Source organism: Phyllostomus hastatus, unplaced genomic scaffold (assembly GCF_019186645.2).
Source record: "Phyllostomus hastatus isolate PE091 unplaced genomic scaffold, TTU_PhHast_1.1 phas_contig_34, whole genome shotgun sequence".
Classification (NCBI taxonomy): Eukaryota; Metazoa; Chordata; class Mammalia; order Chiroptera; family Phyllostomidae; genus Phyllostomus; species Phyllostomus hastatus.
Window position 1 is genome coordinate 61564851 of NW_025333857.1, and position 72089 is coordinate 61636939.

The following is a 72089-nucleotide window of genomic DNA, read 5'->3' on the forward strand; positions in this document are numbered from 1 at the left end:
TAGCTGATTGAAAAAAACAAACAAACATACACATCTAAGAACAAACAGTAATTTTCCTGGAGCAGTACATTCCAAATTCATATTTTAGAAAAAAAATTCCACTTAAAACCTTTTTCATTATTATAAGGAAGTTCAAATCCTCACATCTCAAAAATTCTTTCATTTAGAGCTCAATCTTTGCTTTGTTTTTATATAACAAAAAGGTCCATTAATGTGTTTTTTAAAAAACAATAAACTCTTTTTCTAAAATGGTACCTTACAATTCTGAGTTTAGAAACCTCCTGGCAGCTGTTTTTCTAACTTAAGTCATCAAGATCTAATAATAATAATAATAATAATAATAATAATAATAATGCAAGAAATGCAATTCAGTGTCAGCCACGATGTTAAGATTGAACCGAATTGTATCATTATAAGGGTGTGTAGGGCTTTCATCCCTGAGCTACATTGTTTTTTTAAATTATTCTGCTTTTCATGTTTCTGTTGTCTCCTCTTACTGCAAGCCATTCCTGCTCACTGTGTTTGGTGGACTTGCCTCTGAGGCCAGTTCTTCTTTTGTTAGGATAGATACTACCATGGTCAAAGCCCATGCATTCTTTCATAGAACTCAGCACTCACAGACATTTTCTTTTTAAAATTTATTTTTATTATTTTTTAAGATTTTATTTATTTATTTTTAGAGAGGGAAGGAAGGGAGAGAGAGAGAGAGAGAAACATCAATGTGCGGTTGCTGGGAGTAATGGCCTGCAACCCAGGCATGTGCCCTGATTGGGAATTGAACCTGCGACACTTTGGTTTGCAGCCCGCGCTCAATCCACTGAGCTATGCCAGCCAGGGCTTTATTTTTATTTTTTAATTAGAGTTGACATGCGATATTAGATTAGTTTCAGCTGTACAACATAGTGGTTAGACATATGTACCTTAGGAAGTGATCACCCTGATAAGTCTTGTACCCATTTGATACCATACATACTTATTTCATATGCTGTGCTTTATGTTTCTGTGACTGTTTTATAACTAACAATTTTTACATATTAATTCCTCCCTTTTTTCACCCATCCCCCAACCCCTCCCATCTGGCAAACTGCCGACAGGTATGTTCTATACTCAATTCTAACATAATTGTCACTCCCTATAGTTGACAATATTGAAAAGTTGAGATAGAAGCAGTAGCCAAATCATTCTCTTTGTAAGTAAATTAAACATGTGTGTGGTATGTAAACATGTACTGTATTTTGCCATGTATAATGCACATTTTTTGCCCAAATTTTTAAGGGAAAGATAAAGATGTGCATTATACATAGGTATAATGATTACATACCATGGGTATAATAATCCCATGTATAATGTGTACAAGACATGGGTGCTCATTATATATGGCAAAATATGGTCTGTCTTAACATATGTGGAATCACCATTAAGATATAGAAGGATTTAGCAAACATTTTCTATAAAGGGACAAATATTAAACATTTTAGGCTTTGTAGGCCATAGAATCTCTGTTGCATTCTGGCACAACTATTCAACTTGTAATAATTGTAGTTCAAAAGCAGCTATGGACTGTATGTCAATGAGTGGACAGACCTGTGTTCTAATAAAACTTCATTTACCAAAACATGTAAAATCCCCAGAGGCTGTAGTTTGCTGATCCCAGAATATAGTACAGTCTGGACAAGAAATCAGAATACAGGGGCTCCCAGCTCTGCCCCTTACCAGCTGCCTGAACAGCTTAATTCCCTCATCTGTCACTTGAAAGAACAGTTTTGTAAACTCTATAAAGTACTATGTTCACAGAGAACAGACTGATGTTGCCACAAGGGATGGAGGTGGGGAACCAGATGAAAAAGGTGAGAGGATTAAGAAGTACAAATTGGTAGTTACAAAGTAGTCATGACGATGTAAAGTATACCATAGGGAATATAGTCAATAATATATATATGGTAGGTGCCATACATATATTAGGGTACTGGAAATATTGAGAGAACACTTTGTAAAGTAGATGATTGTCCAACCACTATGTTGTATACCTAAAACTAATGCAAAATAATATTGAATGTAAACTGAATGAAAAATAAAATTAAAAAATACTATGTAGATATCCAAGATGGTATTCATTTAATCTTTCATTTATTCAACAAATGCACATCAAATGCCCAATGTGTGTTAAGAATTGTCCTAGAACAGCAAGGTGGTAGTCGACAAGAATGAGTCATATAAACTTTGGGTAGGGTACCAATAACGGACAGCTGGATGACTGTCAAGTTGGGATCATAAGGTAAGATTACAGCCCTGTAGGTGGAGGTGGGGTTTTCCCCTGAAGGGACCTAATGTTCACACAGTTACTCTTTTTGGGAAGTGGTTAATTCTGGGCAGGAAATGAGTTGGCACTTTGGGTTCGGGGTGGTCACACTTCTTTCTGTCTCTGGGGCCAGGAAGAGTTGGACCAACATTCTAAGTCACGGAAAGGCCTTGGTCATTCTGGCTGTGGGGAATGAGATACTTCCTGACTATTTGGAATTCAGCCTAGAATGATGGGTATCATTAAGTATATGATTTTCCACTAAGTTGTGACAGTAACCAAGAGGAGAAGCAGCCAGCATTTCTGGAGCAGCCAGCATGAAGGCTTAGGCTTGTAGAGTTATGGCCTCAAGGTAGCAATGTCCTTTCCAGAGTCTAGAGTAGGGTGTGAATGATGGGAGGCCATGCCAAATCATTTGGAAGCAAGAAGCACTTTATGTTGTAGACACTGGAGGGAGAAGTGTACTACATACAAACATTGTTCTTACCATTAAGTGCACAGTCTAGCAAGGTAGATAAACACATAATTCACACAATTTTAGTATAGGGTGATGACTGCTTAGAGATGAGGGTGTCAAGACCTGGACTGGATACCTGACTTAGCCTGGGAATGATTCTTGAGAAATAATAAAATCTTCTGAGTGAGGTAACTTAGCGAAGCTGAGGCAGAAGGGCAAGGACCCTGTAGCCAAAGGAAGCAGTATGTGCAAAGTCAGGTGGCTTCACAGCAGAGCAGCAGTACAGGGTCCTCCTCAGGGATGTGGCTCTGCAGTCAGACTTCAGACATTTATACCCTGGCTCCAAGCTGCTTAAAGTGGGACATGCTTATGTCTTTCTTTCTTTCTTCCTTTCTTTCTTTCTTCCTTCCTTCCTTTCTTTCTTTCTTTCTTTCTTCCTTCCTTCCTTCCTTCCTTCCTTCCTTCCTTCCTTTCTTTCTTTCTTTCTTTCTTTCTTTCTTTCTTTCTTCCTTCCTTCCTTCCTTCCTTCCTTCCTTCCTTCCTTCCTTCCTTTCTTTCTTTCTTTCTTTCTTTCTTTCTTTCTTTCTTCTTTCTTTCTTTCTGTTTTGGTTGTTTTTTAAATTTTATTATCTCTTGTTTTTTAAAAAAATTTTATTAAATTTATTGGGGTGACATTGGTTTCAAGTATATAATTCTATAACACATCACCTGTATATTGCATTGTGTATAAAAGGGGTCAAATATATAGTGTGACAGAGGAAGGCTTGACTTTGGGTGGTGAGCACACAAAGAAAAGAAATTTTATCACAAATTAAATGGGTCCTGTATTTTTGATCACTTGCTTTCATTCCTTTAAACATACTTTTTTAAAAACTAAATCTAAATAGACAAATAAATATGTAATTATTTCTGCCCATATGTGCATTTCTTGTTTAAAAAATAATTTTTTATTTTTCAATTACAGTTGACTAACAATATTTTATTAGTTTCAGATATATATCCCAGTGATTGGACATTATGTAACTTACTAGGTGATCACCCCAATACATCTGGTACCCATCTGATATCATACATAGTTGTTACAATATTATTGACTATATTCCCTATGTTGTATTTTATGTTTCCATGACTATTCCAAAACTGCCAATTTGTATGCTTATGCATTTCTTTAAGGCTGTGTTTCCTCATCTATTAACATGGGAATAAACAGTCTTTCTCATAACAGGTAGTGAGAATAGAGCAGTATTTGAAAGCTTCAATATGATGCCTGGAACCTGGTAAGCAAACCTGGTAAGCAAAGCATAAAGTAAGTGTTAACAATTATATAGATTAATATAATATAAAGCTACTTAGATAAACACACCATAGTTAATGAAAAGAGGAACAAGTAAAGGTCAGATACAATTGAGGGCTGTCTGTTTGAGTGTACGAATGTTGCTTCCGCAGTAGGAATTCAGCCTCCTTATGCACACTCTTGCTCTGTCCTCCTCTGGATTTGTCGATCCCATGACTGTTTGTGGCCTTTCTTTCTTTGACTCCTCCGCACCTGATGCTGAGTGCATCAGGCCAGCTGTTAAAATGAAACTAGTGTGAGAGCAGAAGACAAAATCAGAGGTCATGGCAGTGACGTCATCTGTACCATCAGCACACTCAATGCAATGATGAAATACCTCAGCTGGTTTTCACTTGCAGCTTTCTGGTAGTGAAGGTGGAGGGGACTTCAGCATGTTCTCAACTAGCTGCTCTAACACACCCAGCTGCTAATTTCCTGTCTTGCTGTGAGTGAAATCTACAGGCTTCCTGAGTGTTGACTTAGTGCCAAACACTGACCGAGGCGTTGGGGTTCAGAGGCAGATTCTTGTCTAAGTAGTTCATTCTAGGTGGAAAAAAGACTCGAAGACACCAACACCCCTATGTGATCAGTGCTGCCATGGAGGAGACAGGAAAGGGACCCCCAATACCCCATCTCCCAATACTCAATTGGCTTAACCAGGCCAGTTTTCCCAAAAGTATGAAAGCATCCCATGGGCATTGGCCTTGTGTACATCTTTGTCAGTCCAGTGGCTGGTTTTTCAGGATGCAGGTGGGAGTGGGATTCGGTGCGGTTGTGGAAGCTTCATTCTTCTCAAATTTGCTCTTGATTTGTTTTTCTGCTCCTTTTCCCACAGTCAGACTCCTCTGAGGATACTGAATATCATTTGTATACATTTCAGGCTTATTGTGTATTTGCTTTACCCACAGCTTTGGGGCAGCTTATGCTTCTCATTTTATAGCTGTGGAAAGATAAGTTTAGAGGATGTTGGTGGCTCATCAAGATCCTAATGCTAGCAATTGCCTGAGCTAGGATTCAAACTCAAGTTTCCAAATTGTTTTTTTCCCTTCTGCTGCCCCCAGACTTGTTTTCTCGCTTTCCTTGGCTATAGGGAAAACACATAACCCACTCTGGACTGTATTGCAAGCTTTCCACATATTGGCCATTACCTTGTACAGTCTTGTACAAGATCTTGCCTAAGATTCCCGAGGGAGAGAGCTGGACTAAAAGCTATTTTAAAAACTCAGTGATGATAATTACAAATGAATACTGTCATGGTGACTTGAGGATGCTCTTGGTAGTGTCTGGACCCACATATTTGCATAAGCAGCAGAAGAACGGGGATACCGTCTCCCAAGTCAGTTTAGGAAGCATAATGGATTCAGTGCAGTTTTCTCCACTTCACAGGGACAGTCATCAAAGCCAGTGTTCCTCAAAAATTAATGGCTTATAGAATTGTCAAGAGGGCTAAGGAAATAAAATCCAGGGTGAACTTTCATAGGGTATAGGTATCTGTGAGTCTCTTGTGGATCTTATTAAAATGGAAGTTCTGTTTTAATAGGTCCGGGTGGATGTGAGATTCTGGGCTGCTGGTCCATTTGGACAGCAAGGGTCTAAACCACTGACTCAAACTTAGCTTCAAATTTGGGAGCTTAAAGTCATCCTGATGCCTGAGTTCTAACCCCAGAGATTCTAACTTAATTGGCATGAGATAGACCCTGAGGGTTTAAAGAAGTCTTTCAGTTGATTGTAAGATGCAGTAAAATTTGATTTAAATTCTCTATGGTGAGCATTCCCCTTCTACAAAAGGAATAGAATAGCATCTAGCTATCTCATAGGGGTAGGAATAGAGATGAATTATATAGAGGATATACTACACCTGGATCATAAGGGGTTCAATAAACTAAATGAGTTTGTCTTTTTTTCAAATTCTCAGATGGCAGTAGTGGATTTTGTTTTCTGAAATTTTCCCCTTTCTTTAGTCTGCATCCTTATTCTCCTGAGTCCTGGAAAACCATTTGAAGAAAAAAGATTGTTTTCAATTTACATTTTCATATTTTGTAAATAGTTTTTATTCCTGTGGGGGGGTGGCTTATTTGCTATCTTCTCCCTAGAATGAAGCCTGTGTTTAAAGAGATTTTCTTTGATTATTCATTTAAGAAATAGTCACTGAATGATCGTTTTGTCCCAGGAGCTGTGCTGGGCTGTGAGGACCCAGTGCTGAATCAGATAGGGTTCCTGCACTTGAGGAGTCCAGATGTTGAAGAGAACCAGGGGTGAACAGTACAGTGTTATGCACTTCAGAATGGGACAAGTATGGAAGAAGGCAGAAGGGAATTAGGTGAGACCAGCAGAGTCAGGAAGACTTCTCTGAGATCAGACCATGATAGGTGGTAACCAGGAAAAAGTGAGTGAAACCAGTATTCTAAGCAGAAGGAAGAACATCTGCAAACACCTGGTGGCAAAGCTGAACACTGAAAGTTTGAGGGACTGGGAGAAGTTCAATGTGATCTACGGGTGGGAAGTGCTATGAAGCCAGAGAGAAAGGCAGGATCTAGATGGAGAGGGAGCTGGTTTAGAGATCTTACATTTTAGGAAGGCTGAATTTGTAGTGATTGGAGCAGGTAATGTTGGAATGTGGATGTCTACACACCACGGCTTGAATCCCAGCTCTACCAACCACTGGCTGGGTGATGCTGGCCATGCTACCCAGTGTCTCCATGTCCTGATGTCATTGTCTGCTGGGTGGGACTAATGATGTCTACCTTATAGGGATGTTTTGAGGATTAAATGAGCAAGGATATGAAAAGTGCATAACATGTGAGAGCTGGGTAAACAATTATTACTACCAAGCTCAAGAACAATGGAGAGTTGTTATTTCTGTTTGGAGATGGGATTTGTGAGTAGACAGCAACCAAGGATGTGAGTTAGAAGGTGATGAGAGTGAATGCAAGTGAGATGATGGTGGCTGGGGCTAGAGAATTGGATGAATTGAACAGTTGTGGATTGGATGGGAAATAGGAAAGAAGGATGATACAAAACTCATGTAGACCTTGAAATTTAGAACATGGGAATGCTGACAAGTTGTGGTATCATGAGGTTGGTTCGGTACCTGTGGAGGCTATCCATCAGGGATCAGTTGCAGAGATCAGACTTTACTCTAGCTTGCTTAGCAAGAAGACATTTATCACAGGGTATTAAATGGCTTACAGAATTATCAAGAGGGCTGAGGAAAAAGAATTCAGCTTGAGCTTTCAGGAGCAACTTCTAATCCCTCTCCTAGGAACTGGGCTGCTTAGGTTTCTCTTCAGTAATCGTGTACTAGGAAGCTGCCCCCTCAGGAACCACCACACTGCTGTTTCGAACAGGAAAACACCACAATCAGAAAACTGCTACCACTTCTGGTTCTAGGACCAATGGAAATCTGCAACAGACCATTTCAGCAGCATGGATGCTCCTCTCCCTACACCTAGACTCGCCACACTTACTAAGCCAGTATCTAAGCATGGGAACCTCTGCAAAAGCAGCTGCAGAAATACCAAATGCCTCCACAGTTGGGCTTGTGGCAGAAGGGACAAGCATCCCAAAGCCTTGTTTGTCTCAGCTGCAAGAGCCCAAGCCACAAGAAAATAAGGAAAGTATATCTTTAGTTTTCCAACTTCTGGAGTAGGGAAGGTCACATGAGGACAGTATTTTGCAAATTGTGAGTTGTGACTCATGAAATCAATTCAGGTGGTCACAACAATATTTTTTTTCTTAATTGCCAATAGTAAGGGCAACTCTTAATGTAATAAAACTTTTGTCTTGAGGGTATGTGTACATGTGTATATGTATTCTTGTTTGCAAAGGAGAATATTTCTTTCTCTGGGTCATGGTAAAAAAAGCAAACCTCAAAAGTCACTGCACTAGACGTTGAGTGCCAATCTTCCATTGCAAGGCCTCAGAGAGAACTAATGGATAGAGCCCAGAGTCTACTGAATATATAGGGCTGGGTTTTAGGAGAAAATCAGGCCTGGATATCTAGATTATATAGTCATTGACAAGAAGATGTTGTTTGAAGTCATGGGAGTTAAGTCACCCAGGGAGACAGTATGGAGTGTCAGGAGAAAGAGGTCTGGAACAGACCACAGAGAACACAGGCATTTCATCTTGAGGCAGAAATATTCTTCTGGGGTTGTGCTTGTCCTTCTTGCACTCTAGCATTTTTCAAATATTCACCGGAAAGAGAGCTGGATCCGGGGAAGCTCCAGAACACTTTGGAAAGGCATGTTCCAAACACGTGTTAACTAGCACTGATTTTGCAGCAGCCTGTCAGAGCCGTGGCACACATCACACTGGGTCATAACCTGGCATCTGGCATGGGGCCAGGCACCACACGGGCACTCATGATGTGTGCAGAGTGGGTGTACAGAGCAGAGAAGTGCTTAAGAAAGGCAGGAAGAGCTATTCAGATTCCAAAGCTCTGGCTCATGAGCTGTGACCACAGAGGGGTCTAGTCTCATTTGCCACGGTTGACTCAGTAGGTTCAGGCTACTACGGCAGTCTACCTTAACCGTGGTTCCGCTTTGCATGCTTTCACTTACCCAGTCAACTGTGGTCTGAAAATATTACATGGAAAGTTCCAGAAATAAACAGTTCATAAGTGTTAAATTGCAGGCTGTTCTGAAGACTGTGATGAAATCTCATGCCGTGCAGCTCCCAGTTGAGATGCGACTCATCCCTTTGCCCATGAGATCTAGGCCCTACGTGTTCCCTGCCTACTAGTCATGTAACAGCTGTCTTGGTTAACAGACTGACTGTCACGGTATCACAGTGCTGGTGTTCAAGTCACCCTTCTCTTACTTCATAATAGCCCCAAAATGCAGGAATAGTGATTCTGGCAATTCCGATATGTCAGAGAGAAGCCCTTAATTTTTTAAAGTTAATTGCTTTTATTTTTTAAGTTAAAAGGTATGTATTAGAATATGTATAGGAAAAAAACAGTATGTATAGGGGTTGGTACAATCTGTGGTTTCAGGCATCCACTGGGTGTCTTGGAATGTATTTCTTGTGGATAAAGGAGGAACTGCCATATTTATAGTTTTTAAAGAGTATTTTTGTTGTATAGAAAAATGGCAACAAGCAGTGGGAGTTGGGCAGGAAGATGTGCCTATTGCAGCAAAATCAGGAGGCAAAGTAAATGTTCATCCATAGAAGAATGGGCAAAGGGTGGGATATTTCAATAATGAAATATTAGCATATAGCAGTTAAATGAATGAGCTAGAACTACATGTATCAGTCTGCATAAATCTCAAAAACTTACTATTACATGAAAACATTTAATTCACAAAGTGTTATATAAAGTATGATATCATTTATTGAAATTTTAAAAGCTACTCTGAACTGTACTATATAATTTCATGGGAGAACAAGTGTAAATTTATGTAAGTGAAGGGAACACACAAACTTCCAGGGAATAGTTATTCTCTGGGGAGGGTGTAGGGACATGGATGGAGGAATGAGACTTTAGGTCTATATGTATTATTTTATTTTTCAAAAGAAGCAGAGACAGATATAGCAAAATATTAATAGTTATTTAAATAGGCTGGTAAGGCATGGAAGAAATATTATTTTCTGTTCTTTTTATAATTAAAATAAATACAAATGAATATACATTTTGTAATGACCAGAACAAGAATCAGGCTCCCTCCCCTGACCCCAGAATACACAGATGAGCTTTAAAACAATTACTAAAGAAAGTACACACACACATACATGTGTGTATATATAATACATGTGTGTACAGTGCACACACATATAGAGATATATAGATGTACACATGTGTTAATACATATATGCACATATACACATAATTTCAAATTAAAACATGATTTTAATTTTTTTATTGGAAAAAATACCAGCCTTACATATTTCTTCAGTTTCTGAGAGATAGGACTTTTATATCATGGGACACTGACCTTTCCCTGAGATTTGACCGTGTATTGAATCTACAGATCACATGGGTCTCATGTTAGAATGGTGATCCTGGGGTGATTGCAGTGAGGGCAAGGCAGAGCAGAGGACAGCCCTGAGTACTGGGGATACTTCAGTGCAGGGCTGGGAAGATGTGGCCTGAGGAATTACAGATAGGCTGCAGAAGGGGACCCACAAAGCCTGGTGGGAAATAATGGAGACTGGAGTCAGGAGGCTGGGCTCAGACCCAGCGCTGCTACTAATCATGGGTAAGAACTCCCCACGTCCCTGCCTTTTATTGGGTTTCCATTCAAATGTTGGGTTAGCTGATCTCTCAGGATCTTTCCAGAGATGTCAGACTGACTATCCTCTTAACTAAGGGCTTTGTCCTTGTGTGGGAATGAATCACTGGTATGAATTTTCCCAAGGGCAGCAATGCATTTAGTCTATATTGACTTGTTACTTTTCATCAATTCATGCTCTTCTACAAGTTCTGCAAGTACACTCTGTGTGTGTGTGTGTGTGTGTGTGTGTGTGTGTGTGTGTTGGGGGGTAGAGAAGTGCAGTTGAGTTTTTACCAAATAGGCATATGTTTCAGGTAGCCTGACTTCCCAGTTACAAAAATCATTTATTTTACTGGCAAAGGTGGTGTCATTTGCTCACAATATGTCCGGAAGCTGGTTAACTCTCAGGGAGTAACTTTAGTTTCGAACTTCCTAGGTTGTCCACTCCCTGTATAATTATTAGGTCGTCTACTCCCTGTGTAACTATTAGGTGACTGACTAGAGATTACTCTCTTACTGTTTTGTCTTGCTTCAAGATTCCTTGTGTCTTCAGCTGTTGACTTGATAGAGCCTGAGATTGGGAACCACTCACAATGTCCAAGTCAGGTACCTCTGCTTGGAGGATGGTTGGTGAAAAGTGCAAATGGAGTAGTTCTTGAGTTGGAATGTGAAATGGTAAAAAAAATGTGCTTAATTTACACATGCCTGGGTTGTAGATACACTTTCAAGAATGCATGACTTGGTCTAAGGCAAGATTCATTTGCTCTGTAGAGTTAGGGTATAAGTCAAATGGCAGAGGCCTCCTTGTTCTCTAGCTTTGGATCCTCAAAACCTGCTTGTGTTTTTACCACATACCACTTGGCTTGCTCAGTTCAACACCTCTTCCAATGCCCCTTGCTCCCAAAGAGTCCACTCACAGAAAGCGTTTAAGAGAAATGTAGACTTTACTGAATAATTCTTTGATGGAGGAGGAGTCAACAGAGTATGCTGCTCAGCTACTCATTTAAAATTTTCTTAGTCATTTCTGTGCTCCCAGGTTCCTCTCATCCATACCACCACTGCTGCTTTTTTTCTTCTTTTAAATCTTTTTAAATCTTTCTCTGACAAACTTTTCTGAATTCTTAATCTTTTCTTTCCTCTCCCAATTACTGAGAAAAAAAGCAAATTTCACTTCACTCTTTTGCATAGAGTTAAAGGTCCCTCTTCTTTCTGAAGCATAACCTCAGGGGCTTACGCTTCTAGTCCAATGGCCTTTTCAAACAATAAGATGCTCCTTCAAAGATGATGGACAGCTGTCAAAGTTGATGTAGTGAGTGAAATCTGGCTTTGCTCAGGAGTCCTTTTCACTGTCTCCAGGGTCATCACTGTCTATTGACAACTTTGTGGGGTCTTACAAACCCTGCCCAGAAATGGTTTTCTGAGAGGTGTTTGAAGCAGGGGACAGAATGAACTCGTGAGGGAGATGGCAGCAGCTGTGCCCTGACCAAATTACCACATCCTTTGGACCACCACATCCTTTGATCACCACTCAATTTAAGAGTTGACTGAATGCATAGCACTTTCCTGAAAACCAGAAACCATCTGTTGTTGAATTATTGTCTACCTTCAGTGAAATGGACCCACAAAGCCTCTTCGATTTGGAATGGTCAGTTTGGCAGTTATGGTTTTTTTTACACATTTTAGGTCCTGCAGTTCACACCATTTGTCAAGGTGCCCTGAATGTTGTCTCCAACTTTTGACTCTGTGGAGGTGACATGCAGCCAGATGATACTAGTGCCATCGGTTTTGTACTGGTGTGAGGGCCTTCCCTTTAGTTGGGGGCTTCCAGAACACTGTCTGGAATCTTAGTTCATAGATTTGTGATGAGAGAGGATGGTCTTTGGAGATGGAAGAGACTTTAGAGCGATTCAGATCCAGCCCTTTCATTCTTCAGGCGTGGATCCTGAGTTCCAAGGATAGGAAAGGAATAGCTCCAGGTCATACTGTGAGTTAGTGGTTGGGGCATAAACCCATCCCTTCTGATTCCCTTGTGGGGCTCTGTCCACCACACCACATTGCTTCCCTGCTCTCTATCTGAAACTCTCTTTTTAACCCTGGAGCTGTATCTTCCCAAAAGACAGAAGGAGAAGCGTACTATTTAATACCCTTTGTGGTTTCAGTCTTGTTCTAGAGTTTCCTTTTTGCTCAAGTGTTTGGATGGATGAAGTGCTATATGACAGAGGCCAGGAGAGAGGATTCAGTCTGAACTACTGTATAAGAAGACAGACAACACATTCTCAAGAGGAAAGGTGTTTGTATCCACGTACTGGAATTTATCCACCTGGACTGATATGGTACTGTTGACCTGTAGGTGCTGCAGCAGGAACTGAGAGAGATTTTGGTATATCTTTTCAGTTTGCACTCCAGACTCACACACTGTCACCAGCGTCTGCTTTTTGACATCTTTGTTGATGAGAAGTTCCAACTTTAGGTCGACAGAATGTCCCGGGCATTTCACATAAAACTGCAGTTGGCAAATAATGAAGTACCAACCCGGGAACTGGATGATCAGGTTCCCATCCTGTTGTCTGACTCCATGGATGATGCCGTCTTTGTTCCAAGACAACTTGGTTTTGTTTATATGCTTTGACACTGGAAAGAGAAGAAAAAACAAAACAGTTATGGGGCAGTTGGCAGGTGCAGGCTAAAAAGTGTGAAGTCTTTTTCAGCATTCCCCATTCAAGACTTACGTCTTCTATAATATTGCCTGCTGTGACAACCATCTGAAATATCTTCTGTGTTACTCTTTCTAGGTGCTGCTTAATTTTCTTCCCTTTCTCTAATGCTCAAAGCTGAGAGTAAGAACACACAGGGTGCTGGACCTCTCTCTACCTCCTACAGAATTACTTTCCATTTAATTATTATATTATTCTGTTATTACAATATCTTTGCCTTTTCAGACCACAAGCTCCTGGATGTATTCCCCTCAAGTTCTGGACTATCATGTTCATTTATCCAATCAATCAATGAATACTTGATCAAGGGGGGATAATATTTGGTAGGCATTGCACAAAACATCAGAAATAGGACATTTATTTTTAGTAATCAATTAGTAACCAATTTAGACATCAAGATGTTCAGGAGAATCTCAGTCTGTTTGCTTTCAAAACAAGATGCATCCTTTAACCATTCATTATCTAAATTTTTAAATGTTTTCCTCTTTTTAAAAAGGCAGCCAAACATAAATGCAGATACCCTTTACATGCACATTAAGGAGATCTTCCAAGCTGGGGTTTATAGAAAAGCAGAATGTTAGCAGATCCTCCTGGGCTGTTCAGCCTGCGGCCCACAGGGTGCATGCAGCCCAGGATGGTGTGAATGTGGCCCAACACAAAATCGTAAATTTACTTAGAACATTATGAGATTTTTTTGTGATTACGTATTCCAATGTATTTAATGTGTGGCCTAAGACAACTCTTCTTCCAGTGTGGCCCGGAAACGCCAAAAGCTTGGACACCCTAGATTATTTACATGTCAATGTATAATCCAGATTATAATTGCTCTGGGCCTTAACGAGTGAAAACCAGCACTCAGGGTGCCTTTCAGAACTGGGAAGCAGGCGTGTTAGTTTTAATAGCCTCTATGCCTTCCCTTTAAACCTCCTTGCAATTCAATTGAAGAGTGCAAACTAATCTAACTGCAAAATTGAATTTCTAAAATGAGCAGAATGGCTATTCAGAGAATCTTAGCCATCCCCTCCGTATTTCATCTTTCCCAGTGTAAGTGGCTCTAATTATTTCTTTTTATAAGGGGGCTCTTACTTTGCAATAATATGTAAATAGGCACTGTGCTGACTTGTTCATTAAGCTGTCAATCTGGGGACAGGGCAGTTTTGTGGTCCCCTTTTGAATAACTAGACAGAGGCAGAGATTAAGAGCCTGCTTCCCTTGTAGGAGGAAAAGCACTATGCGGTTGGCCTTGCAACTTGCAACTTGGTGGGGGGCTGATTAGAGAGGGGTGGTGGGGGTGGGGTACAGATGCCTTTGGGAGCCAGGTAGTCAGTGAGAAGCAGTGAATGCAGTGCAGGTGGCGGAGGCTAGAGGAACCTTGTTGTTTTACAGTAACTCTCTTCTCTTTCTCCTAAGGCATTTTAATTCAAATTGTAAATTTAATTCAAATTGCGGGCTAAACCTAACACATCTGCAGGTCACATTTGGCCACAGGCCTCTACTTGTGACCTCTAGCTTAGAAGTTTCAGGATGAGGAAAAAGGTGGAACAATTGTTACTGAACAACAATAAATTAACAAAAATGTTTTCCAAATGCAAAAAAGGCTGCAGGAATTGGCCCTCAGATGGTTGGAGTTCCTAGATTTGGTTACTGACCTTGGAGGTAGGCCCATGACTTCTTGAATGGAGCCCTTTCCAGGATACATGAGATGTCCTCTGAGCAATTTCCTAAAAGTGAAATCACACATTAACTGTTTCTTTCTGCTCTGGGAGTGGGAGACACCAGATCTTTTCCCACGGCCCTTTGATGGAGACCATTACCATGCTGTTTCCATTTGGGGGCAAAGGGCATCTGCTTATTTATCTATTTTTTTAGTAGTTTACTGCCTTTACTTTTTAATTTTAATTTATTTTTTATTTAATCTGACATATTATATTTTGTAAATTTAAGGCATATAGCATGTTGTTATATATTATAATATTATTGCCATTGAAGTAATATTTATCACATTATATCTTTATAGTATAATATTCATTATATTATACCACACATTAGATCTCTATAGCTTAGTTTTTTCCTTTTTTAAAATTGTTAATTAACACTATTACAGATGCCCCCCATTTTCCCCCCGTTTGCCCACCTCCACCTAGCCCCTGGCCCCCCTCCCCTGGTTCTCACCACAGAAATCTGTTTATTTCTCGTTTTGCCATCAGCTGCCTTAGTATTTTAAAAATGGATTGCTTCTACTTGGGCTTTCACCAGACTGTGGAAGTTGGGGAATGAAAACATATATGACCCAGGTTCCTCTTTGTACCAGGTGCCATTCTTGTCCTATTACAGATTTCACCTCACCTAGTCTTTTCCCACCTCGCTCAGCCCGGCCGTGGTAGTTGCAGCAATGATATGTAATTGTTCATGGTAATTGTTGCTGTCCTTCCTTTGCGAGTGCACCGGATACTGAACTGTGTGCTTGCACATGTTTCAGCTAATTTAATTCTCAGAATAACTCTGCAAGGTTAATCCTGAGGCCTAGATACAGTCAGTGGTACAAGGTCAAGCAAGTGGTTGGAAATGCTGAGATTCATATCTAAGTCAGCATGCATCCAGAGGCCAGGTTTCCTCCTTCAGGCTGTTTTGCTAGACAGTGGAGGTAAAAAACATCCTTGTGCTCAACTGTAAGAGGATATAGGATCAAAGAAATCTAAGTGGGGAGCCTGCTATCAGGAGCTCTGTTGGCAGGGGAAAAAGACAATGTTTATGTCATTATGGCTTAAAATATAAAAGTATTTTATTAAATATATTCACTGGTGATGGTGGCTTAGCTTCTTATTATTGTAACTATTTTGTATGCAAAGAACCAAGTTACACATTTCCTGCACTGCCTCATGAATTCAACTTATTCTAGGCAAATTCCTTTTTTTTCTTTGAGCCTTGGTTTCCCTAGCTATAAAACCGGTAGATATGACCTGACATTGACATCTTTTGAATGATGTCATCACAAATGACTGTTCATTCTGACCATCAGACACTAGGCAGCCATAGGCCAATTCAGTTGAAGGCACTACACCCGTGAATTTGCTTATAATACTTGCTGGGCTCATAATCTTCTCACTGCCCTCTCCTCCCAGGCCTGAGAAAATCCCTCTTGGCTCTTCACGGTACTGGAATAGTTGAACATTAAGTGAAGAGTTCCCTCTGCTGTCTGAACAAGCTTGCTGCTAGGGGGCATCTTCACCAGAAGCATTGCCCTCACCCCTTAAAAAAGCTCTCTGATCCACATGTCTCTTTTGTGATGAGGACTGGAAGGCCAGCTGCCAGGCTTTTGAATCCATCTTTCACTCATACTCCAATGAGCGTTCTTGCCCTGCCTGTTTCAGCCCACAGCCCACACGTTTGGGGTGTGTAGAATTGAGATATGATAGTAAGAAGCTAGGAGAACTCCTGGGCAAGTGGAATGGGGAAACTGAGACAAGAAAATTATATAAGACCAAACAGTTTAAGCAACTTACAGTCAGCTGGTGAATCACAAAACCTTATCTCCCCTGACCAAGGGCACTTGAGAGTGAATGGTTTATACCTCTCCTCCCTAACCAGAGAATACAAAGCTTTGATGGGCATAAACCACAGATATCTGGGGGAAGAGAGCAATGCTAATGTGAACGGAGAGATAACACCAGAACAAAGGGAGAGAGCTTGGGAAGAAGCTGCCAGGCTCCCCTTTCAACTCCCTTTGGAATTTCCCCCTCACGAATCTCCACATTTCCCCTATATAAACTTGCTTCTGAAAACTCAAGGGAGAATGGATGTTACGGCTTTAACCCTCCACCTTCTTGGATGGCTGGCCTCTGATATTAATAAAAGCACAATTACAATCCAGTTCCCATCTCTGCTTTTTGGCTGAGTAGTGACAAGCCCTGGACTAGGTTGCCCTCTTGTCTCAGAATCAGAAACCAAACACTGAGGGCTGCTTACTCTCTAAGCACTGTGACAGCTGTTGAGATTTCTGTGGTCCTGCCTCCTCTTTGTGGGGTGTGGAACATGGAGTCAGGAGGAATCACAGAGATGCGTTTAGCTGTGTTCTGTTTGAAACCCCTTCCTGGGGCCTGTGTGCCTGTAGTATCAGGGCCAAGCTCCTCCACATGGCTTCATGTTCCCTTGTGTTCTCATCTGTCCCCTCTGCCCTGATGAAATAATAATAGTAATAGTAGTGCTAGTAATAATAGTAATAGCTCATACATTTTGAGTGATGGCTATTTTTTAGGTACTTTGCTAAGCATGTTACATGGATTATTTTACTTAATCATTACAACCACCCCACAAGAAATGTATTATAATGATTTCCATCTTGTGTCTAAGGAATCAAGGTTTTAAAGGGTTAAGTGACTTGTTCCCATCCATACAACTAGTCAGTGGTGTAGTGGAGATTCAAACCCAGGTTGCCTGACTTTAATTCCTGAGTGGATTGCTTATCACTACTGGAGTTTGGGGGCTTCTGCTGCCCCCAGACACACATGTTGATTTTCCATCCCACTGGGATTCCCCTTCATTGGGCAAGTAATGGTTCATTTAAAGCATAGCCTGGCAGTCATCCCCTCCAGGAAGCCTCTTCCGGCTGTCTCCTCGGTTTGCCTAGTTTCCTCCATTGGACCACAAAGGGATTAGTGTTTATATATCCCCATTGCCCAGTGCAGAAGATGCTCTGTGGATATTTGTTGAATTGGATAATCTAGTTCACCTCTCTCTCTTCCCTCTGAGGATATCAGGTAAGTTCTTCAGGCATGAGCGAGGTGAATGGGGTGCTTGGCATGCCTTTCCCCTCCAGGTTGAGATACACCTGGCCTCATTCTCCCATCGTCCTGCAGGGTAGGCTAGATTAAATGAGAGGATAAAACTTGTGCCCTGGAGTGAGGCCAGCATGTCACACCAAGGACGAACTCTGCTCATAGGCCAGAGGTCTGCTCACATCATGCCATATCAGGTGAGCCTCTGTAAACAGACGGCTGTAAAAGTACAAGCCTGGGCTTGCCTCTCACGTAGGCAGGTTCTTTTTTTCTCCCCCTTTGGTCTTTGCATGTTTGGTGAGTTGACCTCAGTTGTAATTCTGAGAAACCCAAGGACGAAAAAAAAATGTATTTGCAGTTGCATTTCCTGAAGTCAAATGGTGTGGTGTATTTAATTTTTCTTGAAGAATCTCTTAAATAGTTTCAAGTGAAAGGAAAAACATGGGCCACTACCTGTGAGAATGACATTGCTAAGGAAAGGGGGCTGGGCTCCAGGATCCAGGAGGGGTTGCAGATGGAATGAATGCAGTGGTTGAACTTGGAGAGGAGCTCAGAGGAGGCCTTGGCCGTCTGACAAGGCTGTCAGCAGGAAGGCAGACAACCTATTCTGCGGGCCCCTAACGCTAAGGCTGCAAATGCACGTTTAAGGAGTTGACCCACTTCGCTAATGGCTAATGGTGCTCTCATCCTCATTTCTCAGATGAGGCAATGGAAGGACCTTCACTGGGGGCACACAAATTAGACTGGAAGTCACAGTACTGGGACCTCAAATATTTGACCAGTCAAGTGCTGTTCAAAGAGGTGTTGGGCTGCTTGGAGGGTCATATGTCTCTTGTTAAGAGCTGGATGAACATTTTATGTGGCTCATGTCTCCTTAGCACCCTGGGAGTCCATGGGATGACTTTCTTTTCTGGTTCTGAAAATGGGAAGGAGTGACTTATCAATGGGTAGTGCTACATGCAGCTGTAATCCTGCAATGTCCCTGAAATTTTGTGTGCTGGGAGCATAGAATGCAAAACATTCCCTTTTCATTCATTTCCCAGGTGAATGTAAAGCCTGAGGTTGGGGTTAGTTTGAAGAGCTGAAGACTTCCATGGGGAAAATGAGAATTTTCTGTAAGTTGTGGCTGAGTTACATGGTCTGGGAGTTAGAAATTAGGAATTTCCCGTTTTGGGGCTCTCCTGTCCCTAGCCAGATGAAGAGCAGTATGGATTTGATGATCTAGGAAGGCCCTTCTCACTTATTCTAAAAGGCTTTTAGCCTCAGCTGTACACTGCCAGGCCTGCTGTGGGGTGGAGGAAGTCAGTCCTAGCTCCAGCTGTCTGTCTGTGTGCACATGCTACTCTTCCCCAGCTAGGAGTCTGTCTTCTCATAGTCAGACTCCAGACACCTGCCATGGTAGAACAGAACATTTCAGCTCTGGGGATAATCAAAGTTATGTAGGGCCCAGTTCCTTAAGGATGTGCTTGCTTCATAGAAATGGAAGTTCCCGAGAAGTCACTTGGTCCAGGCTTGGTAACCAGCTGATAATACATGTGCTCCCCAATGTTACCCCACTGCATACTTGTCCTAGGTCACCCCATGAGTTAGGGACAGAGGCAGGACCAGAGTCCAGGGCTCCTTACTCCTTCTTTGGGGCATTCCATCTTTCAGACAACTCAAGTACCCTGTGAATTCTTTGGAGGGCCAAGGGTTTCTGATGGGAAAGATTTGTAAACTGTTTTCCCAAGCTTTGGACTCCTCTGGAAGGATCATGAACTTTCTTAGGCTTTTCTGGGGGGAGGGACCTGAAGAGAAATATGTGCCAATGCAACCCTCCTGGCCAGTTGTGCAGAGGGAGATGTTGCTTACAGTGGTTGAAAGGATCATGCCCTAGAAGTGAGAATACTGTTAACCTGAAGATTGGACCCCACCTTGAGATCTCATAAGGTTAGGCCTAAAAGGGCCATTAGATGCTAAGTTAGCCACAGTCCTAGTTCTGTGAGTGGGGACACTGACCCCAGAGGGGCTGGGGCTGGTATGTCCCCAAGCCTCATGGTAAGTAGCAGAGCTGGGTTCAGAGCACCTCCAGTCCAAAGCACTGTTCCTGTTTTCTGGTCTTTTCATGGAGCAGAGAGGGCTAAATGGGTTTGCAGCTACCAAACACAGCTCAGCACTGGACTGAAAACAAGACAGCTGGAGGTGCTAGGAAAACAAGCCTCTGGGCTCCCTCTTGTGGAGAATGCCAGAAGGTGATTTCAGGCCCATGTGCTGAAAACCCTGCTGAGTCATCTGTCAGGCCACATTAAGATGCAGTGATGCCCAAGGTGGCAAAACAAACCACACCAACCATTGTAGCCAGATGGTATGTGGTCTGAGTACCAGGCACCTTCCAGGTTGGTATCAGGACTAGACAGACACAGTGCATCTCCAAACAAACACCTGGGTTTTGGTCACGGCTTTTAGCTTCAGACCTGTCACTTCCTCTTACTGACCCTCAGTTACTGCATCTATAAAGTGGGATAATGGTCAACCCAAATGTATGGATCCTGTGATGATACAATGAGATGACGGATGTAAAGTAGCCAGTGCAGAGTGTGACATACAGGAGACAGCCAGCAAATGGTAGGTAGTCCCTTCCTCCCCTACTCCTCTTTCCCTAGTTGTTACAGTGGCCCAGCCAAACACTACTGCTAAACAGAAATCTGGCTGATGAAATGCTCTCTAAAACAAAGCTCATGGCATTATATGATGGATTAGTCTCTCAATTATGTATGAAAGTGTTTGAGGCCATCTGACACTTCCAGAAAGGTGTACAGAATCCTCCTTCCATCTTTTGAAATATTTTAGTCTTCCCAGGAAAGAGAGTAATTTTTCTAATGACTCTGCATCTACCTGGGTCTGGCTATATTCCATTGGGCCGGTTGAATATCCAGGAGAGTCCCAACAGTGACATCTAGGGGAGTGTCTCTCTGTTATCAGTAGAGTTTGGAATCAAAGTGAATCCCGAACCTAAGTTAAGGGTCATTTCAACTGGCTTTAACTTAACCATCTTCTTGATGCCACCTAGTCACCTAGTGATAGAGAAACTCCAGGATAAGTGGCCTTGGATTTAAAAAGAGCAGTTTTGGGGGATACCCACCCTGGTCTGCTCAGTGTTAAGCACCTATAGAGAAAGTGATCAGTAGTACAAACTGAGATCAAGCTGGAGCTCATTTGTAGCCCTTGAAGGATTTTAGGGTCTTTTCAATCCTAACTTGTTGCAGTTTGTGAGCTAAAACTGTCTTACCCTGTGGGTATTTCTTTGGAATTCAGTTACAGTAAATGCAGGTTGAATTGATAATATTGGGAGCATTTAAGAAGCACCTTGAATGTTTATAATCCAAAAGACAAAGTAAGTCTAGAATCTTACAGTGAAATCTGCTAACATTTTAAACAACTTTTTGAAAACACTTCTTAGCTTATTCTAGATGCAAAAGTATGACAGCACACTTAGAATGTTAGTCTTGAGATCAGACCAGCGTGGGTTCAGATTTTTTCCCCTGCCGCTGACTAGACACTCAGCCTCTTTGAATTCTCCTAAAAGTGAGGATAATAGTAATCTTCCTTGAAGAGTTGCTGGAAGGATTAAATGAGATAATGCATAACAATGAGCTTTTATCCACTACCCAAAATATACAAAATAATGTCTGGTTCCCATTCCATGGTTCAGGGCTTGCACTGCTAGGCTTGTAGAAATTTCAGCCAACACATGCGGTTTCCTGAGGGCTTGGATGAAATAAATAATGAAGCCAGTTTGAGAAATAGGCCTGCTTTCCCTCCCCCACTTGTCTGTCTTTCCTTTTTCCTTCCTCAAAGTATTTGAAAGATGAGGATTTCCTCTGGATTTAGAGACTTGTGATTTGTATGTACTAAATTCAAGTAATACATTTTAATGTTTCTCAGTGATCAAAACATTTTTTTTCCTTTTCCTCTCCTCTCCTCTTATCTTCCATCTCCTCCTCATTCTCCTCTTCTCCCTAGTACCCCTCTCTCCTCTCGAGGGCAGAGGGTGAGTGTTAGGTGTAGATCCTTTAACACTCTGGATGGCCTCCCTAGGACCTATTTTACTTTATTCTGTGTGGCCAATTTTCTACTTACTTTATTGTGGAGAGATTTCTTTTTCTTGTTAGCTCTGCCTTAAGAAAGAGCGAGTTTAAGAGAGGGTTTGGAGTGAGTGTATTTAAAGTAAATAGAGAAGCAAATAAGCTCTCTGAGACCTGTGACTGGCTATCTGAAAAGCGATTTGCCTCCCAAATGGAGGTAGCTCCTCTCGCTATGAATAAAAGCAACAACATCTGCTTGGTTGGGCTATCTAGATCCAGATGAATCCAGCTGATAGAAGTAAGATTTGCTGCTTTCAGTCTTTGTAGGGAAGGGGGCTTTGGTCCCCTACCTGCCTCTTCTGCTGCCAGAGCAGGGTCCTGGTGGGACTGTGACTGTGTGGATCACAGCCATATCACATCAGGGACATTGGGGTTTGGTGAGTAGTTAGCCTGAGTGGTTTAGCTTCACTGCCTGCAATGGGTGGCTTTTCCTGTTTCTTTGGGAGTGGATTCACTGGGTTCCATTAGAGAGCCAACCTCACCTGATCTCTCTAATGCCCACATTTTCTTTTTAGCAAAAGGAGTGTGGAGGAGGGTGCCTGCCAAGCCAGGCAGAATTTGTAAGTTGTTATAATGGTAAAAAGGTCAAAGAATATTAAGATATTTGCTTGATTCCTGGAATGTTATACCCCAAGCAAAGTCTGGGCCGGGGTCAGGCCATCTGGCTTGCCCCCATCACTCCTGATCTTTTAGAAAACAGGAAATTCCAGTCCCGCTAAGGGAAAATGAGTTTCTCCAAGTCCCAGGACTGGAGTGTAGGTATTCCAAAGTTCAACCCAGTTCTCTGCCTTTTGTGCCTTGCCCCTAGCTGGAGACTGCATTCAGGTGAGTGTGGGGAATGCAAGGACGAGGTTGTCAGGACCCTATATGGTCTATGCACTTTCCTAAGGGCCTCTAGGAACCTCTGGATATGGCGGGCACACGACATTCACAGAAAAGGCAAACCCTTTCTAACTGGCAGGAGGGAAGGAATCATCCCAGATTTCATGACTCCTCAGCTACAGAGCTAGGGCTTAAATTGGCCCTCTAGACCCCCTATCCTGGGCCCTTTATGCTCCCCACCACTTCACCTTTCATGCAAAGGTATGTGTGCGGCCACCCTAATGGCGCTGTCTGCCTCAGAGCTCAGTAACAATGAGTATGCTTCAGTGACAGGAAAACAGACAGATGCCTGCAGGTTCTGAGGGAATGAGGAAGGTATTGGGAGGATCCCAGCCACAGAGAATTGACAGGGTCCCTAGAAGGAAGCATGGTGGGATTTTACTAAGCACCTGTATAAACAAAAGGGCTCCAAGGTAGGTCAGCCTGGATTTTGAAGTCTTGCTCCAATCCTTGCTAGCTGTGCAATTTTAGGTAAGTCAGTAAACCTCTCTGTGCACCAGTTTCTGTTCCTATAAGATAGAGATAATAATTATCCTTGGGGCTCATTGCGAGGGGTGTGTGAGTGAATCACGAAGCCCTTAGCCCCTCAGCTGATGTGCTTGGCACATCAGTGTTTATTATTTTCACTTTGCTAGATCCTCAGATCCTCATTCATATGAAGTGAGGGAATAACAGAAAAAACTGATTTAAAATTTGTCTGCAGAGTTCCTTGAAGGCAAGGAAAAACTGCCATTTGGTTGTTGGGATGTTGGAAAGTTTTGGGTGTGAGACCAAGGTGACAAAAATCTTTCTGCAAAGTAGAGTCAGTAGAATTTGAATTTCCACAGTGTTTAAGAGAGGAAGTCGTGTGTGTGGGTGTGAAGTGTGGAAATGGGGAGAAGAAGAAAGTAAAAAGAAGTAGGAAGGAGAGTGGGTCAGCATGCACGGTGGAGGGCTGAACGCTGGGCAGAAAGCCGTCCCTCAGGCAATGCCCAGTGGCTGGTGTGGAAGAAGCCTTAGGAGAACAGAAGGGTGCAATTCACAGTTTGCATCGTCCTCTGCGAAGGAGTGCACTGCCCACCAGCTTCTCTCATACCCTAAATCCTGCTGCAAATGTTGCTATACACAAGTGTTGCTATAGGAACACTGGGGAAATTAAGGCAGAGGTGTCTTTATTCTGTGGTTTGGACAAATGAGCCGCATGAGCACATGCAAGAAACCCAATGTGGTGGAAACAGAAAATTGGAACAAGAAGTGAGGAGGAGCAGCACATGCCTCACTCTCCCTGCAGCTCTCCTGAATTTCTCATTGTATATGGGCGGGATGGAGCCCTTTTATTTAGTGGCAGTGGAGGGTTGTACTTGTTGCATTCACTCTCATAGCGGTTCTGTGCAAGAGTTATTATTAACTCTGTTTTCTAGAGGAGAAGAGGAGGGTGCACTGGAAGGTTCTCCTGGGTGACGGTCCCAGTGAACCCCAGAGTGATCCACTGAGTCCTAAGCACAATGGAGTGAGTGCGAATGGCTGCTGATGACCGGCATCCTGGCCAGGAAGAGGAATCTTGTCTTGGGACTGAGAAATCCTTCCTCTACAAAAAGGGCTTTGTTTCCCATGGTTTCCCTGCAGTTGATAGTCAGGCTGTGCTGAGTTACTTTAGTGTTCATACATGGCCCTGCTTCTCAGGTTCTGAACTGCTGCCAGCTTCCTGCTGATGGGGGGCAATGTCCATCAGCCAGTGGCACAGGGCTCCCTGAAAGTGTCTGGCTTCTGCTCTTGTCTGCTCCAGTGACAAAGCACATACTGCCTCTGGAGCTTCCTCCTAGGAGTTTCAGGGAGATGGTTTCCATCTGCCTGAAATATCTTGCAATGGTTTTTCTAAAGGGAAAATTTGCTGCTTGTACCTGTGTAGACAGGCTTGCTGGAGACAGAAGCTATGGCTGAAGATTTCCTCGAGGTTATTGTTAGATTTTTTCTTACATATTTACATATTAAATAACAGAATTATGGTAAAGTGTCAAAGCTGGAAGGGCTTTCCAGTTCATTGAGTACATTGCCATTGCATTCAGATGAGGCCCAGAGAAACCGCCTGCTGGAGTGAAGGTCTGTTCTGGAGACTGGATCTTACATGCTTTCCACCTCACCATTCTACCATGTATGCAGTGGGCCAAGTGAAGGGAAGAGCAGGCTTTCATTAAAAGCAGGAGAAGACCAGGAACCACACACAACAAGTCATGGACATTTACGGCTGAAGCACATCTTGCAGGAGGGAAATAGAGAGGAGCCTTGGATTCCGGTCCCTGCTCTTCAGGCAACTCCTTGGATGACCTTAGGCAAGTCTCATTGATTGCATGGGTGTCAGCTACTCATCTGCAAAATGGGATCACTAGTTCCCATGTTGTTCACTCATGGGAGGGAGGCTAAGATCTCTGCAAGGGAGGTTCTGGAAGGTCTTTACCAAAAGTTTCAGAGCCCTAGTGCAGATTATTATTAGCATTGTTTCATCTGGTTGCAGTAACATTACATTGTGAACCGAAGTTGGTTTTGGATTAGTTTGTGTTCTGATAATTCACAGTGGTAGCCAAGATAAGAAGAGATCTAACAAATGGTCTAGTCCATGGTGCCCATGGTTTTGGATTTCATGGATTGGTGAAATTTACCCCAAAATGAAAATTCAGTGACCCATACAGAGTGGCCAGCTTTTGATTTTTTCCTGTTGGAACCATTAAAACAAAATAAAATAACTTGGACAAAAAGCAAACCAACTTAACTTCCATCCATATCAGCTTCATGTTGTAAAAGAAAGGACATTTTAAGACTAGGAAAAGATACTCTCAGAGCAAAGGAGCACCCCTAACATTAAAAATTGTTGGCTGTGGGAACAGGGGTGACCTTGTCTTTCTTTTTCTGATTCCACTCTGGACTGTTGAAAACTATAATAGGGGCAAAACCACTGGTTAGGGCCCCTGTGCTTGGCAACCTATGCTGGAAGTTCTCTCCAGGTGCTGAACTGAGATCCTAAGGGGCTAAGGTCTCACTACCTAATTAAAACTGTCCTTGTCCCTGAGGTCATATTCCTGTTAAAGAAAAACCTCTCAAAAAATGAAAAGTTCTGGTCTTGCTAGAAAAATCTGGGTAGCTGTGGTGGTGGAATGGTGAGAGTAGGGAAGGGAAAATGACTTTTGCTCTGCGCGCTTGGCTTTCTGAAAGACTCTATGAGAACATGCCTTACACGTTGTGTCAAAGCCAGCCTACCACCTCCTTCTGTAAATAAAGCTTTATGGACCCGCAGCCCTGACCGCTCATTTGCAAAGTCCATGGCTGCTTTGCATTGCAACAGAAGAGCTGACTAGTTGCAAGAAAGACCTTATGACCTGCAGAGTTTAAAATATTTACTATCTGGCCATTTATGGAAAATTTTTTTGCTTACCTTTTCATTATACCATGATTCTTTTTACTTTAATGTGATTGTCTAAAGAGGTATTATGAGAATTGAAGTCACATGCTAAGTAATTAGAGCCACAGTTAAGATACTGTTGACAAAGCTATAATTATTCATCTTTCCCAAAAGATCCAGAGTGCTTGTCTGTTTTGGGGCCTTTTGCCCCTATTTTTTAAGCCTCTGGGTGACAGATAGCAGGAGAGACATGCTTAAGGGAACTCCAAGTGTGATGATGTTGGTGTGGGAGGCTGTGTGTAGACACTTGTGTCCTCTTCTGGTCCCAAGGATGCTCTGGTGTTTCTACCTGGGTGCCTGTGATGACCCACCCTTTCTCTTTTACATTTTTTCTCTAAGCTCTCTGGTTATCCAGCTGTGTTTGTTACTGAGGTTCTAAAGATTGTAGAGCTGAGATGAGTTAATGCTCTTAAGTGAAAAGAATACTGGATAAGAGATAAGAACATTTGGGTTCTAGGTTTAGCTCTGTATTACCTTGGACACAACACTTCACTGGGTCTTACTTTTCCTCCGTGCAATGAAAACATTAATCAGATGATCTCAAAGTTTTTCACCTTCAGTGCTAACCTAACTCTGCATATCAGCCCTCTGGGGCTAGTAGAGACAATGCATTATTTAGTGACCTCAATGATAAAATATGTAGGAGGTGTGGAGAAGGTCTGTTTTCACAAGTCCTCAACTGCAATATACATTTTGGTGACTACCAATTATTTAATGATTCCTATGTATTGGTGGCCATGCTAAACAATTTGTGGATGAGATCTAATTGGCTCCTTGAGTACCTTTATAAGGTAGTATTGTTATTCCTGTTTCATAGATAAGGAACTGAGGCTCCCAGGTAGGGCATAGAGCCAAGATTCATACCCACACTTGCGTGACTCCAGATTGCAAGCTTTTAACACAATGCTGCTTTGTGTTCCTGCCTATGTCCATGTGACAGCCTATGCCAGAGGTAGAATTTCATTAGTGGGAGAGTTGAGGGATGGTGGAAGACTTGTGGGGATGAGAGTGCAGATCAGAGCCTGCTATGATGAATCAACTTTATCAGCTCTGCCCAAGCAGCCTCTGCCTCCGCTTCCACCCACTTTTCTGTTGGGCACTGCCATGATGTTTCTGGTTGTTGATCACCTGTGGTGTGATGTGGATGACTCACTACACATTTATTCTTAATCTCAAGGTCTTACCTCCTTTAAGGGGGAATTTTCCTGGTGAGTTGGGAATGTAGTCCTAGAACAGAAGAAATAAACAGTATGAGGATGATATTCAATTGAAATAATATACTCCCCCCACCCCCACATTTTGATTGTCCTCAATGTACTGTGCTATTTAGAATTCACATTCCATTTGACTCTTACATTTTAAAAAATAAATTCACTGACTTAGTTATAATATACTTGCTCATGCATTTACTTCACAACGTGCCTATCAGAAAAGCAATTCAATTACTGTCTTATTTCACAGGCGAGGAATGGGGGGCAGGGTAAGATAGGTAAAATGAAAAGTTTATGGCAGTTCAGGGACCAGTATCTGCAACTAACTCCCAGTCCAGTGCTTTTATTTTTTTTCACCTCCACATGTGTTATTTTTTCCCTCTTTGGTCCACCTAAGAACAATCAAATATAGTATATAAATATATGTGGGTTTTTTTCCATCATTGATTCATCAAATAGTAAAAGTAGGTTGTAAACATACCTGGGAAGGTACATTTATATCTGTCCTGTGGTTGGAAATTCTGAATTAATTGAATGTTTATATGCCAAGCATCATGAGGGTAACAGAAATAATTAAATGGAGTCCCTGCCCTCTGGATTTATTACAAGTTAAAAGTTGAATATAATATCCAAATATTTATAAACATATAAATAAATGCAGAAATATTATATATGTATATAGTCACTGTATATTTTATATTTACTGTACAGTAAACATAAATGCATACATCAATATTTACACAGATAACTATGAGATGGATAGAAACAGATTGTGTTCTGTGGGGGGTACCACCTGGGTTGGGGTGTTGCAGAGGATGAAAGAGAAGTTTTGTTGAGGTGCACTGAGCAAGCAGGCAACAGAAGCAGATGGGCACAGTTCTTTACCCCTAATAAATTTTTTAGAGACTAACTTCCCCACAACTACTCCCCCTTCCCCTTCTCTCCACCTCAGCCATGGAGACACCCTCAGGTGTCCTGCCAAGAAGGAATAAAGTGTCTTAGCCATCTCTTACCTGGCCAGGCTGAGATCTCCTGTGGGTCATTGGATTGAAATATTAATAAAGACCTAGAGAGGTTGGAGCTCTTAGATGAGAACAATTTCCCTACCTCTATCAAAGCAAGAAGTTAGCAGCTGCCTGTATCTTATTTTCTTAGTGTTCAGTGTAAATACCTAGGACCACATCTGGAGTTCTCCTTTTATTCTACCACCTTCCTAGGGGCTCTGCCTTTTGCCTTCCACTGAGGACTCTTTTCCTGGTGACTAGGTCTCTTCTCTAAGCCAAAATGGGTGGTATGAGTCTGGGAAGTATTCTGGAGGCAACACCCTAGCTCAGCACTGATCTGGAGATTGCAGAAGTCAGTATAAACTCTTGGGCTTCAGCTTTTCAGGGAAAAGAAAGTGAACTTGGTTTCACAGGTTCTTCCCTCTTTGCTCTCATATTCTATGATTTGATTGCTTTAGTTGAAAGCTCTTAACCTAACTAACAATACTGTGCACTTGTGGTCTCTCAGTTGTGCTTGCAGGTCATAGGAAAACCTGACATCACAAAATTTCCCTCCACGTTGTCTCTGTGAAACAATAAACAGCATCTCAAAATTTAACCAGCACCTAATTTACTGCAGAGCATGAGCATTGATCAGCATGATGTTTGAATGGACAAAGAAAATCATCTATGTTGGGTGTGATACTGAGATCATTGACTTTATTGGCTGCCCAGGAGAATATGGAGGTACAGTGGGAGAATGGCAGAACAGCAAATGTGTGGGAGTTGTCCAGGGGCTGCTAGCAGTTGGGAAATACCAGAGAATCATTCATTCAGCACATATGGAATGAGCACCTGGTATGTGCCAGGCATCAAGTTAGTCATTGGAAAACATCCTGTGGATTTTATGGCTCAGTCATTGAAACAGTTATTTAAAATATACAAATAAATATATAATTAGAATTTCAAGTTGCTACAAGAGCTGTGAAGGCAAAAAGTCCAAATATCTCAAGGTTGTACAGTTGTTCCCTCTTATCCAAGGGGAATGCCTTCCAAGACCCCCAGTGGATATCTGAAACCGTGGATAAAACTGAACTCTATATACTATGTTTTTCCTACACATACTGACCTTTCCCCTTAAACAATATGCAGATTTCCAGCATCACAATAGTGATGGCTTTGGAGCCGTTAAGTAAAATAAAAGTGATTCCAACACAAGCGCTGCAATAAGATACCATGACAGTAGACCTGAGCACCTCTGTGGCCACTGAATGACTAACAGGTGGGGAGCTTATACAGCATGGAGATGCTGGACAAAGGTATGATTCATACCCTGGGCAGGTCAGAGGGGGACGGAGGGGGACGTGATGAGATTTTATTGCGCCACTCAGAGTTGTCTATTTCTGGAACTTTCCACTTAATATTTGTGGATCACAGTTGAGCACAGATAACAGAAACCACAGATAAGGTGTGGAAGGAGACTGCTACACTCCTCAGGCACTTGGAGTTAAAATGCAAATTCTGACTCTGCAGGTTTGGGTAGAGTCCAGGAGTCTGTATTTCTGACAAGCTCCCAGGTAATGATGATGTCACTGTCCCACAGAACACACATTGGGTAGCAAACTTGTAAAAGATAATACCTGGGAGGAGGACCTCATTTATTTGGGGGTCAGGGGAAGCCTCTGTCTACCATTTTGGAGCTTCCTGGTTTCCTAACTTCAGATAGGAGATGTCAAAAACAAGGTACCTTTGTACAGGAAAGAGTCCTGTGACTCTTAAACCTTCACCCGGGGCTGAGGGCAGCCAAGACAGGAGTGTGACAACTCCTGTTGTAAAGAGCTCTTGGGACAAAGCCTCCTAGGTCTCTTGGAGGCCCATGGTAGACGAGATCTGAGAGTCAGAGCCAGAGGAGAACCTAGACATCTTTTAGTCCATCAAGCTAATTTTACAGAAGAGGAAATTGAGACACTCATGAGTCAGTGGCAGATGTGAACTGAAGTTCTCTGGTGCTCTTTCCACTTCCCCAGGAGTAGTGGCTATCTTTAGAAGCCAAGGGCAGGAAAGCTCAGTGTTCCCTCCTCTCCCCTCCCATTTGGAGATAGGAAAGAGAGTATAAAGGAATGATGACTTCCAAAATTGGCTGAGGACTGTATGTGCCCTAGGCACTATGCTAAGTGCTGTCTATCAGTTCTTCCATGGCAGGTGCCCCGCATCCCCCCGCCCCACTCCTAGAATTCTCTCCCACGTCTCGCCAGGGGATCTGGGTCCTGGCTGGGGAAACAAACCATCTTGCTCAGTGACTTGACTTTGAGGTGAAAAGTACACAGGCTAGAGACAGACACAGACAATAGACCCTCCTAAGTTGTCATTCTCAGCTCCACTGAGTAGCTCAGGAAACTTCATCTCCATGGTTACCAACCAGCTACACTTCCTTCAGTGAACTTCTTTTGGTTCAGATTCTGGGTGGCTGATGGATGTCGCCAACAACATTTGTGTGCATGGAGGGAGGAACTGTCACATTTAACCTGCTCATCCAGATGAAATGACCCAGTCCCAATCATCTTCCCTGCCTAGGACTCCATTTTCTCACTTCCTTTAGTCATTGTGATTACAGAACTAATAATCATACTGTCTACTGTGTTGTTGCAGACATAATAAGATGTTAGATATAAATTGTTAGAGAATGCTTGAAAATAATACCTATTTTGGCTACTTTCTTCAGCCTAATGATGTGCTTAATTTGCCTCAACACCTTGAAAGGGTATTTCCTTTCACAGAGCAATGCTGTGCAGAGGTAAACAGCTCCCAAATGTGCTTTTGATAGAATATGCCCTTTTGAATTGAAAATGGCCAAAGGCAGCTAATATTTGGAATATTCCAGGGGGATTCCATATCCCCTTTCTTGCTGGCCTTGTGCTGTCTTATAAGGTGGGCCACAGAGATCTTTGCCAGGAATGCCTATCTTCTCTCTCTTTTTAAAAAGATTTTATTTATTTATTTTTAGAGAGAGAGGAAAGGAGAGAGAAAGAGAGGGAAAGAAACCATAATGTTTGAGAGAAATGTTGAAGGTTGCCTCTTGCTTGGTCCGAACTGGGGACCTGGCCAGCAACCCAGGCATGTGCCCTGACCTGGGATTGAACCAGTGACATTTCAGTTTGTGAGACAACATCCGACCCACTGAGCCACACCAGTCAGGATGCCTCTCTTATTTTCAAGTTAACGTTGTTAAACTCTTAATCATCTGGGGCTAAATACTTTATGTATATTATTTTATTTGGTCTTTACCCCAAGCATTAGTGACTAATCAAGACTTAGAGAAATGACAATGATTACAGAAGGTCCCACAGATAACAAATAGTGGGAAAGGATTCAAACTCAGGTATGTTGACTTAGATGGTAAGCCATGTTGCCTTTCTAAGGAAGGGCAAGATTAACCTGAGGCAGGAAATTTTGTGGCTCTCTGAGAAAGTGGATGGAGGTCATAGAAAATTCCCAGAAAGATGAAGTTCACTGAAGGAAGCATAGCCTTTGTCTTGGTATGATTAGTGAAAGTGGGAGTTGAAATAGAGTGGCTTACAGCAGTGATTCTTCCTGTGGGGGTCTTGTTCAAATGCTGATTCTGATTTAGTAGGTCTGAGATGGGCCCTTAGGTTTTGCATTTCTAAGGAGGTTCTGGATGGTGCCCGTGCTTGCTGAATAGCAAAGGCTTAAAGACATTACCGAACAGGCAATCAGAGCACCTAAGGAATGGGGGTATGGCTACAGGAGGCTGAGTGTGCAGCTGGGCTCAAATAGGGGCTTTGGAAAACTTCTTCCTAGACTACTGATGGGAGTGGCATCCTGTCCTCTCACCTTCCACTATCAATGCTCCTTGTTACCTAGGCCTATTTCCTGCTGCTACCCTCTGCAGTCTGGACCGACCACTGTTCTGGCTCTGCCTTTACTCTCCTCATGCCTAGGCTTACCTTCCTATGGAATGTGCATTTGCCTCACCTGGAATGTCCTATCCCAACTCTACCTGCCACCATCCTTCCAACAGAGAACTCTTCTCCCTTGGAGAATGCCAGCTAATAAATGTAGAAGGAATGATAGAGTTAGGCAATCATTATTCGTCTACTCTCAGTGTCTTAGCTGATTCAGACCAGGGTCATCAAGGGTGCCAAAACCACTGAGTGAAGGATATTTACATGTCATCAGAGTATTATTGCATCAAAGTATTATTGCCCCATAGATTGCTAATTAGTAAGAAAAATAGTGTTTTACAAAAGAGAAAGTCAGTGGTTACCACCTTAATCAACTGACTAAACATCTTTGCCTGTGATGGGACAGCCTGACAAACATCTCCAACCATGCTACAATAAAAAGTCTATAACATTACCTATGGACTGTAATTGCCAAAAATGTTTCACCTGCATGTAATCACGAGTAAACACTAAGACAAATCTAAAAAGTGAACTATTCTACAACAGAACTAGCCTGGATGCTTCAAAAAAGTCAATGTCATAAAAACAGCAAAGGGCAGAGAAGATTCTTAGATCATCGCTTCTCACTCTTCAACGTGCATATAGATCACCTGGGGACCTTGTTAAACTGCAGCTATTGATTCAGTAAGTCTAGAATGGGGCCTGCGATTCTGCATTTCTAACAAGCTTCCAGGACTGCCCTTTAAGTAGCAAAGATCTAGATTAACAGACATAGCCAAGTGTGGTTTGTGACCTGAGCATGGATTCTGGATCCCCAACCAAACAAAGCACAACCCCTGTAGAAAATATCTTTGGACAAGTGGGAAAATTAAAATATGGACTGCATGTTATTATTATTAGATGATCTTACTGAGTTAACATTAACTGTCTCAGCTATGATAATATCTTTGCAGTAAGTAGAAGATGGGGGCTGAGTACATGTAAGTGAAAGGTTCACACTGCAACTTATTTTCATTCACACACACACACACATGGAGAGAGAGAGGGAGAACACAAATATGGCAAAATATTAACACAACAAATTTAGGTTATATGGGCATTTACCATTCTAGTTTACTGTAGGTTTGAGCATTTTCAAAATAAAGCTTTGGGCATAAGACGTGATCCTTCTACCCTTGGAAGAGGCTCAACTTGCATTCTAGCTCTTCTGTTAACCCCTCTCTCACTCTAAGCAGAAATTATCTTCCTCTCCTGTGGTCTGTAGTATTCTGTGCCATTCTGCCCTGAACTCAAGCTCTTGGATATTTGAACCTCACTCTTCAGTCTAGAGAATTCCAAGCAAACAGAAGTCCTGCCCTGTTCATTTGGTCCTCCCATCACAGCCCGTCCATCACAGGGCTTGATCCTGAGATTTTCAGAGGATTTTTTTTTCAGTGATAAATTAAATGCATGAAAGACGGTAACTTAGGTAGAGGGAAGTGTCACAGGGCATTTCTACTGACCTCTTAATTTTATTTGAACTTAAAAGTAAACAAATAAACAAAACCCCCTATTAACCACTCCAATCACTACCCTTAAATAGGCATTCAGTTCCATGCTTGATAAGGATACATTGTCTAAAAAAGGAATTTTATTTGATTATAAAGAGAAAGGAGGCAGCCACTTTCTTTTCTTTCTAGAAAGGGTCTCCTTGTAAACTTAGTGATCTGGTGGGAATGTAGACTGTTGCAGCCTCTGTGGAAAACAATATGGTATCTCCTCAAAACACTAAAACTGGAACTGCCTTTTGACTTGGCAATTCCACTGCTGGATTATACCCTAAGAATCCTAAAACACCAATTCAAAAGAACCTGTACACCCTAATGTTCATAGCAGTGTTATTTACAATAGCCAAGTGCTGGAAACAGACTAAGTGCTCATCAGTAAATGAGCTGATCAAAAAAGTATGGTACATTTACACAATGGAATACTGTGCAGAAGAAAGAAGGAACTCCTGGAACTGGAGAGTATTATGCCAAGTAAAATAAGCCAGGCAGTTAAAGGGAAATACTGTATGATCTCACCTATAAGTGGAACTTAATCAATAAAACAAACACGTAAGCAAAACATAACCAGAGACATTGAAATAAAGAGCAAACTGATAGTCACCAGATGGGAGGGGGAGGGAGATAATGGGGAAAGAAGAAGAAGGGAAAGCGTGGTCAAGGATCATGTATAAAGGACCCATCGGCAAAGCCAAAGAGGGGTAGGGTTGAGGGTGGGTGGGGCAGGGGAAAATGGTGGTGGAAAAATGGAGACAACTGTATTTGCTGTAACCTTTTAGAAAGTAAATTAATCTCTCCAGGGGCTGGAGAAGCCCAGTCTCAGGGTTTGTAAGAGAGATTTCCTTAACACTGAAGACCCCAGAGTCCTTTGAAATGTAAACACTTCTGGGGTCAACCTCACAGCCCACCTCCTTATCTAACTAACCCTTTGCAGGAGATAAGAGACATTTTTTTTTGTTTTGCTTTTGCTTTGCTGTATAAATTGTGTGAAATTTGATCCTGACATATATGTGTGGACTATGCTGTGCTAATATAATAATATATCACTTTTCTTTCTTTCCATATTGTGGTTCAGAGGTGTCTCTTTGTTGGTCGTACTTTTACATTCTCAAGAGTATATTGGTACAACCTCTTTGGAAGCTGACTGACAAAATTCCACTAGGAATTTATCCCACAGATACTCTGTTAGACATGCACAGCGAGAAAAATTGTAGACAAAAACAGTGTGTCCTTCATTAGGCACAGATAAAATACATTATGAAGCAGTCATACAATAGAATACTACGTGACTTCTCAAATGAATTGGTGAATTTCCATGTACTGGCATGGAAGAATCTCCAAGATATACTGTCAAGTCAATAAAGTAAGGTGCAAAATTATGAGTTTACTATAATCATATGTGTACACTATAAATTTGTAGATAAACAGATTTTTGGGAGAACAAGGAAGAATCTGTCAGTGGTGGTTATCGCCAGAAAGAGGGATTGGTAGTTGGGCGGGTATAAGAGATTTTTACCTTCTTTTCTTTTCCCTTGTTTCCTGTTTACCAACCTTAAATAATTTTTAAAAGATTTTATTTATTTACTTTTAGAGAGGGAAGGGAGGGAGAAAGAGAGAGAGAGAGACATCAATGTGCGGTTGCTGGGGGCTGTGGCCTGCAACCCAGGCATGTACCCTGACTGGGAATCGAACCTGCGATGCTTTGGTTCGCAGCCCGTGCTCAATCCACTGAGCTACGCCAGCCAGGGCCCAACCTTAAATAATTTGAATATAATATTTTATAATACATATACTGGTTTTAAATGTAAATAGAGCAAAGTACACTACACAGACTTAGAGATATCACTAGATGACTGTTGTACAAGCAACATGAAAGCGGGACATCTGTTGGCTTTGTTTAGGTCTATGTATAATCCCACTGCTTAGAACAGTGTCCTGCACACAGTATATGCTCAATAAAAAATTTGTAATAGAAACCCAAGTGCCTTTTTTGTTTTTCCCAAAAAGCTTGACGTTGGAGTTATTTGATCTTAAGGACAAATCACAAAGCAGTCTTTGTTGATTTTCCTGCATGCATTACACCTGCTCTTCTCCATCCCTTTGCTCGTGTTGTTCTATTGAGCAGGTGTTCCCTCTCCTTTGATGTCCCTTCTCCACCTGTGGGAAATGATACATGTCTCTCAAGCCAACCTGAAACTTCAATCTCCAGTGACAGTTTTTCTTAAACTTGCCTGGGAAATTGTTGTCTCCTTAAACTGGGATCTCATGGTAGTGCTAGGTGCCTACCTTCCATCACTTATTATATATTATGACTTCTCTTGTTTCAATTGTGTCTGTACATTTGTCCTTTTACCTGCAACTGTGACTTTCTAGGATAGTAAAACTATTCTCCTGGTTCTCCACCCTGGCCCCATCCATCCTCACACATACAGAGCTATGTGGCCATCAACACATTTCATTTTTAATAATTGGGAGGTGAGTTTAAGTTTTTTGGTTATCTCCCACTGATTTTTTTCTTACCAGAAGTCATACTGAAGTTTCTTCATTTGTCTAAGCTCTATGTACCCTAAAAGTCAGCCTGCATTCCCTCTTCCTGCACGAAGCCTTCCCTGATAACTTGAACTCCAGGGAATAATCCTTCTTATCTCTTATAACAGTTAATGTATTGATAATTTATTGGAAATGACACATGTAAAACACTCAATATCACAATGCTTTCAAACGAGTAACTGATATTTTTCAGGCTAAGAAATCACGGCATACCAAACCATACGATCAGATTGTGAAATGAATCTTTTCATATCCAAACATGAGGTCTAAGTCAGAGAAATGGAGGCACGAACAGATAAAGCTCCCCAGAGGTTTGATTAAGAACAAAGTTCCACAGTGCTTCTGTTGCTGTCTGTATTGGGAAAGAGAATGCTTTCTCAGTGTACACTCAGATAGTGGGCTCTACCACTTTCTCAGGATGACTTAGTTCAAGCCTTGTCCCCTTTCTGTTCCTCATTTTCCACGTTTACAAAAACAAGGCAGAAAGATCCATGCCAGTTCCTGTGTAAGAAGAATCAATTCAACTGAATGTGGGATTTGCATAAGAGCTTTTCTGGAGCTTTCTCCAGCTTCAAATTCATCATCACCACACCCACCCCATCCTCTCTCTCTCTCTCTCTCTCTCTCTCTCTCTCTCTCTCTCTCTCTCTCTCTCTCCCCCCTCCCTCCCTCTCAGCAGTTCTAGTTGGAACCTTTAACTAGACCTTAGAGGCCACTTAGATTTCCTTTCTTTGGCCTTGGTTCACATCAAATTAGAATTACAGAAATTATAGAGCCTCTACCAAAATAAAAGTGCCCTGGAATGTTTTCAAGAGTATTAATTCTTAGTAGATGCAGATAAGGGCATTAAATGGTGACTTACACACATTCTACTACCAAAATCAAACATTAGCAATTAGTTCCTTTCACTTTTATGGAGATACAAGACTCAAAGCTTCATTTAAATTTCAAAGCCTAAGGACACTTGAGAAAGATACTACAGAGGCCTTTTAAAGCCTGTTCTTTTTAGTAATCCATAAATTATAGAGCATTCAGCCTAAGAGAACTGAAGGAAAACCAGAGCAAATTCTGCAGGATTGTAATACTGTGAAAAATGAGAACTATGAAGGAATAAACAGAAATGTTTTCACTTCGGTGGGGTGGGGAGAGAGTACAGTTCTTGAATCACCAAAATTACCAAAAATTTTACTTAAGAATGCATCAGCAGTGGATACTTTCAGTACACTGTTTATTAATAATAAATACTGGTGGACTCTCTATAAATGCCAGTTTTCTAAAATATAAAGAAGTGTCCTCCTTCATCTCTTCTGTTTTTGCAACAAAGCTTACCATTTACTTCAAACAAAGTAAGTCTCCTGAGACGGTTTGACTCTACTGTGTGCACCCATAAGTGCTTGTCCTTCAGTGTTCTGAGCAGTCTCAGAGGGAACAGGTGTTAAAAACATTTCTATGTCCTGACTCTATGCTGTTTTTTGTGACACCCTAAACTCTTCAAAGCAGTGACTTGGGAGGAAGCTTGCAGTTTGCCTTGTGGATTTCAATGCTGAAATGGCCAAAGCTCTAAGCAGCCTGGGTCTTCTCTTTTGCCTCCTTCCCTTACCGACCTGGGCCTCTGAAACTGAGATCCCTGTTTAAAAAAACAAAAAGCCCCTGGAAATGGATGAGGCCTCAGAAATCTGAGAAATGTTTAGACTGAAAATACAGAACCTAAGAATCTTGTCCGAAGACCTCAAAGACAAAATAATAAGTTGTGCAATTAGGTTACCCGGTTTCCTTATTGCTTCCCTCCTTGATATGAGTCTCTGTTTCTGCAAGATTTAAATCTTAATTTCTCTGAATTAAATCTTAATTCAAAGCCTGTAGCTCTTCTGCCCTCTTTTGGCTCATGGGAGTCTGGAAAGTTTTGAGATGATGGCTCAAAATATTTTTCTTTCAAAAAACCAAACATTTCAGAGTTAAGTTCCTGTTTCTTTTCTCCCTTTCACTACATGATATATGTACTTTTTTTTAACCTCTCCATTCATTTATAGTCTATTACCAAGGCTTTCTCTCCGGGGAAAACTGAATATAAATCAGAAAGGAAAGGCGAGGAAGAGAATTCCACTTACCGTCTTCTGAACTACCAACACCATAATGGTTGCCACAGCAAGGACGAGACACAGCGCCAGCGTGGCCGTGGTGAAATAGAAATAACTGCGGCTAGTGGTTCCCAGGTGGCTGGTGACGGAGCCTGTTGGCTCCTGCATGGCTGTGTCTTGAGAAGGGGCCACTTGGTTGAGTGCTTGCCGCAGTCCTGGGCCCATTCTTATATAGTCTTCCCCACATCACACCTTATCTCTCCTCATCTGATTCGGTTCTGGGCCCATCTCGGTTCCAAGAAGGATTCTCCCCTGCATCCTGGATCATGTGACTTGGAAAAAAACCTTCACCAGCTGCCTCATGAAGCAGCTCTTCTCTGGGGGCGTGAGGTGAAAGGCAGCAGCAAGGGTGGGGGAGAGGCTCATTTTTCATCGCCAGGGATTAATTTGAGTGCAGAGAAACTGTAGCTACACAGAAGGTAGCTGATGTCAGAGGGCAAGTAGGAAAATGACAGTTTCCCTATTCTGGGGGTAGGGGGTGGGGAGGTGCGCACCCGCGCGTGTGCACACATGCAGTCACTTCTGCTTCACCCAGCCGCAAAATGCCTTCCGGCTTGAGATGCTGCACACTCTCTTTAGGGAGGCTTGCAGATCAGAAGATCTTGTCAGAAAATGTCTCTTTGCTGGGCCTCAGGGAGGTTGGATTCTTTGGACTCAGTTTGACAATATCAGCTCTCCTGAAAACTGGAACTGCTACCAGATATCTGGGAAGGAAGAGCCCATGAATGTGAAGATTTACCCAAAGAAGAACAAGCTTGTGGCAGCATAAAATTGGGGGACAGGTGCAAAGACACTGTTTGTAAGCAGGAAATCTGAACACACTGATCTTTTGAACAAAAATTTCTGCAAAGTGTATCAGGATTGTTAAAGTTGCAGATCACCTGGGCTTGTCATAAAACTCACAAAAAGGGGAAGGAATGTGTTGTGAGGGCGGGGGTGGGGACGTGGTTGTATGCCAAGTGAAGGGTGTGTTTGCACGTGCTGTATGTGGGTGGTTGCAAGTGTGGTGTGGTATGTATATACTGTGTATTGTGTGTGCTATACAGGTATGAGACTATTATAGTTGAACCTCTACTGTTTCAGGCACTGTGCAAGGAGCTTTACACATGACCTCACTCCACCCTCATCTCCACCCTCGGAGGCAGGTAGTATTTTCTTTTTACCAGATGGGAAAATAGAGAATCAGAAAAAATGAAAACTGTCTCAAGCCAAGTCTCAAATGTTGATCAATGAGATAACTTGGGTTCATAGCCATACCTGGCTAGCCCCCAAACCCCCTGGCTAAATCATTGAACTGTCACTGCACTTGAATGCCGAAAAGCTGAGATTGGGTCTCAGCCCTGCCTCTTACTGGCCTTGGGTCCTTGTACAAATCCTTATGGCCCTCCCTTCTCCCCATATGCTTTGACAGCCACTGTAAGGATGAAATGGTATACTGATGTAAGAACACTTCATGAACGGGAATAGACTTGGCCGTGGTGTTGGACCATTCCCGTTAAGCATCCGAAGTGGTCCCCTGGGCCCAGTCTGGAATTTAGATAGATTCAATAAATAGATTCTCTGGGGGACAGAGCTGGTCACTTCTGTGCTTGTTAATGCTCTGCATGTCAAAACACCATTTGAAATGTGAACCAGTGCAGAGTTGGTGCCTCCGGATACAGCTCCTTGAAAACCTCATCTGGAAGTACCCAATTCTTTGTAGCACCCCTCCCCTTTCTGCACACTCTTTGGCTGAAGCCACTTTTTGGCTGAACCCATTTTTTGGCTCTCTCTGCAAGCCAGTAGAAACCCCAGTTCCTCCTAAGGAAATGTGTCCTAAGCCAAGCTTGGATCCCTCTGCAGGGATACCAAACTGCTGAGCATCACCGGAGTCAGGTCATACTCTAGGAACTGGTCTGAATATTCCTTCCCAGTGAATCTATAAAATCACAGATTCTGGATATAGAAGAGCCATTCAGAAGTGCATTGTTTTCTTGGGCTAAATAGAATACGAGGCTATAGACCCATTTTACCCTCAAAGAAGCTGAAGCCCCTTGATCCCAAGTTGGGAAGTAATTGATATACATCACTGTATGTTCAAGATGCCCGGCACAAAGTTGTATATAAATGTGATTTTATATTATATTGGTATGTGAATACTATGTGTAATATATATATAATGATTCTCACAATAGGTTCAGCTAACATCTGGGCTTGGTTTAGGGTGAAGTCGGTACACACACTCATTTGGCCTGGAAATTGAGGTGGGAATGAAGGAAGCAAGCCAGTGGGCATTTTTTTTTACATGTGTACCTGGCTGATTTGGGGAGAAGGCTATGTCCTGTGGTGGGCATGGGCAGTGAGTAGGTAGCAGGGGATTTAGTAATCTGCCCAGGGCTGCTGAGAACAGCCTGCTTCCTCGGCCTCTCTCTTCATTCTCTTTGATGAAAGTGGAAAACTTCTGATTGTTGAATGGAAGCTGTGGGTGTTGAAAAATAAAAAAGGTTTGCTTGAAGTGCAGGTCTTCCTGAAGGCCTATGAGGCTTAGAAGGGCAGTGGAAAAAAAATGTTTGTCTTACAGTTACCCGTTTTGCATATAGTACAATGTCCTGGGAGGGAAGGCTGACAAGGGGGAAAAATCAACCTTTGTGTTTACTCAGAACCTTCTGAGCAGTTGAGATTTTCAGATCAGTTTGCTTAGCAGCTTGTGGTACTTCTCCCCTCTCAAACCTCCCATGAGTTCCCTGATTCCTGCCCCCATTGGCTGAAACTCTCTGCTGCCAAGCTGTTCTAGGAGTGAGCCTGACCAACCCAGCGGCCCCGTCCGTTGTGCTAACCAGCTTCTTTCTCCTTTCTATTCAGACACCCAGCATACCAATGGAAAGAGCCTTCACAGACTTTCTTGTTGAGTGATTCTCAGCTCCTTTCTGGAAGTGAAACTGGACAGGGAGTGAACACTATAAGAAAGCAGAGCTTCTCTGGCAGAAACAGACGGGACAAGGAGAAGGGCTGAGCCCAACCTGCTCGTTTTACCTTTTAATGGCTTGGGGTCTCTTCAAGATGGAACACCATTCGGAAACTTGTGATTTAGCTCAATACCTTCATTGCTCAAACTGGGAAACTGAGATAAACAAATGGAAATGATTTTGGGAGTTCACACGGGTAGGGTAGAGACAAGCTCAGAAGTCCCCTGTGCTCATTCTCATCCCTTCTCTGCTAATATTCCAGGAGCACCCAGGTTTCTTTTCATGTTCTCCTCCCCTTGCCACTGCTTCAGGTCCTTCTTGTCCCCCTGGGCCACCGCCAGGCTGCCTCACCTCCTCCCGGAAAGTCTGTCTAGACCTCTCAAGTCTACCAACATCCTGTCTCCAGAACTCTCCATCTCCATGCCCCCTAACATTGCATCTCATTATCTACTGATGGCCTTGACATATGATGGTCAAATGTGTGAACCCATGTGAATTTTGCCTTCTCCTTAAGACTGAGAGTCCATGAGGGCAGCCTCACTTTCCCAGTTTCCTTCTGATTCCTTGCATCCCACCCTGCATTAGTTGGCACAGGGCCTAGGAATGGTCGACCCTCAGTCAGTGCTTGTGTTGATTTTGTGTGTGGAGAGAGAAAGTTCTAGAAGTTTGGCTTATACAAAGGAATTGTGTGATGTCCCCTGTCTCCCTGTCCTTCTACAGGTGGAGTGACCACCAGCCTCCTTTTAGCCTTGAATTAATAGTGAGGTGTGGCTATAGCATCTGAGACTCAGTGTGCAAAAAGAACAAATTTCTTATCCCTTTAAGAGGGAGCCCCATTCTTGAAATGAGGAACCAGCTCTAGAAAACCCTCCCCCAACCAGTGCTTCCCCACAGAAGGGACTGTGAGATCTCTAGCATGTGTGCTGGTGGTTCCTAAAGTGTGGTCCCCAGGCCAGCAGTAGCAGGACCTTGGTGGCTGCAAATTCTCAGGCTCCACCCTAGACTTACCAAATCAAAACTCAGGCTGGGGTCCAGCAATCTGTTTTGACATACAGCCCCAGAGAGTTGTGATTTGTGAAACCATTTGGAAATTTCTAGTATAAAGACCTGACCTGTCTATTCGAGAATGAACCTCCAAGGGATTATCTGGTCTAGACTGTGCCTTTGGGCAGGTGAACCCTTACCCTCACTGTACAGATGAAAAAACTGAGGCATAGAGACGGGATTGTCCAGGTTCATGCAGCTGGGGAATGTTGACACAAAGACTTGTTTTTCTGTCTTTCAATTGAGTGCTGTTTCCAAACTCAAATGTGTCTGTAGGCTGTAAAAATACTATTGCTTATGCAGATGGAGATATATTTGTAATATGTATCTACAGTTCTCTTGTGGTGATCATTGTCTGTGGTAGAAAGATATATTTAAAAATGGTTGGTATATGCAAGAGAGGAACAAACTCCTTCAGGGTATTTTCAAGCAATAAAATATGTAATGTCAATGCTACTAAGGAGGGAGGGTCCTGTCCCATTAGCTGGGCAGTCCTGTTTTGCTGGGGTTACCTTGACTACATTGGACATTAGAGTTGGCCAGAGTGACACTTCCTGAGAGGATGCAGTGAAGACAGACACAGTGGGGGAGGGGAGAAGGTTTAGAGTAGGGTCAGCAAAATCCAGTTACGGGCCAGATCTGGCGTGCCACTATTTGATAAATAAAAATGTAACATAGTCATGGCCCTTTACTTACGCACCATTGATGGCTGAGCTTGCACTATAACAGCAGCGTTGAGTACTTGCGATAGAGACCTCACAGCCCACAAGGTCTAAAATGTTACTATTTAGCCCTCTTTAGAAAAAGTTTGCCAACCCCTGGGTTAGAGTATTAAAATAAACACAAAGCAGGATAACCAAAGAAGGGATTTGGAGAATAGAACAGAAATGTGTTTCTTTGGGGTCCCCTATGAAATCTTTACTTACATTTATATTGCTAACTCATGCCTTCCTGTGAGAAAATTCTTTTTTAGGATTCACCAATTGCAGAGTAGCTAGATGTCCTCTGAAAATGCCAAAAATGAACTACAAGAGAGGACGCAGGAGCTGAGAGAGAGGCATGGCAGAAGATATGGGGGCAATATACAAATAGATATGTTTTCAATATTGGATATATGTGTGTTCATAAATATGTGACATACATATATGAATATATGCACATATATACATGAATTATATACATATATACACATTCTTGCATATATATAATTACTGCTGACTTGAAAAATGTTTTGAGGCAACTTAAAATCAATACACAGATTTATAAGAACTGAAGTCATAAGACAAAGCAAAAAGTAGGAGCCAGGGTAGAAAGGTATAGAGAAAGTGAATGGATTAAGAAACCCTGGCTGACGACAGTTTCAGCAGTTGAGCACAACATGTATATCCTTGAGCTCCCTGGTAACAAAGAAGAAAATACATGGGGTTTCATGATTCTCTTTGATCATAAAGAGCAGATGAGTTCAAAAGAGAAATGGACCCTTTGCTTGTTATATAGGTGCTTTGAAATATACACATTCTGAAATGGTAGATGACTGTAATCTATGAATTTAAAGTATGCCACTGAAATGAATTAGAATAAGAGCCAATCTTAAGAATTGAAAATATTGAAGTGTTTCAAAAGAAATGCTTTATGATTTTCAGTGATCCAGAGCTGGTGATAAACAAGCAAAGCACTAGGGAAGTGGGAGATTGAAGAACAACAATAGATCATCACTCTCCTGACTGCTTCAGGCTTCCAGTAGAATTGAAGAACTAAAAGACTCATCAATTAGATGGCCTATTGTCATTCAAAGAAGAGAGATGGGCCTGACTTTTTGCAAAGCTGAGGTGAGTTCTTTCCTTATCAATAAAACAATACATAAGGGAAGAGATGGGTGTTTTATTGTGCACTGGGCATTTGAAAGCTTGCTACATGCTGGGCATTGCCAGTATAACAATGAAGACAACAGATACCATTCCTGCCTTTATGAAACTTAAAATTGGGTAAATGATATTGGTTAACAGAAGACTCAGGGTGTTCATGTGTACAGTGGGAAAATTCAAGCTGATCTACCATTGTCTAGGGGGCTTCCTTGTAGTGAACTCTTTGATCTCTACACTAGGTTAATGAATAAAAATCCCCCTGAACACTACTAGGTAGTTTCACTCCATTCCTCTTCCACTGTTAAATCTATCATGATCTTCCTTTGCCCATGGAACCTGGTCACTTTTCCTTACAAGCCCTGCGTGGTCTTCTCCTAAGCTTTTTTTTCAGTCTCTGATCCCACTAAAACCCTACCTCTACTCCAGTTGTGCTGTGTGTTCCAATTCCCTTCCCTGCTAATCCCCACCCTGACTCTGTATTTTTTGTGCAGGCAACACCCTCACCACATCGAATGCCCTTTCTTGCATCTTTTGCTCTGATAATTCAACACTTCTTAAAAAAAGTTGCTCCTTAAATATTGTCTCTCTAAGTTTCCACCCTAAACTTCCGGTAAGAAATATATCCTTCTTTTTCTGTAGGGTTCCATAGCATACTTCTATCTCTAGTCAGTAATGATGAGAGCAGTAGTAATTATTGTATGGTTACAACCATCACCTACATTTTGTGAGCTTATACTGTGTGTCAGGCACATTACATTCATAATTTCACTTCTTTTTACAATTATTCCATGAGTGCTATTATTCCCATTTAGCAGATAAGGAAACTGAGGTTTGGAGCTACCAAATGGCTTTTTAAAGTCTTACTGTTATGCATTGATGGAGCTGGCATTATGATACAGGTCCACCTGACTGCAGAGCAAGTTGCTGAAACTACTGTGCAATTATATTAACTGTATTCTAGGTGACTACTTAGGGCTCTGTCCCCCAACTACACTATAAGCACCTTGAGGACATAGTATGTCCCTTGAGTAAATGACTTGCAGGTATTTACCCCTATTAGGCTCCCAATAAATGTTTAAACTGTACCTCTACTTAATGAATCTATTTAAATACATATATTGGGGGAAATGCCATTTGCTTAAAGACATTTAAAATTTTTTTCATAAATGAGGTCTAAATGTGAGTCTTTCTCCAAAAAGAGATCTCAGGTCTGGTCCTCTCCCCAACCCCTTCCCTCTTGCTCCCTTCCAACCTCCAAATTCCTGTCTCTCTCTCTCTACTCGAGTCCTTGCCTTTAAGTATATGGTCACACATGTCTTGAAATAGAAGTGGACAGAAACTGTGACACAGATGTCTAAGAAAATTGTTGTATTCTTAGAATAGTCCCTGAAACATAAATGGTGGGCAAAGAATTAGATGAGCAAATGTTATATGAGAGAGAGAGATTGAGATTTGAATGGCTCATTTCTCTGGTTATGCTAGATTTATGGACTGCACTGAGGGTGGAGGTTGACACTAAAAGATGTCCTAACGTGTTGTTTCCTGATGTTAGCAAAATCAGGAAGTGACCTTTTCTCTTTTAAGTGTGCTAACTTTTTTTTTCAATTTCTGTGAAATTTGAAGCTTGAAGGGTCTTGGTTTTGAAGTAATACTTGATTTATACCTGGAACAAACTATTTCAAATCTGACAGGTGCTTTTGCTGTGCAATGCCACATATTTTCAGTTGTGAAGGGACATGCAAAGGAGGAAACATGTGAGCCACAAGAATGCACCCCTTAATTTTGCATAGTTGTTATTTTTACTGGGAAGGAGAACAAAAAAGTCCCAACCTAACTTTGCTTTCTTAACATTAAACTTTCAGCTGTGCCAATAAAGGGGGGATTATCAGACTGAAAATACCAACATGTGAGCATCTGTCTGCAGAGGAGATAATCAAGAAGGGGGAAACACAGAGGGTGTTAAGAAATAGAAGAAAACGTGCAGTGGAGCATCTCTCTGAGAAACTTGTCCTTAGTGGGGCTACAGTAGTCCCCTCTTATTCACAGAGATACTTTCCAAGGTCCTCCAGTGGATACTTTCCAGTGGGTGCCTGCAACTGCAGATAGTGCCGAACCCTACATATTCTGTTTTTTCCCTATATGTTCATACCTGTGATAAAGTTTAATTTATCAGTTCGGCACAGTAAGAGGTTAACAAGCATAACTAATAATAAAAGAGAACAACTATAAAATATACTGTAATAAAAATTATGTGAATGTGGTCTTTCTCTCAAAATACCTCTTGTATTCACCCTTCTTGTGAAGATGAGATAAAATGCCTATGTGATGAGATGCAGTGAGGTGAATGACATAGGCATTGTGATGTAGCATCAGGCTACAACTGACCTTCTCACCGTATGTCAGTTCAGAAGGAGGACCATCTGTTTTGAGTGATCCTGGGTCATCAAGCCATGACAATGTTGATGGTTGGATGTCAGGAATAGATGATGTCAATGGTTGGAGAAATTTGATTTAATTTTTGAACCACGATTGACTACAGGTAATTGAAAGTGTGGAAAGCAAAGCCATGGATCAGGGAAACTGTTGTATAGAAGAGTGTGGATGTTTTGAGAAGCATTCGGAGCAGTGACCTGCTACAGACCTGATTTCAAATTCTCTCCCCCTTCCTTCTGTTGAGCACTCACAGTAAGATAGGTATTTCTAGCATTTGGGAGAGGGTTTACGTAGTTGCCCTATGTGTCAATTGTTTTCATTGGTAACATGACAAAAATCATTTTCACTTTTAGAGTGGTTAAAAGATTGATATTGTGTTTAAAACATCTTAGAACAGCTCCTGGTGCATAGAGTGAGCACTTGGTTTACATTTGTTGAAAGGATCTGAGTCTTGTTGACTTGAAGTGTTAATCTAGCTGAATGAGCCATTGAGTATGTGTCGAGGCCATGAAATTCCTCCAGCATTCCTGGTCAAATCACCAAAGACATCCATTCCTCCTTTCCTTTCAAGCCTTCTTCCCTTTCAGGGTCTTTCCCTCTTTTTTCTCACTTGTCCTTGTTCCCTTCTTGGTTCTAATATTCCCTTCTGCTCACCCAGCTGCAATTTTAACCAATTATATTTCTCTTATTTTTGTTATATATTTTTGTCTGAAATTGATTATAATGAACATGCATTGCTTTTAGTAAAGAAGGTACTAGAAACAACACATAATCCTATGACAACTAATATCTTGTGATTATATTGAGTATATGTTATATGAGGTCTGTCTGGAAAAAATCCAGCCATTGTTAATATAATAATGGTTTGCATAACATCAGTGTAACCTGGCAGCCAAAGAGAATGGACTGGAATGAGTATGTGTAAACAATGATGACTTCACTGTACTAGTCAGTGGGGGTGGTAGACGTTGGGCGAGCATGGGTACTGTGTGGCTGTTGCATTCAAAATGACTGAGCAAGTAGAGCAATGACTCTGCATCAAATTTTTCATTAAGCTTGCACATTCCTCCGTGGAAACTATTCAGGTGGTTTAAGAGGCTTTCAAGGATGATGCAATGACTGCAGTGCAAATAAAAGTGTGGCACAAACTTAAAAGATGGTTGAGAATCTGTTGAAAGTGATCCATGTTCTGGAAGGTCTGCAACAGGCAGAACACTTGGGAATGTTGAATGTGTATGGGCTGCAATGAATTAGATTGGAGACTAACAGTGCAAGAACTAGAAGCTGCTCTAGAAGCTGACAAAAACTATTGTGTCCAAGATTTTGATGCAGTATCTTGGCATGAAACATGTCATGGCAACATTTGTTCCATGGCTTCTGCTACCAGAGCAGAAGGAGCATCATGTTGCAGTTGCTAATGACTTGATTCAAACTGCTACCAATGAACCAGATTTGGTGCCTTGTGACTTCTGGCTTTTCTCAAAAGTAAAATAACCTTTGAAAGGGAAGAGATTTCAGACTGTCAGTGAGATTCAGGAAAATACTGATGGCAGCTGATGGCTATTCCAACAAAGGATTTTGTAGAGTGTTTTGAACAGTGGAAGAGACACTGGGAGAGAAGTGTGTGAGGTCCCAAGGTGCCTACTTTGAAGGGGACTGAGGTGTCATTGTCTTATGTACAATGTTTCTTGGATCTTGCATCTTCTTCAATAAAGGTCTCTATTTTTCATATTACATAGCTGGACACTTTCTGGACAGACCTTATACTCTTCATTTCTTTCTTTTTTTAAAAGTTATATGTGTGGTAGTTTCCTACAGGCCATATGAAAATCTATTATTTTCTTTTCTGAAAACCCTGTACTACCTTTCACTACCTCTTTCCAGGGAATGTGAAATGTCTAAGAAACAAAATTAAATTTCTCCCTCTGAAACCAGCCCACAGAGTGGTGGACCCAGCCCTGTGTGTCCTTTTCTTCTTGTTGTGAAATGGTGATGTTTGGGGTAGCCCCTTCTGTCCACATGTCAGAAAATGTTGATGTAGCTGACGAATAGCTGGACAGGCTGAAAACCCTTTATGGGAACTAAGAGAGAATAAAAAGTATCAGTCCAAGGGGCTCATCTGCCAGTCTGGCAGAACTTTAGAAGATGATTGCCTTGTCCTTAGAGGACTGGGACCCAGGGCATGTGCCAGCAGTGAGCTGTTCCTGTGTGGTCCGGTCTTTGGTTTCCTGGTACATGCCTCCTGCAGGATCCAGGCTGGACAAAGCCGACCCAGCTCTGCTGTACTTCATGGAACAGGGGGACCCCAGCTTGGAGGCCACATGGCTTTGCCTTTCTTTCCTCTTTCTGTGATGTGATGGTGCTTGATAAGAATTTTTGGAGAGAAGAAATAAAGCCTAAAATTTAATGCATTTAAAACATTGTGGAAATTGTTGTCTTCACTGCATGGGATTGAGGGCTAATTGATTAATTGTAGATTTTAATAGCACACCCTAATCCCTCTTAAAGAGTCCTCTGGAGAACATCAGTAATACTGTGATTAAAGAATTAGAAGTAAAAACTAGAAACAACAAGGAAAAAATACACATGAATATGGATTTGACCTGAGATGTTATCCTAAGAGCATCCTAAGAGCAGTTGATCATCCTAAGAGCAGTAGAAATTGGCTAGTGTCCACTCTTCCGCCCATTCTATGCGACCACCAGTTCTACTCCTGGGTTCACCTTATTCCACTGCCTCAGAAACTTTAATTATGCATAGAAGTTGCCTGGGGATCTTGTTAAAACACTAATTCTAATTCAATAGGTCTGGGGAGCAGCTGACCACATCAAGCAGGTACCATTAATGCTATCTATCCCTCCAAGGTCAATACTTGAATAGTAAATATTGATAATCAAACCAACATGAACACAGTGGTCCACTTTGCTTAGAAGAATGGTGCAGAGGAAGCACTGCAGGCCAAGAGGACAGCACCAAGTGTGTCCCTTCAGTAGGGTTTAAAATGATCAGCTCTTTTTGAAATTAAAGTTTGATATTCTATGCTAGGCAGCAAATTTTTCTTCATTGAATTGACTTTGATGTGAAATTTCCTGGCATTTCTTAATTCTATAAAGGAGGTTTCTCCCTTTGAAACTGAGATATGTATGTGTATAATTATATGTGTGACTATGTCTCTAATTAATGCCTGTATTCACTCATTCGCTAGTAGTATTTATTCAGCACCTATTATACACTGAGAATGCTGTAGTGAGCAAGTATGTCAAGTAAGGCTCATGTCTTCCTGGCCATGGGATTTACAGTCTGAAGGTGCTTTTAGATATTCAGCAAAAAAGATACAGAAGTGAACATTGTATTGAGTATTCACATGAAAAAGCACAGGTTGCTATGAGGCAAAATAACAAGAGGGTTTACTTGAGAGTGGATAATGCACTGGGCAACTTCTGTTCACCCCGCCAACCTTCTCCCTGCCTTCTCCACCCTTCCCAGGAAGCTGGCCTGCATGGATGGCCACTAAGGGCTCCTCTGCTCCCAGCTGGAGATTGGCCATTGGGACAGTGAGAGAACAAGGGCTCTGGGGTATTTACTTCCCTAGTTCCTTCTCTACCAGGCCTCCCCACTCAGTTGTGACCCTTTGTGACTCTCTGCTGAAGGCCACCAGTTCTTTAAGGCAGCCTCCTTCTTACAGCTACTTTCTCTAGGTTCCTGTACATATTCCCTCCCCTCCTGATCCAGGCCTGAGCGAGGTAATGTTTGCTTGCTGTTGTTAGCCATGGGGCACTGCATTATTTCTTGTGGGGGTTTCTGAACTCTGCCCACACCTTTGTACATAGCCTCTTTATTAACATTTACCTGGTTTGATATGTGACACCTGCTTCCTGCAAGGGCCCTTGCTGAGAGATATCCAAGAGGGTATTTTTTCTGAGGATGTGGATTTTAAAGTGAAACCTGAAATGTCAGAAATTGTGGACTAGGAAATGGGAGGAATTGGGTTTTAAAAAGAGAAGAGCATGTGTGAAAGCCCAAGGCTGGAAAGAGTTTTATAGGTTCAAGGGTCATTTAAGGGAGAGGCGTATATGTAGAACAAAGGTGAGATGGTGCCAAATGACACTGGAGAACAGGACAGGGACAATCACACCTGGCTTTGTAGTTGCTTTTAGAAAGTGGGTTTAATCTGAGTTTAATGGAAGCCACTGAAAGAGTTTAGGTAGGAGAGAGGGTGATGATCAAATTTGATTTATTTATTATTAATTAGCTTAATGTCATTAATTGACACTTCCTGTATACTAAGACCTATACAGAGTATAGGGAAGAGGGAGGCACATAGAGAGACATATAAGACATAGCTCTTTGATCAAGTAGCTGGCCGGAAGAGTTAGGATATGGGTATATAGAATGCTAATACAAGACATGATATGAGTGGTATGAGAGGGAGCTCCAACTACAGATTGTTTTTAGTGAAGGTAAATAGGGAGGAGTTCCTGGAGGTGGTAGCATTTGAGGTGGGCTTTAAAAGGAATAGACAGATCTTAAAAATTGATGATGGAAAGGCATTCCAGAGAAAGAGAACTGTACTAGTCAATACTATTCAAAGTAGCTGGTCTGAGCACCAATCAAAAAATAAACTTGTGTTTGAATGAAATGACATTGTTTCCTTCATCAAGAGAGTCTTGCAGTGGGCCACCCAATATTTGTAGGTAGGAGGTGGAGAAGTAGAGAAAAAAAGAAGTTGTGTAGAGTGGGATGTAGCCAGATCACAGAAAGATGCAAATAGATAGGTAAGGAGATAGGATTTTAGGCTATGGGCTTTGGTGGGGCAGTGGACATTTTTAAGAATGGCAAGTTTAGAACTGTATGTAGAAACATAATCTACCAGGACACTGCTAGATCCAAGTGGGAGAGTGTGAGGCAGCGATCAGGAAACCACTGTGGAAGCCATTGTGGAGACTCAGTTCTCTTTCTCAGGGCCTCATGAATTCAACAGGTGCTGTTTTATCTTTGAAATAATGACTGTGGTCTAAAATGTGCTATTATTTACCTGCTCTTTTTCCGTGCTAATTTTTGATTTCTGGAACAAAGCCACAGATCTTCAATGAAATAAAACAGAAGTCTTGAGAGCAAAAGTGAACTGTAGTCTGCTGATTTTTAGCTTGTTGATTTAGGGTAGGGGGGTGAGGGTACAACTATTCTGTAACCTGTATGAACTTGGACAGATTTCAGAATTTCTTGGTGGTGGGAGGAGAAGGATATGCATATCTATTCTTAACCTGTGTAAACTTGGGTAAACTATATCAATAGAATATTAGTAGGATGGACCCATCACTTTTAGAGTAATGCCAAAGAGTTATGCAGAGAAGTTTGGTGAATTACCAGCACGTTGTTTAGATCAATTGTTTGAATTAACAAAGGTCCCAAATAAGATCCATAGAAGAGAAAGGAGAGTGCGGGAGGGAAACAAAACCGAAACATCTGCAGGCAAGTATGGGTCTCACATGTATGTTTTCTGGGTTATCTGATTAGCTGGCATTGAGCAAGTGGTTCTGTGTGGACAGCATCCTGGAGGAGACTGGCTAGGTGTATCACACAGAACCACCTCGTTTGTTCTTGGATTCTCTGGAAAGCCTACAGAATTTAGTTAGTGACTGTGAGTATGGAGGGGTTACGAGAGCTTCCAGGCAGAAGGAATAGCCTCAGGAAAGCGATGAGGCTGGAGGAACCTGGCATAATCAAGGACCTGAAAGATGGCTCTTGTGGCCAGAATGTAGAGATGGAAAGGGAGGCTGTGGCCTCTGCATAGAAGCCCTTCTATGGCTCCATGAATCAACAGGTTGCGTGAACATCCAGAGTGTTGTTCCTGCATCCTTATTACTATGAGCTGCATCTTCACAGCTGCCACTCTGGGAGCTCTCACCGTGCGTCAGGCAATATGGCAGGCACTTTGCATGCATCAGTCTATCTGAACTTCCCAGCAACCCTAGGAGACAGGAGTTGTCATCTCATTTTACCAATGAAGATACTGAGTTCCACGGAGTCCCTCGACATGCACAATTAGTGAGTGGCAGAAAGGGATTGGTAGCCAGTTCCAACTTACTGCACAACCTCAGTCTTTATGATGCACACATTTTTCTTTCTGTGGTCCTCTTTTTCGTCCTCAATCACAGCACTTGGCAAAGTGCAAATTGGAATTTGCACAGCTGATTATTGCTATGATTATCATTCTGCTCAGTAGATGCCAGGTTTAGGGCATTGCTTCCCCACCCCGCACCCCAAGTGGTACAAACAAGAATCTAGGAGGCATGAAAATAAGACACGTGCTTCCTAAACCAGGAATCTGTGCTCTAAACAGATGAAATAGAATTGAGATAAGCTATTGAATGAATCATAGATCCAAGTGAATTGCCCATAATGAATATTTAAGGATGGAGTGAACTACTTACTAATGTAAGTCCATCACCTTTGTGTGACATCACTTTCACTTTGGCCATTGGGTGTCCACCTAAAGAGTCCCACAGACTGTGAGTCATGGCTTATGCATGCAAATATTTACAAATAAATTCCCAATTTCCTTACTAACAAACCATTTCTTTCTTATATGTAATGGAATATAATCATATCTCGTCCCTGCCTGGTTGCCAAGATTAAGTGAAACCCCTTATGTGAAAACACTAATGTTTGAATAAATAAATATATTTTGCTGTTTTATTTTAGTTAAGTCAGAGATTCTTAATATGTGGTCCAGGGACCCCTGAGATCCCTGTAACCCTTTTTTAGTGCCCACCAGATAAAAGGTATTTTCATGACAATGCAAGATGTTTTTGGCCTTTTTCATCCTCTCATAAATAAAAGTAGAATTTTCCAAAGTCTGCATAATGTGTGATACCTGCAAAAGACTGAATGAAGAAGCAGCTGTGAGAATACAGCTGTCTCCTCTTAAGCCAGACCTGAAAGAGATTTGCCAAATTGTGAAACCAGTGTCACTCTTCTCAGTATTTTTTGAAAATATAGTTTTTTAAAAAATAAACATTTGTGTTAACATATGAGTTTATTATTGATACTTTAAAAATGGATTAATAAGTTCAGATTTTTCAAGCTTCTCTCTTTTTATTTTTAATATTGTATATAGATAAACTCCTCCAAACACATTTTATGGGGTTCTTGATTTTTAAAACTCTAAGGAGTTTTGAGATCAAAATGACTGAGAATTGCTGATGAAATTAATGTTTAGGACACATTATTAATTCAGTGCTGCCTCATCCCAGTACAATAAAAATAATTTGTGATTAATCCTGAGTAATTTTTACAAGAAAATGCCAGCAGCAATAATGTGGAGGTTTCCTGCTGCTTTAAAAGAAACAGGAGTTAATATGCAGACACATAAGTGATATTTCACACACAAAAAATAATTACATCTGGGTATTACTTTAACCCAAGAGCATGAATTGTAAAATGTAACTACAATGCATTCTATTAAATATTAATTGCTATCTCTTTCAAAGAGGAAAAATCCTCTACTAAAAGAGGGGAAGAAAAGAGGAAATCCTTTGCTTAGAATTTCACAATCTCAGGCTCCTGACCACAAGTGTGGACGGATTTTTTTGTCTGAAGAGCTATAAAGAGAGGACCTCATGAACCAGAAGTGGTGCAGCCTGCAAGGTGACCCTGATTCTGCTCGTAGTTTGCTTTCTGACATGGGAAAATCTTTCCCTAGGGTCCATTGCTTGTGGAGGTAGGGAGAGAGCATCCTTTGGGTCCTCCCTTGAAAGACCCAAGTCTGTACTGAGACGTTGGGAGCAGAATGATGAGAGTGAGGAAGAGGGCACTTAGAAAGTCAGTCGAATGATGGAGAAGATGAAGACTTTGGATTTGGTTGAAGAGAGGTGAGAAGAGATTGGATGGAACCCTGCATCCAAAGTTCAGGGTGTGGGACTAAGGAGATGAAACAGGCAGGGTTGGAGCAGGAGTTTACTTGAGAAAGGCAGGTCACTTTGTTGTTTCAATTACAGTTGACATTCAATATTGTATTACTTTCAGGATTACTTAGGAAGTGATCCCCCCATAAGTCTAGTACCCCCTTGATACCATACATAATTATTACAATATTATTGACTATTAATAATAGTCACTTTTAAAGCTGGCAAGGACATTGGGAGGTCCCTTTGCTGCTTAGAGATGAGTTTGACATGTCATCCTGAAGGAAACATACAGTCTGTCTCAACTATTTGACTGCACAATAACTTTTTTTTGTTAGGTTGTGGATTTGAATCTGTTTTTGTGCAAAAATCATGAAAGGATAAAATACGCTCATGTGTTGGTCATGGTCTTGTGACACGTTCACGCTATTCTGTTGATATCTTCATCCAGTGCTCAGCAGTGCCTTGGAATGCATCAAGTGACATCATGGTATCTTCCTTGTCTTTGCTAGTTTGTTCCTAAAACACTTCTATTAGCCACACTTTCTCTCATAGCCAATCCAAACCAATTCAAGTCCTTTAAATCACCATGCTTGATCTCATCCCTGGGCCTTTACATGGGGTAGGCCTCTCTGATAGGTTCCTTCCCCTAAACTGTCTGGCTAGCTCTCAGGTTCTGAGTTTAAGATTTCCCAACATCAGACAGCAATCTAGTGGCAGAATCAGGGTCACAATGCAGACTGCACCACTTTTGGTTTGTGAGGTCCTTCCTTTAAGACTCTTCAGACAAAAGTTAAAGGAGTTTATCATCACCAAGCAGTTATTATATGAAATGTTAAAGGGACTTATCTAAGAAATAGAAGAAGATCAAAAGCTATGAACAGTAAAATGACAACAAACTCACAACTATCAACAACTGAACCTAAAAAACAAAAACAAAAACTAAGCAAACAACGAGAACAAGAACAGAGTCACAGAAATGGAGATCACATGGAGGGTTATTAGTGGGGAGAGGGAGGGGGATAATGGGGGGAAAAGGTACAGGGAATAAGCATAATAGGTAGGCAAAAAATAGGGGAGGTTAAGAATTGTATAGGAAATGCAGAAGCCAAAGAACTTGCATGTACAACCCATGGACATGAACTAAGGGTGGGGGGAATGTTGAAGGGTGGGGAGGGGTGCAGGGAAGAGGGGGATAAAGGGGAGAAAAATGGGACAACTGTAGTAGCACAATCAATAAAATATGCTTTAAAAATGACTCTTCAGACAAAAGAATCAATTTCTATGAAGATTAAGTAAATTTATATTTTATCCACCTCCATTATTCTTTTTCATGACATCTTGTTTTGGGGCTTCATAGCACCTACTATCTTTTGTAAGTTTTGAGATGGTGTATTTCTGAAAGTTAATTGCCATTTTAACAAACAACACGTATACACATATATTAAAGAAATATGCTGAAAGGTTTGCAATGAAAACAGTGCCCTGCTTACTAATCCCTACCTCATTTGGTCCTGCTCACCAGACCAACCACTTTTTAACTCTTTTAATTATTTCTACGGCATATGCCTCTCTATTTCTAGCCAATATGCTTAGATTGTTATTTATTGATTTACAAATGTGGAACTTCCACTGAAAATTTAAAGCTTTTGTATATCTCACTTCTCCTCTCCTCTTCTCTTCATATATATATCACAATTTGGGAGTAAATTCAAATCAGTGTATCTGTGTTTACAAACATGCAAATGTTGTTCACTGCTGAGTCCAAGTAGTGTCCTATGATCATTCTTTTCCTTGCACACTTTGTATTTCCTGAGTTAACAGTTGCCTCTTTATCCCCAGTTCATATAGTTCCCCCCTACATTTATCTTTTTTCACCCATTCTATCAAATTAGTATTTTTTTTCTTTTTAAATCAGGATGTGACAAACTCTATAATCACATACTAAGAATCTGACACTGTTCAGTCTAGACAGTCTCTGACGCAGCTGCTGAGCAGTTGTAGAAGGGTCAGAGGCAATATGTAACTGAACAGTTGACAATATGTAGATGAGTGGGTGTGACTGTGTTCCAATAAAACTTTATTTACAAAACTAAATATCGTAAGATTAGAACATAAACTGGAGCTTGCCAACCCCTGTTCTAAATGATAAAATATATATAAGTACTGATCTGTATTATTTTTTATTTTCTCACAGCTTTCATCCGACCTGCCACCCTGCCAGCACCCTGGAATTTCCCTACATTACTTTCCTAGCTTGGACCTCTTGGGTCGCATCTTCCTCTTTCTTGCTTTATGTCTTTGCTTAGCTGGAGGATGTTCTCGAGTAACTTCCTAAAAGGGTATGCATGGGCAGTACATTTTCTGTGTTTTCATATGTCTGAAAATGTCTGTGTGTTCCTCTTATTTTTCTGATTGTGTAGCTATGTAATGGATTCCATATTAAACATTTCCTCAGAAGTTTGAAGGCTTTCTCCAATTTTTTCCACTTTCTAGCATTTCTGGTAGAAGTCTGATTGCAATTTTGGTCCCCATTTGTTTGTGCATGATCTTTTTCTCTTTTCCTCCCCCATCTAGTAGTGTTATCTGTGGAACTCTGAAATACCACGGGGATAGGCCTTGGCATGATCATTTTTAGCCCAATGCCTCATCTCTGATGCATCTCATCTCTGTCCTGCTCTGTGCCTGACATACATGGGTCTGGCACTTCTTCAAACAGTTTTTCCAGACACTAGCTCTCTTGTCTTTTGCTTGTAAGGTGGCTCTCAGGCTCTGTGGGACCAAAAAGGTCACATAAGAGTTTAATACTTCCTGTGTCCAGATGCGCAGTCTCATGTCTTGCCCCGTGCTTCTGCAGAACTTCAGGTGTCTGAGAGCCTCACATGGCAGGTGTTCTGCAGGGTGCATGGTTACGTTCAGTATTTGCCTCCTCAGACTCTTTAAGGTGATGTTTTCTCCATTCCACTAAGTTGATTATTGCTCATCTATCTGTATCCTGTCTTCCAAAATTTGATTATGTAGTTTGTTGTCTAACTATACCTTAAACATTTTTTTGGTCATTTTGTCAGAAAAAGGAAAAGATGGAAGTGCTGTGGCCAGTTTGTCATGTTTCACCAGGAGTTCACAATTTGTCATTATACATGTTGCTCACTTGTTCAAAGCCTGTCTGCCTGCCATGGAAAGGCTGTGTCTGTTTACTCACACACTGGATCCCTAAAGCATGGCTGAGAGTGACCCCCCTACAAATATTTAGTTACTGGAATGAGTTAATTACCTTAGGTGGAATGGTTTCATGGGAGCAGAGGCCTCAGGTGTGGACCTCTGGGAGACGGTACTGGGAAAGGCTAAGACCAAGTTATGAAGAGCTTTGAGCACCAGGCCAAGGAGGCTTCTCTTTCCCAGTTGGAAGGCTGTTGATGGTTTTTCAGTCATGGTGGAGGATGGTGGGTGAGGGGTATTCTGGCTGTGGTATGAAGGCTAGTTTGAAAGGAGCACACATGTAGGGGAATGAAATGTCATGAGCTAACAAGAACCTGTGAGAAAGGAGGCGCTGGACTGTAGAGAGCTGTGGAGAAGAATCAATAACATTTATTTTCTGATTCAATAGGGGGAAACTTTGAATATTTCTTTTATTGTGGAAACCATTACATAGCTACACTATCGAATCCCAATGGCTGGTGTTTCCATTAGCTGAAAGAAGGAACTGTAGAAAGGATTCTGGGGAGATGGGGAAGAGTAGATAATGGTTTTTGTTTGTCAAATTCGAGGCGGTAAATGAACATCCAAGTGGAAACGTTTATGAGGCAGTTGACTATATTAGAGGTAGGGAATGAAAACATATTTTAGGAAAACACAGTTATGCCCACAGAGAAGTCGAAGGAGAGAATGACATGAAGAAAGATTCTTACTTGCTTAAGTCACATAGATGACAACAGACAGACCCAGAATTTGAAGTCAGATCCATCATGTTCAACCACAATAGTGTAGTAATTATGAAGATTTCATCCAGATGCAGCCCAGGAGAGAAGAGGCTTAGGACTGGCCTTGGGAAAATTCACATTTACTGGGACATGTGACTTAAGAATGAAGGTGAAAAATGCAGCAGAAAGCTGATGATGTCTGAGAGAAGAATGCTGATGTCACAAGATTCCCAAAAGTCTAGACAGGAGGGCAGGACCTGGAAAAGTTGGTAGGCCTGGCAACTTCAGCAGGCCAATTTGACCTTGGCCAGAGCTGAGGTCTGCGGCAGACCCTATCTGCTTTCACTCTGACGACTTCCCCCAAAACATCAGGTGTACTTTCTTTACTTACACTTTCCATCCTGCCTGCTGCTATGGTTTAAGCCAGAGAACACTATGGCCAAGTAGTAATTCTCAGAACCCAAGTGGGCTGACATCCTGCCTGGTGTCTTCCTGTTGCTTGGTCAGCCCAGAGCAACCTGAGAAAATCATGGGAAGGAGGTACGTAGAGATTTTCAGAAGTGCCCCACACAGGGAGGGACTCCTGGGCTCCTCTTCCCACTGGGCCCCCTCCCTGTCACATGCCTTAGGGTTCATGGCATGGGCTGAGGGAGGAAGACGAAGCAGACTCCGAGAGACTAGGGGCATGGGGTGTGTAGGTTTCGAAACAGTATAAGAAACCTCCTGAACCAGCAGAGAGAAGTTTTGTTTCTGGAATTTGGAATTCAAAGTTTATTACAGTCAACATTTCTGTGACTACAAGGTGAGATAAAAATCTATGTCATTCCATTGGTTTTCACGTTTGGTTTAAATTATCAGATTTTAAACAGAAGTTATCAGTATGATATTATTTCCTTTTCTAAAATGTGGTTTATTTTTGCAAAGAGCCGAGTAAGACGGCAGAGCTGAATCATAGGAAGTGTCAACATGCAAGAGCTCTGTGCCTGTGATTACAAAACCCTGCCTGGGTAACTTTACTATTGTCCTTGAAAAAATGTTCCTTAATCCTAGGGTGTGTTTTTCACTAGGGCATTTTTCTCTTCCTTTTCCCCACCAATACAAGCTCCTTGATTTCATATGAGAGAATGTTTATTTTAGTGAGAAAACATGGGTCTTGAGTTTGAATTCCACCTCCCCCTCTTTCCTACTGGGTAGCAGCAGGGACCTTACCTAAGTTCTCTGAGTCTTGGTTGTCTCCCTAAAGTGCAGATAGGAAGACAGAGTATTTACATGTGTGTACATGTATATATACATATACATATACACGTGTGTATATATACACATACAGGTGTGTACATATATAAAATGATTAATATATAGTTAATGGTTAATATATATTTCATATATGATTAATTACTGTGTTTATATGGATTAATGTATTGCTGGTACTTAGTAGGTGCTGAAATCATGTTAATTCCTCTCATTGAACAGGATTAGATAATTTTTTTCCTATTGCTAGTCACTGACTCACCCCAAAATTAATTTACTGTATACTGTAAATTCAAGGGAGAGAGTTGTGGGTGTTTGTGTTTTGGATCCTATTTTTAGACGTTACAAAAATGTTCCATCTACTGGATTTTGAAGTTGAAACTGGGAAACATTATTTATATCTGATTCATATATGGCAACAGATGAAAATATTACATGTATGAGTTCGCTTCTATAGTACAGGCATTTATTTAAAGGAGAGAGAGCGGGGAAAGAAAGAAAGAGAGAAAGGACAACAAGGAGGAGAAGGAGGAGGAGAAGGAGGAGGAGGGAAGGGGGAGGGGAGAAGGAAAGGAAAAAGTGGAGTCAAAATCGGGAGAGATATGAAAGACACAGCAAGGGCAAACTTCACCAGGTATAAACACTAGAGTTTGCAGTTTGTGGTGACAGGAAAGGCTCCATAGACAGAGTGATGCTATATTGCATCTCAGTGAAAATGCAGTGACTTGTTAGGCAGATAAGATTGTCAGGTGTTGGGGAGATTAGGAGTGTGTTCTGGGAAGAAGAAAATTCTGAATAGCTTTTGGAATGAGCCAGTCCTGACTAAACTGAGAACTGGTTTATTTGAGACAGCTCTGTGTGCTCAGGAAGCCAATGTGGTAAGTAATTAAGATCATGGATGTTGAAGGCAGATGGGGATTTAATTTTGATTTACTAGCTGTGTGGCTTTGGTCAAACTCTTCATCCTTTCTGAGCCCTAGCTTCTTCCTATTTAAAAAGAGAGTAAAATTCAGGAATGTTGTAAACTTTAGGTGAAGTGACACAACACATGTAAAAGATTTGTGCATTGCTGGGCACACAGCAGACCCACAAATAGAAGGCATTATTTTCATTTTAACATATTGGCTCTTAGTGGCACACTGAGCAAGTTGAGTCAGAGGTAGAACTCGAACCCCTGTGAAAAAAATAGATTCTGTATTACTTTATGACTTTTCAACTCTTCTCTTGAAACTTCTTAGAAACTTTTCTGAATCACAGTAATTCAGGTATCAATGCTGAAATTTTCCTTTGGGGTGCATCCCTCTGTATTTTCTAAGGCTGGAATGAAATCAAACCAAGGGTGAGAGATTCACCATCTTTGTTGTAGGTTATCTCGGTGAAAAAACCTTATAGCATTGGTCATGACAACAGAGCTCTTCAGAAGTTTATCAGCCACTCACTTGGTACTTGGTACAAAGCTGTTTCCAGCCTGTAGTTATGAGTAGCACCAAGGGTACCCAGTGGAGAGGATGCTGTAGATCTGGGTCAGCTCTCTTAGAATAGACAGCTCATGGACAGGATGTAGTGAGAGCAAGTAAAACCATGAGACTAGAGCATGAATAGAAAGGAGTCATTTTCATCATGGACTGACTTGAAGTTAGCTTCCTTTTCGGTAAAAGGACTCTTACTTACTGGGAGGTTGGTGTGTAGTCGACGTCAGCCGAGTGTTTCCAGTTTATAATCGCTCCTCGGCAGGTAGCACAGTGGGTCTACAATACGATTTTCAGATTCATTCCCTTTTTAAACAAATTTTTAAGTATAAATCCTTGTTAAAATGCAGAACTGAGGTAATTCACATACATTTGCAGAATCCAAGTACACATTTGATTGCATTAAGAAATACTATGAATAAAAACAGGTGAGATGAGATCTAAGTATACATACAAGTAATGCCATGAGTAAATGTAAGAAACACACATGTATTAATACTAGAGAATTTTTCCTCCAATAATTATGTAAACCTTAAACCCTGGCATGTATAAATTATATGAATAGGGATGTAAGGACATGTAATTAGCCTGAAAGAAATTAGATAGATGATTATTACATGTGAAATACTTGACCAAGGTTTATTTTTGTTTATTCTTTTGAGAAGAATGTACTACTGTTAATTCTCTCTGAAGAAAGTACAGTGTGATCAAACCGTAAAAAAGAATAAAAATAAAGATGTAAATGTAGAAAGCAGCTGCCAGTCACCTTTTTATCCTTTGTCATTGAATATATTTTAGGGTTCTTTCAATGACAAAGTTTTGAAGTTTTTCAGCTAGATTAATATTAGGGGGGAAAGTCATTTGCTTATGTTTTATCACTAAAAACAGGCAATAAATGACACATGTTTTTACAGAAGATAAATTTCTAAATTTTAGCTAACCCTGACATAATAACCACTGCCACCATCAATATTTCTAATTGCTATGTGCTGGGCAGTGTTTTGAATGCATTAAATATACTAACTTACTTCATTATCATAATAGCCAAATGTGATGGATTTAATTATAGTATGAAAAAAAAATACAGAGTGATTAAAGTCACTTGTTAAAAGGTCACCTTGCTAGTAAATGATGTACCAGGATTTGAATCTGGACTGCAGAGTTTATGTTTCCAATCACAACACTATACTACATCTTTCAAACAAAACAAAAAAAATTAATTTAAAAAATAGTGTGTGCATTTTAAATAACTTTCATCAAGAACATTTTAAAAATTCGTATATGTTTATCCTTCTGGAGTCAGATTTGGTAAGTTTCCTTTTATTCAATCTGTTCTTTTTCCTTCAGACATTAACAAGAATATATCAGTTACTTATTGGTACACAAACATCTTCACATTAAATATTAAAAAAAATCATGTGTAATCATGTATTAAAAAAGTAAATACAATGTACAATAGTAACTTGTGCCAGATATGTGACTCATTCATAAAAATTATTGTGCAAAAGCACATTACAATAAAATTTATGCATCCCTACAAAACAATAAAAAAAAACTGCAGAGGCTTTCTTTTCTCCATTGTATGTTTTTGACTCCTTTGTCAAAAATTATTTAGCCATATACACGCAGATTTTTTTCTGAGCTCTCAGTTCTGTTTCATTGGTCTGTGTGTCTGTTTGTCTGTCAACACCACACTGTTGATTATTGTTCCTTTGTAGTATAACTTAAGGTAAGGGAATGTGATACCTGCAGCTTTTTTTCCCTCAAAGTTGCTTTGGCTAGTTTTCTCAGGTTCTTTCAAAATCTCCATCACTATGTAATACTGTTGGTAGCAATTTTAAAGTAGAAGTTCTTGATTTAATATAATTATTCCTCATTTAAAATAACCATTGAACCATCATTTTAATAGCCTAAATTTTGACCCCTGTTTCATGAGAAATTTCATCTGGGACCCAAAGCTTAGTTGTCTTTTTTTTTCTAAAGCCATCAATTGATCACAACTCAAAGCTTTATTCCTCTGTAACTTTCTGGGTTCTACACTGTCCCCTAAGGGCCAGACTGGGTGAGGAGGTGGCAGCCAGTGGGGGCCAAGCTGCTGAGAAGGCCAGGCTTGTTCTTTATTTCCCTGCACCTTTGGTCATAGTTGATCTTAGGGCCATTGTTCTCAAACTTGAGCGTGTATCAGAATCTCCTTGTTAAAGCACAAATGACTAGATGCCAACCTGAGTTTCAGATAAAGTAGGTGTAGGGTGAAGCTTGAGAGTTTGCATTTCAGATGTCAGTGCTGCTGGTCCAGGAGCATGCATTGAGAAGTGCCAATCTAGGAGTCAGCAACTGAACTATCTCAATACTAGTTCTTCTGATTCACCCATCTTCCCCCAACCGTGTGTGTGTGTGTGTGTGTGTGTGTGTGTGTGTCTGCTGGGTATAATGAATACTGGAGGGAGCTTGTCTTTATCCTGAAAAAGAGAGGAGTAATAGTATAAGGGGTAAATCAAGGTATTCTGTAATATCTGGAGATCTGCTGTGTCAAAACAAGAATGGGAGGTGGATCTTACCAAGTTGCCCATTATGCCTCAAACCAAACAAGACCTTTTTAACACTTTCAGTTATTTGAACATGGGCAGCTTTTGGTTAAAAATGATAGATGGAACACACATCTATCCATGTTCTCTCCTACAAGTACCAATAAAGTGACAGTGACTAAACTTTTAACATCATGTATGGCATAAATGCTTAAGAGCAGAATGAAGAGAAAGGATAATCAGAATACTGAAAGCGGGAAAACAGGGCCAGTTGGTTTTAGCAGACCTCAGAGTATGATTTATTAGTTGGCATAGGCAGGAGAGCAAAGCTATTTACATCCTAGAGCCCCAGAAAGGTTCTGGATTCCAGAACTTCTAAATAGGGTGAGGTTGTACCCAAAAGAGGAAGACTGATTAAAAACCTGTAAAACTGGAGACCTCTAGATCACCCCAACCAACTACATCAGGTGACATCTTCCCCTACTCCCTGATGTGTAGCTGGAAGTTTACACTTGAGGGAGTGATTCAGAGGGGCTCTGGACTGGTGGACACCAGGTGCAGCTGGAAGAAGGGGAACCTTACACAATGGGTGGGGGGATTAAATGAAAGTCAACATACAGAACTTTTATCTCCAGTGCTCCTCCCATGCTAAGCTCCCAGGATCTTGACTTTCAAGTGTGTGCCTTCCAGATAGTAGTATGGTGCTGGGTTTTAGAAGGTACTCATCCACCTGTAGCTGTTATACAAAATGACCGGGGCTAGAGCATCTAGAGAGTTTTGGGCGCAGAGGAGGCCTGCTGAGTTTACGTCAACCATATTACGGGGCAGCTACTCAGCACCAAAGAGCAAATTATAAGCTCTGATGATTCAACAGTGAGTAAGATTCAGTGTTCTCATCCCTCAGTGACCTGGACCAGAAGGTTGGGGTAAGGGACAGCATGTACAAAGACAGTAGTGAAACAGCATGCTGAGTTTGTGGAACTAAACACAGTTCATTATTTTTGGCATGGAAAGTGTAGACACACAGGGAACGTGGGAGGAGAAGAGGTCAAAGAGATGTTGTTATGTTTACTTGTATGAGTTCTTTCAAAATGCATTATTATTTCATATGTAGTTTGGATTTAGAGAAATGTGTCCATTCTGTTTTCCCTTTTTTTTTCTATCAAAGGCATTGTTTTTAAAGTCCATCTATGTTACTATAACAAAAATCTAAGCCATTCCTTTGAACTGCCTAGTGTTTCATGGTATTGCATGGTATGTATCCACCTATTTTTTTACTTGACCATTTTCCCTGGGATGGACACCAAAATTATTTTTCATCTCCTCCTCCCACTTGCTCAAAAAAAAAGAAATACAGGAATAGACACTCCCAGGCATATCCTCTGATGGACCTGTGTGAGAATATCTTGTGCTTTATACCTTAGAGAGAAATTGTTGTATGTGTATATGTAATTGGGCTAAGTATCGATCATTGTCCTTTAGGGTGACCCACCACTGGGACATGTTGACCACTATATTCCATATCCCTGTTTTGGTGTTTTTGTGTTTTGGTATTTTGGCATTTTTGTTAAACCTCCAAAAGTTCCTTCATGTCTCTTGGGGTTACTATTATTATTTTGTAAGAACACTTACCATGAGATCAACCCTCTCAACAACATTGTAAGTGCACAATACAGTACTATTATGTATAATCACTACATCATAGAACAGATTCTACAACTTATCTTGTATAACTGAAACTTGACCCCATTGAACAACTCCCCACTCCCCCTTGTCCTGTCCCCTGGCAGTCATCATTCTATTTTGGTTCTATAAGTCAACTACTTAGACACTTTGTATAGCTGGCTTATTTCACTTAGCATAATGTCCTTGAGGTTCATCTCTGTTATCGTGTATGGCAGCATTTCCTGCCTCTTTAAGGCTAAATATTTCATTGTTTGTATATATACTGCATTTTCTTTAATCACTCATCCATTGATGAACATTTAACTTGTTTCCTTAGGTTGCCGTTGTGAATAAGTTGCATTGAAAGTGGAAGCACAGATGTTTCTTCAAGATCCTGATTTCAGTTATTTTAGATGAATACCCAAGGGTGGGATTACTGGCTCATTTGGTAGTTCTCTTTTCAATTTTTTGAGGAATATCCATACTATTTTCCATAGTGGTTGCACCATTTTATATCCCCACCAACAGTATACAGGGGTTCTGATTTCTTAATATCCTTGCCAACCAAGTTTTCTGATGCAGTTTTATAGTTGTGCTAGTGTGATATTATAATTTTTCCTTAGCTCAAAATGTCATTTGCATTTCTCTAATTGCTGATTATTTTGATCATCTCTTCAGAAGCTTGTTAGCTTTTGAGGCTTACTCTTCTGTAAATTGACTGCTTATACCCTGTTACCATATTTCTAATGGGACAGCTGTCTGTTTTTTATTGTTGATTTGCATGACTTTATAATATATTTTGGCTATCAATCTCTTTTTGTGTGCTTATCTTAGCAATGAGGAGTGCCCTTCAGTTGCAAGTCCTGCCTCAAGATTAGCCATGGAGTCTCAGAAACAGAAAAATGACCATTTGATTTGAGGCAGAATAAATGGTGGTGATCCTGCGTATTTCGTACATGTGACCCCAAAGGCCACTGGGATTATGTTGTCATTAAGTCTTTCCCCTTTATCACTTCAGTCACCTGCTGAACCTTTAGTTATAGGCACGACATACTACCATCACTATCATTTTACTTTTATCACACACATGAACAATATTTTGCTGTTCAAATATTGGAGAATAATCAAATTGATAGCGCAATTATTAAAAACCATTCACAACTCTGCCACCTAGAGATAATTACAGTTAATCTCTTAGGATGTATTCCAATTCATGGAAGTGAATGACCGAGAAGACATAAACATCATTCTAACAAATGGGCCTCCCCATGCTCCCTATTAATCTCTCTTGTAGAACTTTTTACATTTTATGTTAGTTATTTTAAATAGCTATTTGTAAATAATGATTTACCCTAGTTATTTGCTTAAAAATTATTAGAACAGGAGTCAGTTGACTTAGGTTTTAGTTTCATCTTTGATTTGCCTAAGATGAAAGATCTTCGATCTCTCTCTCTCTCTCTCTCTCTGTTTTTTTAAAGAGAAGACCTTGAAAATCTTACAAGACATTTTGACTTTGCTTCTGTAAGTGCTGGGGAGCCACTGAAGGACTTGAAGTGGTTGAACCATCCAAAGTAAGTTTGGTAGGGAAAGTTCTCACTGGAAGCAATGATATGTGAATGAAAATAACATTTATTGTGCTAAAGGAATTATCTATGGTATTTTAGTGGATCTTTTTAGTACTGCAATATAGGGATAATCACCCCCAAGTTAGAGATAACATTTAAAACTCATTGGGGTTAAATGTTGTGGTCAGGGACACACAGCTAGTAAGTGTTGGAGTAGGGAATTAAATCCATCATTTTCAACTGACTGGTTTCTTTCTAGGCACAGAGGCTGGTTTGAAAGGTATTTCAGTAGTTTAGGTGGGATCAGTTTCTATTTAATGGTGAGAAGTTCAGGTGCCTAGCAAGCTGCATTCTTACAGCAGCAGCATTAGTTGCTGGCTGTCCCCAGGGGTTTTTCCCCATGAGTCATACACAGCAGGGGAATCCTGAGGGAAGCTCAGCTTTTATTTCTTGAATTTCAGAGTCTGGACAGTCTCTGTAGTGATTGCAGATAGAGATCTGCATTGTTGCCAACAAAGAGATTAAAGGAAGGACCTTGGGTAAGTCCCTTTCTCTCTGGACCTCAGTTTTCCTAACCACAAAGGATTAAACCATCTCTGAAATTTTCTTTCATTGCAACACTCAAGGATCCCTCATCTTGCCTAATGTGATGCTGAGTTCTAGGTGGGGCTGAGTAATGGTACTAATGATTCGTAGGAATTGAACCAACAGAATATCAGTACACATGGACGTGGTTGAAAATTGGCTGTAGATGGGCAGAGGACCTGAATAGATACTTCTCCAAAGAGGACAAACAGGTGGCCAATAGACATATGACAAGATGCTCAATGTCACTAATCATCAGAGAAATGCAGATTAAAACCACAATGAGATATTGCCTTACACCTGTCAGAATGGCTATCATCAATAAATCAACAACAAGTTTTGGTGAGGATGTGGAGGAAAGGGAGCCCTCATGAATTGTTGGTAGGGATGCAGATTGGTGCAGCCACTGTGGATAACAGTGTGGAGTTAAAAAAATGGAGCTGCCTTATGATCCAGCAACTTCACTTCTGTGAATATATCTGAAGAAACCTGAAACACTAATTTGAAAGACTATGTGCACCCCTGTATTCATTACAGTATTTTTATAATAGCCAAGATTTGGAAGCAGCCCAAGTGCCCATCAGTAGATGAGTGGATAAAAAAGCTATGGTAAATTTATGCAATGGAAAATAATACTCAGCCATAAAAAAGGAAATCTTACCTTTTGCAACAGCATGTATGGACCTGGAGATTGTTATGCTAAGGGAAACAAGCCAGTCAGAGAAAGACAAATACCATATGACTTCACTTATAAATGAAATCTAATGAACAAATAATCCAACAAACAAAATAGAAACAGACTCATAGGTACAGAAATCAGACTGACAACTGCCAGAGGGGAGGGGATTGGGAGCTGGGTGAAAAATATGAAGGGATTAGCAAAATAAAAAACCTCATAGACACAGAAAGAGTATGGTCATTACCAGAGGGGGAGGGGAGTTAGGTGAGGTAGAAGAGGGTAAAGAAGGGATAAATGGTGATGAAGACTTGACATTGGGTGGTGAACACACAATACAATATACAGACAATGTATTATAGAATTGTAAACTTGTAACCCATATACTTTTATTAACCATTGTCACCCCAATAAATTCAATAAAAATTTTTAAAAATGCCAAAAAAAGAAAACAGGCAGTAGGAAGTATATAGGAGATATAGGTTTTTAGTTACTCAACTTTTATATATTTACTAGACTGTAAGATTCATGTAGGAGTGACTGTATGTTTATTCATCCTACATCTTAGAGTCTATCACTAGTACCTTGTATAAAAGTGGCCAGTTTTGTTGAAGGAAAGATTGAGCAATGCATAAAGGCTACTTGCCTTCTAATATCTGTCCTTCCTTCTCCCTCGGTAACGTAGCACCTCAAAGTTACTTGAAAACAGTGGTCCAGCACAAAACCTTGTTCCCCAGACTTTCTTGTAGTTGGTGTGGCCATGTAATTAAATTCTGACTAACGGGTTGTAAATGGGATTAGAATGTACTTGTTTTCAGGAAATATTCTTAAAGGGAGGGGCATGGATTTGTTCTTATTTCTCCACCTAACTGACTAAGATAAATAGGTGAGTAAGTAAGATGTTTGGAGCTTGGATCATGTGTTGAGAAGAGCAGAACAGTAAGAAGGATGGAGTCTGGGTATCTGATGATTCAAGCCTCTTTATAAATCTTGAATGACTATGTTAACATAAACTTGAGAGAAAAACAGATTTCTATTTCTGTTTAAAACATTATCGTTTTTGGTTTACTGTTTGTATTAGCTGAACTGAATATAAGGGAACATTTTCAGAAGTACTTGATCGTTATATTTTTTTTCAATAGCTGATTAGCTGATTAAAAAAACACACTTTGAGTATGGTTGCCATAAACTTCACAATCAAATGTGGCTGATCTGATTTGGGGGTGGTGGAGGCAGACCTACCCAGTAATTTTTGTATGAATATTGTACATACAAGTCATGCTAGAGCAATACATTGAGTATGTCACACTAAGTTCCTAAACTAATCCTTTTATTTTCATTGAAACTTTTATGTTTCTATTCTTTATATGAAGTTGTTAATATAAAAGCAATTTATTTTTGAGAATGGACTGAGGTAGAGGAAAACATAAGGGGTTAACCAATTAATTCAAATAATTTATTTCACAGGACATATTTTTGCGACTGATTTAGGAATTTAAATACTCAGATTCAACATTCTAAAAAAAAATCACAAGCTAAAAAAACACAAAACCACACAAAGGAACATAATAATGAAATTTTTGAAAACAGGAGATGAGAAAAATCTTAAAAATAGCCAGAAAAATTATGATAGAGGGACACATATTTATATAAATCTAATCTCTTCAGAAACCATATGTACCAGAAGAATGGAAAAATACTGAAAGAAAAAAGAAACTGTAAACCTAGATTTTTATATCTGAAAAAAAAGTCCTTCAAAAACTAAGGCAAAATAAAGATGTTTCCAGAAAAAAATTGAGAGAATTTTTAACTAGCAAACATGAATTATAAGAAATGTTAAAAAAGAACTTCAGCTGAAAGGAAAATGACAACTGATGAAAATTAGGACCTACATAAAGAACTAAAAAGCTCCAGAAATGATCAATATAAATAAAAATATAATGGTAAATATAAGTAATATTAAAACAAATACTTTTTATTTGCAAGCTTATTAAATTTCTGTAAAAATAATTGATTAATGAAAGCAAAAATCCTACCAATACATTGTGGATTTTAACCTCTGTAAAAATAAATTTTTTGATAAAATGGCACAAAGTACACAAGGGGATAAATGAATATATATTATTGCAAAGTTGTAATTTATATATGAAGTGGTATAATATTAGTGATTGAAGGCAGGTTGTGATACTAGAAACGCACATTGTGAACCCTAGTGAACTAACAAAGTAACTAAGACATAAAGCTTATAAGCTAATAGTGGAATTAGAATAATAAACAGTCAAAAGAAAACAAAGAGAAAAGGAGGAGCAAAGAACATTTAGGACGATTTGAAAACAAATGGCAAGAAGGTACATTTGAACCCAGTTATATTATTAATTGTATTGACTTTAAATGATAAACATTCCCATTCAAAAGCAGAAGTTTTCAGACTGGACCAAAATGCAAGGCCAACTATGCACTACCTATAAGGAAACCACTTGAAACATAAAGACACAGGTTAAAATTAAAAGTATTGGAAAAAACGTATAACATGCACATACTAACCAGAAAGAAAAACTAAATACATACTAATGTCAGGCAAAGTAGAATTCAAAGCAAGGAATATTACCAGGACTAAAGAGGGATATTTTATAAGAAAATGAGGGTAATTTGCCAAAAACACAGAACAACCCTGAGCAGAACCCACTTAACAGAAGTTTAAAATATGTGATTTGAAAGTGGACAGCACTGAAAGGAGAATTAGGCAAGTCCACAAATATATTTGGAGATTTCAACTTTCCTCTTTTTATAACTGACAGAAAAATAGACAAAAAATTACTAAAGATATAGAAGAATTGAACATCATTCCAATTCACCTGACATTTCTAAAACACTCCACCCATAATAGCAGAATTCAGATTCTTCTCAAGAGCTCATGGAACCAACATAGACTGTATGCTGAACCATAAAAGAATTCTCAGTATATATAAAAGCACTAAAATCATGTAGAATATATTATTTGACAATAGCAGAATTAAATTAAAAATCGATAACAAAATGATAATTCCTAAATATTTGAAAATTAAACAACATTCTTCTAAATAATTCATGAATATAATAACAAAAGGAACTAAAAACATTTTGAACTGGAACCTGGAGGTGTGTACTGCTTCCAAGGTCAGCACTTCATCAGAGAAAGCAGGCCCTTTCCATTTTTTCACTCCCTGCTAACTGGAATGCAGGTGTGATAGTGGGAGCTGGAGTAGTCACATTTGTCACAAGATGAAAACCATGTTAAGGACGAAAGAGCAACAAGATCGAATCTGGATCCCTGATGATTATGGAGATACCCTCCCAGCCCTGGGAAGAGAAATAACATGTGACTTTGTTTGAACTGCTCCTAATTTGGGTCTATGTTGGATCAGTAATCAAGCCTATAGTCTATCTAGTGCAGTCACAAAGCAGGTAACACCACTGCCATCTTAGAACAACAAGGATTGTTTATCAGAAACCAGGCTGTGAGGCTAGAGTTTGGTCACTGAGTGCAGCTCTGTCCAGAGTCATAACTTCTTTTCTCCCCAGTTACATGTCTCAGCATTCCTATGGCTCAGGGCTCACCTCATGGCTTTTGCCTGGGGCTTTGGTAGACATAACTCATTGTGGAGAAAAGGAAGAAAAGGAG

At 40.8% G+C, this 72089-nt stretch overlaps 1 protein-coding gene across 1 annotated transcript; it reads right to left on the bottom strand.

Moving 5' to 3' along the window:
* Positions 1-9478: 9478 nt before the first annotated feature.
* On the bottom strand, positions 9479-38997 carry TNFSF8 (TNF superfamily member 8). Its single transcript, XM_045839982.1, has 4 exons — positions 38552-38997; positions 27417-27459; positions 14668-14739; positions 9479-12935 (listed from the first exon to the last, which is right to left on the bottom strand). Exons 1-4 carry the CDS (start codon positions 38744-38746, stop codon positions 12541-12543), a joined length of 705 nt encoding a protein of 234 aa, XP_045695938.1. The 5' UTR covers positions 38747-38997; the 3' UTR covers positions 9479-12540.
* Positions 38998-72089: the final 33092 nt, after the last annotated feature.

Bases quoted from the DNA above. Each gene is read 5' to 3' on its own strand.
- TNFSF8 (XM_045839982.1), bottom strand. From the start codon at position 38,746: ATGGGCCCAGGACTGCGGCAAGCACTCAACCAAGTGGCCCCTTCTCAA. The intron at 27,460-38,551 runs GTAAGTGGAATT...CTTCTGTTCTAG, and splicing joins TGTTGGTAGTTCAGAAGACG to GACTACATTCCCAACTCACC. The intron at 14,740-27,416 runs GTAAGACCTTGA...TTTCACTTTTAG, and splicing joins AAAATTCCCCCTTAAAGGAG to GAAATTGCTCAGAGGACATC.